A 72,089-nucleotide genomic window follows, 5' to 3' on the forward strand; every position below is an offset into this window, starting at 1 on the left:
TCTGCTTTTGCTTCAAAAGTCTCACCCACAGAGCAGGGCGAGAACTCGGGGAGAATGGAGCTGGCAGCAGGTCTGAAGGAGAGAAACGCTTCCTAGAAAACTTGCCCTCCCACCTCATCCATCCCTGACATGGGCAGAGTTTACCCACAAGGGGCTGTACAGGGAGAGGGTCCCTTTTACCAGGAGCCCCCTTGGAAGGGGACAAGCCCCCCATGAGTATATGGTTGCCCGGAGTATCTAGGCGGAAAGGATGCGAGTCAGCCTCCTGGGGCTTCTATGGCAGAGGATGGGACAGTAGAGGGGTACTGGAACCCCAGGGGGTCACGGGAGTAGCAGGGTGGGGTCTTACAGCTTCCTGAGCCCCCAAGTTGCCCCAGCTGGTGTGAGACCAGCTCCACGTGCCCACTGCCCCTGAGAATAGAAGGAAAATGGCCGACACAGAGGAGTAGACAGGACCCTGCAGACATCACGAGGAAAGGCTGAGCAGTCATTGCACGGACCAGAGTCTGAGGGTCAGACAGGACCACGTGTCCCAGCAGAGGCCACCTGCCCAGCCCTGATGCCCAGGCATGCCGCAAATGCCCTGGGACAGAAATGAAAAGTAAAGTTTTCCTCCATCTCATGCAGCTGGAGGACTTGGACCAGACACGCACCCAGCGGTGCTGAGGCTTTCTTAGGGTGATGTTGCCTTGGTGTGAACGTGATGGAAACCTCAAGAAGAAGCGCAGAGTTCAAACTTCAATGCCCTGCAAACCCCCACCCCCACCCCGGGATCTCGTTAAAATGCACATGCTGATCAGGTAGGTCTGGCGCGGAGCCTGAGTTCTGCTTTTCTAACAAGCTCTCAGGGGAAGCCGATGATGCTCGTCCAGGGACTGGGCTGCAATAAGGAGGCTCTAGAAGGTGCTAAAGGGGGCTTCCCTGGCGGTCCAGTGGTTAGGAGTCCGCGCTTCCAATGTAAGGGGCACGGGTTCGATACCTGGTCCGGGGAACTAAGATCCCACATGCCGCATGGCATAGCCGAAAAAAACCAACAACTACTTCCTAGAAGGTGCTAAAAGAAGACCCAGAATCCACTGCAGAACCACAGGCGTTTGCCCACAGGCCTGAGTGCTGGCCAAGGGGTCCAGGCCGCCCCACTGGGTGCTTCTGGTGCATACTCCAGAAATGCACACCCTGGAATTGAAGGTAACGGAAAAAGCACAGAATCTCCATGTTTAAATGTGAGCCCCCAGCCACAAAAAAAGAATGAAATAATGCCATTTGCAGCAACATGGATGGACCTAGAGATTATCATACTAAGTGAAGTAAGTCAGAAAGAGAAAGACAAATACCATATGATATCACTTATATGTGGAATCTAAAATATGACACAAATGAACTTATTCACGAAAGAGAAACAGACTCACAGACATAGAGAACAGACTGTGGTTGCCAAGGGGGAGGGGGTGGGGGAGGGATGGATTGGGAGTTTGGGATGAGCAGATGCAAACTATTATATATAGAATGGATAAACAACAAGGTCCTACTGTACAGCACAGGGAACTATATTCAGTATCCTGTGACAAACTGTAATGGAAAAGAATATGAAAAAGAATGTGAAGATATATATAACTGAATCACTTTGCTGTACAGCAGAAATTAACACAACATTGTAAATCATACTTCAATAAAATAATTTTTAAAAAAAAAGACGAAAAAATAAAATGTGAGTCCCGTGGAGTGTGGTCATGACCGCACAAGTCTGTAAGTTGACCATCAAAAGATGAATGGAGAGGGCTTCCCTGGTGGCGCAGCGGTTGAGAGTCCGCCTGCCGATGCAGGGGGACGCGGGTTCGTGCCCCAGTGTGGGAGGATCCCACGTACCGCGGAGCGGCTGGGCCCGTGAGCCATGGCCGCTGAGCCTGCGCGTCCGGAGCCTGTGCTCCGCGACGGGAGAGGCCACAACAGCGAGAGGCCCGCGTACCGCCAAAAAAAAAAAAAAAAAGATGAATGGATAAACGATGTGTGGTCCATCCATAGAGAGGAATATTCTTCAGCCATAAAAAGGAACGAGAACTGATACACGTGACAGTGTAATACGTGGATGCACCTTGAAAACATCAAGCTAAGTAAAGAAGCCAGACACAAAGAGCCGCATATTGTATGATCCCATTGATAGGAAATGTCCAGGTCAGGTAAATGGACAGCAACAGAAAGGTTAGTGGTTGTCAGGGCCTGGGGCGACGGAGCGATGAGCAGTGAGTATTTAATGGGTCTGGGGTCTCCTTTGGGAATGATGACAATGTTTTGGAACTACAGAGAGGCGTTGGTTGCACAACTCTGTGAATATAATAAAAACCATTGAACTGCATCCTTTAAATGGGTGAAGCGTACGGGATGTGAACTAAAACTCAATCTCAATAAAGCTGCTTTTTCAAAAAGCAGATGGGAGGACAAATCTGGGATGATTCCACTTATGTGAGGTACTTAGAGGAGTTAAGTTTATAGCAACAGAAAGTGGAATGGTGGTTGCTAGGAGCTGGGGGAGGGGGAAAGGGAGTCAGTGTTTAATGGGGACAGAGTTTCAGTTGGGGAAGATGAAAAAGTTCTGGAGATGGACGGGGGTGATGGTTACACGATGGTGTGAATGGACTTAATGCCACTGAACTATACATTTAAAAAGAGTCCAACTGGTAACTTCCAGGTTGTGCTTGCTTTACCATAAGAATAAAAAAAAAGGTAGCAGGAACAGGTGCTCACAGGGTGAGAAGGGGTCATCTCAAAATTACTCTCTAAGTCCAAAGGTGGAAACAGAACTTCCCAGTGAGGGGGGCAGCTGTCGGGACCACAACCGCAGGCTTGAACTTGGCATCCTGATGGGGACCAGCCTGAAGCTGATCCCCCCTGGAGGTCCCACATCCAGTTCACAGGAAGGCAGGGGACAGGGGACACGTTAAAGGACACCACGGAAACCGGCCTTGCCGAGCACAGTCGTGTCGCCAAGCTGGATGGGCTCTCAGCAGCTTTCAGCTCTGATGCCCACGCCCTCCGCCCGCCCCCAGCACTTCCCTCCTCCCTCACCAGCCCCTCCTCTGCTTGTCTGCTGGTTCCCCTTTGCCTGAGCCCAAAACAGAGGAGACCTCCGGCCTCCCTCCTCTGTTCCATCCACAGCCCTCGCCCTCCTGGTTCCCTCGCAGATCCACCTGCTTGCTGACAACCCCAAAACAGGGGTCCGGCGAGTCTCTCTCCTGTGAGCCCACCCACAGCATCCCCGCGGGTGCTGACGCCTCAAATATACCCGCTGGAGGGGGTGAGATGGTGCCCCTGGAAAGATGTGTCCAGCTGGAGCCTGTGAATGTGACCTTACTTGGAAAAAGGGTCGCTTTACCCCCTCTCCCATTCCCGCACCTCCAGCACCTGCCGGCCCTGCTGCATCCTCCCTGCCGTCACCACAGTGGTTCGGCCACTGCCCTCTGGCACCTGGACACAGGCAATACCTCCAGTGATCTGATGGCTCCCACTGCTGCCCCCTACAGAACATTTTCCTGCAGGCCAAGCGGACACACGGAGGGCAGGCCAGGGGGGCCGGTGCTGTCTCCCCCTTCCCAAGAGCACCACCTGACCTGCAACACAGAGGCCGAGGGAACAGTCGGACGGAGGAGGAGGGCAGGTCTTAGGGGATCCGCAGGAAATCACCACTGGCAGAGGCCCAAGGGCGGATCTCCAAAACCCACTAAGTGCCTGGTACCCCTAACAGAGGGACTTTGGGGGCCAGGGGAGAGCCACACACAGCCCCTCTAACTTCCCCCAGCATCCCGGGCCCACCCCCCAGAGACACAGAAACAGCTGCGCAAGTGCAGAGCTGTGGAGGACAGAGCATAGAGGCCAAAGGCCCAGGGCCACCAGCCAGCCGGGGACAGCCCTGAGCTGGGGGAGGGACAGTGGAGGAGACGGTGGTTTCTACTGGGCCCAGGCTGGATTTTTTAAGACTTGCAAAAGATGGCTGTTGATTTATAGAAGTAGACGGCCAAAGGATCTAGTAACTCCCTGAGGCAGGGAGAGGAAGCCCACAGGGTGGGTGTGCAGGGCGACAGCGGAGCAGCAATGAGACCATTCCCGAAGGCCTGCGATCAGAGCGGCCCGGAGCCCCGTCACACGTGCGGGCTCAATCACGGCATCTGCTGAACGCAGGGGTGGGTAGCAGGTCAGTCACCTCGCCTCGTCACCAGCACATCCATCTGTCTAACAGTCCAGGGCTCCAAGCTGCAGGGGACCGATTCATTTCTTTTCAAAGGAAGTGGCTTTGCTCCCCAAGCCTCTGTCGCTGTGGGGCAGGAATAATAACACCTCACGGGGTCTTTACAAGAAGCAAATGAGATACTTTATGGGCTGGCCTAAGCGGACCTGATGCATTTTTTTTTATCATTTAAATAGAATTCCTAAACCAACATGAGATGAACCAGGTATGAAATATACTGCAGTCTGCTGAAAGGTGGAGATAAATCATGAAGTTCTTTGAAGGTGTAATTTGGTAAAAATAGCAATTCTGATGAGAGCTCATTTTTAATCTCAGCCCCTCTCTGGGTGCCATGGCTTATACTTTGGGGAGAATATGGAGGATCTTGAGTTTAAAGATACCTAATTTAGCAAAATTCTTTCTTGTTTTTCTTGTTGCAGACCTCCTGGGTGATAAGACATTAAACATTCATGAGAGTTGCAAGGAAGGTCCTAGACTTTTCCTCCCTTTGGGGGGTTAAAAAAAATAAAATTTATCTCTAAAGCTGGCTGGCTCTTATTCCTGACCCTAAGACCATTGGTGAGCCCCTGGAGGAAGAGTCTTTGGGGGGCCGTATTTCTTTCTAAAATTCTTGTACCATTAATTTTATGTGAAAATACTACCCACATAGTCACTTTTAAAAATATCTTATGCAAAGATCAAAACAGCATAAAAGAATCGAATGGAAAGTCCTTGGGGTATAATGTCTAAAGGGAGAGGAGAAAATTAAATGCAGCAGGATCGACAACCTGCACAGGGGGCTCTGGACGTACTCCCGTCTGGATGGGAGGAACTCTCGGGCGCACCAAGTCCATCCGCGGTCTCGCTACGACACCTGGTGGCCGCCGCGTCCGCCCACCTGAGGCGGCAGCGCTCAGCAGCGCCACCTGGCGGGAGCCCTCGAGCTGACCCTGGGATGCCTGGAGAGAGTCCTTTTTCTAAACCAAACACTGAGATTGGAAGAAAATGCTCAGGCCCCCCAGGGACCTGTCTTGCTGAGGCTCTGATACAAGCCGAACGGACGAGGAGGTGTCCGTGGGGTCTGATTACCGGCTCTGCATCCTGCGTTCTGTGCTGCCTGGTGGTGCCCAGCCCAGTAGTCCGTCCTGGTGAGGCTCTGGGTGGGCACCTCTGTGGTGCCTTGAGAGAATGCCAGTATTTTCTGCGTTTTACAAGCAGGGAAAGGGGCCCTTAGAGAGGTAACCGAGGTCACAGCCACCAGAAAGTCCTCCCAGGCCGGCTGGTTCACCCCTGGAGAAGGATCGTGGTCTGTGATCAGGCAAGTTTAATACTGTCAGGTGCTTCTTAGAACCATGGTCTAGGGTCAGGCATTCTCACTCTGCCTTTTACATGCTGTGTGACTCTGGGCAAGTTGCTGACTTCTCTGAGCCTCAGTGTCCTCAAATGAAAAACGGGCATGGATGGACTAGACCGTGCTCAGTGCCACTCAGCAACAGCATCCCTGGGAATGTGTTAGAAATCTCAGGCTCTGCCCCCAAACTACTTAATCCAGCATCTCGCGAGGCAAAGCCCAGCAATCTGTGTCTTAATAAGGACTCCCTGGGACTGATTTGCGCTCAAGGTTGAAAACCTCTGGCCCTCAGGATTACTGAAAAGATTAAATGAGATAATTCATGCAGAATGTCTGGCCCGGGATAATTGCTCAATAAATGCTTGTTGTGATTCTCAAACTTTGGAGAGCTCAGGTGGGAGGTGGGTTCGCTTCTTTTCCTTTTTCCTATTTTTTTAGTTATAAATGTAGGACATGCTGCTAAACACAGAATTGCTTTATGACCCAGGGACTCCCCTCCTGGGTATGTACTCAAAAGAAACAAGTATTCAGACAAATCTTACACACCCATGTTCATAGCAGCATTATTCACAATGGTCAAAAGGTGGAAACAATCCAAATGTCCATCGACTGACAAATGGACAAGCGATGGAATAGCCTTCAGCCATAAAAACGAACGAAGCGCTGACACACGCCACCACGTGGCTGAACGCGGAAAACATCACACTAAGAAGCCTATACCTAAGGCCACATATTGTACGGTTCCACTTATGTGAAGTATCCAGAAAGGGGCAAATCCACAGAGACAGAAAGTGGATTGGTTGGTGGTTGTCTAGGGCTGGGGGGGAGGGAGAAGGTCAGGGGGACTGTTACTGGGTCCAGGGTTTCTTTCTAGGGTGATGAAAATGTTCTGGAACTAGATAGGAGTGATGGTTACACAACACCGTGAATGCACTAAGTGTCATTAACGGCCAATTTTGTTATGTGTGTTTTACCACCATAAAAAAAAGAAAGAAAGAAAAGACAGGCCGGCTGCGATAATTCAGAGCTGTGTGGAGCAACCCCGCGGCCCCAAAGTGAGCAATGTTAAGCGTTTAAGCATCTTTGACATGACTCTTCTTTTGCTCAAGTAAGAATGGGCTTATGCGCACATGTATTAGATTTGCCTCCTTTTTAGAATTGTGACTCCATGAGCTCATGCGCATTTCCTAGGCAACGTGCTGTGTGTCACTTAACGACACATCACAGACACCCCTCGCGGCTGTCCCTTGGCCTGGACATACAGATCAAGTCGTTTTCTTTAATAGCTGCAAAACGTGCCACCACCTTTCCCAGCGGTGGGCCTCTGGAGGGTTTCCAGGCACTCGCCACCAGAAGCAGTTGCCACGCACTTGCACACGCGCACCATCATGGAGTGGGGCTTCATCTCCGTGGGACGGACTTACAAAGTGGGGTAGCAGGGCCTTCTGAACACCTCCTGTCCGATCGAAGTCCGGCAAGGCTACAGGACTCTACAAGCTCCCCTCCACAGCACTAGAGAGAGCCGTGTCCCAGGCACCCGTGTACACACGCATACACGCACATCAGCACCAGGTGTTATCAGTATGTATCATTTTTTCCAATCGCATATTGACAATGCACACCCACCCAAGGGGTAGGAAGGGGATATTGAATTGCATCGATTTGATTTGACAGCTGGGGAGGTTGGCCTCCCCGTTACGTGCCCAGGTTTGGGGGATCCACGGACCCTCACAGGACACGATGAACGTTCTCCCCAGAAAAATGTGTGTTTTGAGGACAATTTCGGGGGTTGAGGCACAGAAGCTGTCCGGGAGCCCCTGTGGCTGAGCCCCACTCTTGAGTTTCCAGTGGGGCGCAGACTGCCGCAGCGCTGACATTTCCGGCGAGCACAAACAGCGGGTGTTTTTCTAAATGTTAATGGGTTTCTGTGCCCTCCGCTGGATGCTCGTGTAGTCAGTACGCACTGCAGAGGCAGAGCTGAGAGACTGGAATTTTCCTCTCACCTTAGAGCTTTTGTTTTCCTTTTCTCTCTCTCTCTCTTTCCTGCAGAACTGGCCCTGGATTTTTAAGTTCAGAACGACTTTCTGGACCCTGTACTTAATACTAAAATCCGCAAGTTTCAGGGAAATTATTTATCTCCCACTCTAGGAATGATCAGTGCTGGACGGGGACCCTCATTGTATAAGGTTTGCTGAAAATTCATAAGGCTCTCTGGACGCCGGGAGTGTATTGATTCCCAGTGAGTAAACATTTTAAGCAAATTAATTGGTGGTAGTAATAATAATAATAATGGATACTATCTTTCAAGAGTCTGCTCTGTGCCAGGCATTTCATCCCTCCCATGATGACAGGGGCAGATTTTATTACCCGAATGTTACAGACGAAGAAACTGAGGCTCTGAGAGATGCAATTGCTTGGCCCGATGCCACCCAGCCAGCAGGGGAGGAAAATTCTAAGTGGGATCTGCTGGACGCCAAGCCCGGGCCCTTCCCGAGGACAGTTCCCATTGCTCATCGCAACTGGGCTGCCAGGGAGATGATGGGGGTCCCTGTGGAGGTGACAGTTTGCCCCGAGGTCACGTACTGGTTAGGAGTGGAAAAAGGAAAAGAATCCCAGCCCACAAATATACCGAAAACAAGACGATGTTATTAAATCCTGGCAAAACACTGCTGCCTGCGGAAGGCTGCTCTATTTGTGTATCTTATAAAAGCTCCCTTTTCGCAAAGGTCAGGGGGGAGTCTGACTTACGAACACCAAGCGGAGACTTTCCTCTTGTCGGAATTAAAAGGATTGAGAGCGATGTGAAAAGGGAATAACTCTCACCCTATGTTTCAGTGGCACCTACCGCAGCGTCAGGGCCAACTAAAATTCCCTGAGGTGCCACCAGTGGGTGCCCTTCGCCTCCCCGGGAAAGTCTGGTTGGTGACTATGCTTCAGAGAAGGGAGCGTTCAGGCCCGAGATGGAGGAAGGACTCAGTGCAGCTGAAACCCCCCCGGATGAGTCTTTGGAGAGAGACGGCCATGCACCCAAGCCCTGGGCAGAGCTGAGAGACCCCAGGCAGCCAGGGGTCCGGAGGGACAGCCAAGGCAGATGGAAGCACGGTGGAGGCGCAGCTGTCACCGTCTTCCTTGAGCGAGCGGTCGGCCTCTCCAGAGGGGCTCCCCGGTTCCCAAGGGCTGTTTTCCAGGCTGACATAAGGCACGCTGGTGAGCAGTGTCCCTGACGGAGGGGATGCTGAGGGATCCTTCTTCACGTGGCCGCCAAGAAATCCAAGGACGCTGCACAGCACTTTCCCGGGGGCACTGAGCTCAGAGGTCATCAGTCTCAAGGTGATCAGAACTTGAGAACCCAAGGAAGGCACCAAATGGTTCTCCTATTTGCCCCCAACCCCCGTCGATCATCAACAATTGAGCCCATGACTTCAGAAGGAGTCTTCAGTCCAGCTCTCAGACGAGAAGAGCTAGCATGTACTGAGTACCTCCTACCTCCCAGGCCCTCCCAACAACCTTAGGGACCAGGCCCCACGACCACCCTCCAACCTCCTGTACCTCAGAGCAGTAAGGAACGTGCCCAAGGCCACAGGGCAGAGCCACCAAGATGCAATCTGGGGTCCAAGCCCTGTGTGTCCACACTACCCCAGTAGCAATTCCACTCTGGCAACTGGAGTCCAGCTTCATGGGAGATACACAATAAGGAGGAGGGCGATGGATATTATACTCAGACAACTGACAGTAGCTCCTTTCCGAGAGGAAGCCTGTTCCTCTCCACACAGAGGTGAGGCCCACCTGGGTGATGGCAGACCACCGCTGCTTCACCACAAAAGACCATCCCCAATACCTCGGGCCTAAAAGGATTTCAGGGTCCTACAAAACCGTTTGAGATCAACCCCTTTAAAAAAAATGGACACTAATATGTATAAAATAGACAATTCATGAGAACCTGTTGTATAGCACAGGGAACTCCACTTCGCTGTACAGCAGAAACTAAAACAACATTGTAAAACAACTCTACCCCCATTAAAAAAAAAAAACATGTCTGTTGGCTCCAAAGCATGACCCCAAAAAACTTCAAATGTTGAATGAAATTTTCTGCAAAGTGTAAGATGATGGCAACCAATTGCAAATCAACTCTTCTGAGGCTATGGACATATTTTATTGAATAGGTGATACAGGCTTGTTTGAATATAACAGCTAGAATGTTAAGATCGTCTAAAAGGAAGAGCCCCCAGGACCTACAGGACTGTTTCAATGACCCTGCCACAGACCGAGCAAAATGTCACCACGGAGAGTTTGGAACTCACCCAATTGCCGGCCAAGTGTTTAGCTGAATTAGGGGTGACAAAGACAGAGGGCTTCCCTCCAGAGTTTGGGGGACAAATGTCAGGCAGCTGGCTCTGCTAACAATAAAGACAGCAGAGCAAAGCTCCTGGAAAACACATGACTCTGAGTCACACCACTTGTTAAGTTAAAAGGGTGCCCAGGTCCCCCTGCCAACACACCTCATTAGCTAAATGAACTGACCCTGCTGGATAAGGTTATTTAATATCTGCCTATTGACTTTGGAGAACGTCTGCCACAAACAAGATCTCAGTTTTGATATTGTTGATGTTGAGCTGTATGTTTTTTTCCTGATTATTATTTGTCAAACAGATCGCTGAGCTGGGTCCAGCCACGTCCACTGAGTGTAAAGCCACGTCACCAGCATGGCTCTTACTTGCCACGACAGTGGGAAATGCGGCCAATTAATGTAAAAGTGGAATCCAGTTCTTGGGATGTAAGTCAGAAAGAAGGGCGGCTGGGATACAGGGCCATTTTCCAGCACCTTAAAAAACAGAACTTCAACAGTCGAGAGACTGTTGCCACACAGACTGACTCCGGAAGCTGTGTCAGGATATAGGGCTTCAGAGAAACATGTGTGGCCACGGGTGGAAGGGTGGACAACACTTCCCACCCGGCAACACTCATGGCCATTCCCGCCCTGTGGCTTCAGAGCCGGGGAAAGTTCCAGTGAGTCTTAGGTTGCTTCTACCCGTTTCCCCAGTGAAATGAGTTAGTTTGACGATGGTCGGCAGTCCCAGCCATGTGCCTCAAATCTCCTACTTCTTTTGTTCCGTACGCCGACCTTAACATAATTCAAGCCAACTCTTAAAAATCAGGACTTAGGGCTTCCGTGGTGGCACAGTGGTTGAGAGTCCGCCTGCCGATGCAGGGGACACGAGTTCGTGCCCCGGTCCGGGAAGATCCCACATGCCGCGGAGCAGCTGGGCGCGTGAGCCATGGCCGCTGAGCCTGCACGTCCGGAGCCTGTCTGGAGGCCACAGCAGTGAGAGGCCCGCATACCGAAAAAAAAAAAAATCAGGGCTTAGATCTACAAGCCAGGTTTCCAGCTCTGGGAAGCTCTGCAAAGATCTAGCTGCCTTTGGCTCGCCTTTCTGCCGCAGCTGAGTCACGGTGCCCCCCTCAGACAAGGGTGTGCGTGTCAGTCCGCCCCAGCCTTCAGCCCTCCCTCTCGGCTCCCACACCCACAGGGCAGCTTTTGTGGGTGTCGAGCCCAGAGTTCAGCATAGACACTGCCCCACAGTAGGGACGCTGGAGCTACCCCAGTTCTAGCAGGAAAGGAGAAAGCTAGCGGGAGGGGGGTGCTTGGACCTCTGGGGATGGGACAAAAGGAAAAAAGAAGCTCCCAGGTTGAATCCTCTCCCTTACGAGCTCATCACCTTTCACACCGTCTCCTCCAAATCCAGTGCCAGCTTGTCACCTTTCACCAAGAGTAACCAGGCGCCCCTGTGGAGAACCAAGCTCTTAGATGCCCCCCAGGTCAGCCTGGCTTCTCCCCCCAGCCCCACCTCAGACTCAGGCAGCAGACCCCTCCAGGAAGGTTCAGGAAAACTTCCGGAACATTGCTGGCTTAGGGAGCATCTAGTGCCATGAATTTTACAAACTGAAATTCACAGGTCACACTGCCCACGACCTGGTGACGTTTGCCTGCGCTGGTTTTGTACTGTAACAACAGAGCTACTCTCATCACGGCTATTACCCCTATTATGCCAATGTGTTAGATGGTGTCCAGACCGGAGAGAAGGTAATTGGTTCCCATCACCCCAAGCAGCGTTACTGGATACAATGAACAAATAGCTCAAAATTAAAGGCTGGCATGGGAGCCCATTAGGTCTGTGATGGATTTAGGAAATGAACACAAACTCACCCACTTCCATCAATACCCTCCTCAAGTCATTTGCAAAGAGGACAGATGGTTTCGTATCTGATTCAGAGGAACTGCCACGTTTCCCGGCCTTCCTGCTAACCCAGAGCCACTGGCCACCGTGGATCTAAACTCAGGAACGTTACCCCAAGTCAGAGCTGACATGCAAACATTCCCAGGTGGAGCTACGTTTTGTTCTCCTTCTTGGATCCAAACCCGGCCTTGACTCTCTGAAAAGCCTTGTTCACAACAGGGTCCATCGGGTCCTTTGTCCCCAGCTTCACCATCCAGTAGAAGAGGAACATCCACCACCTGCTCTAGCTGCGGTTCAGGCGGCAGGCGAGGGACATGGGCGTCTCCCCCTTGGTATCTCTGTCGTTGATGGAGGCCTCATAGTTGAGCTGGAGGCTGATACAGTCCAGCCGACTCATGGCTGCAGCCACGTGCAGGGGCGTCCTGCCCACGGGGGATCTGCCCTGACAGTTGGCACCTGGGAAATAAGAAAGTTGGCTGAGGGAGGGCCCCCTGCCGGCAGGAGCCAACCCTCTGGAAACCCATTCAAGAAGAGAAGCATGGGAAGGGCCGAGGCTGGGAGAGGAATGCTTGGAAGAACGAATAACCGAGTGCACGGAGGGGGGCACTGCTGCATCTCCCCCCTCCCACCCAGCATCCAGCACTGCCTTCCCCCCCCACCCCATGCTTCTCTTACAGCAGCCAATGACCTTCCTGCAATGCCTGTACCACTCTCCCGCTCAAATCCCATTGTTGGCATCTACCACCCTTGGGGCGATGTTCTAGGTCTTTACTGCTCTGTCTCACCCACCCACCCCCCTTATCACTCCAGCATTACTCGCCTCCGTGATCTTCCTCGCCCGCCCATGCTCCGCTTACACCAGCCTTCTGGCTTTATCCCGTCAGTATACCTGCTCCCTTATCCTGCCCCAGGATCTTTGCATATGCCATTCCCTTTGCTAACAACACTCTCATCCTTTTTTTTTTTTCTCCTGGGCTAACTCTATGTTTCTTGAGGTTTCATTCACTTCCTCGGGAAAACCTTCCTAAGCCCTCCTCCCCACAAAACCCCCTGCATTTGTTCAGCAGACATTCTGCATCTCCAGAACACACCACGCACGACTGACCATGGAATTAATTATTTGTAATAATTTGCTGACTTCCCTTCATAAACTCCACAAGGGCAGAAAACACACTTGTTTTGATCACGGCTGTTTTCATCCCCGGCACGTAGCACGATGCCTGGAGAAGACAGGTGCCTGGGAAATGACAGATGATGGGCAGCCTGACTCATGGACAGACTTCACTTCAGCTGAATTCCTCACTGCCTCCTGCAGATGGATGGGCTAATGACAGGTGTCCCATACGGACTTGTTGAATTGAATCAAATAGTGGGTAACAGATATCATGACACAGAAAACAAGGCAATTCAATTACATGCAGTTGACATTTCGGGAGCCAGTGTTTATGAGCTATGGCTGGTCAGTGAGGTAGTTTTAAATAGGTTTTCACAACACTTAGCCTCAGCCCTGGCGCCTCTTCAGAGCCACTGTCTGCAAAGGACAGAAAACTTTGCAAAGCTGGCTGTAATTTTTTAACTGGTGCTTTCAAATACATCACAGTTCCATCAGAGGGAAAATGACTTTTTATGAGCTTAACGGACTGCTGGGTTGTGAAAAGCCCATATTTCATCTTACAACAGGAGAAGTGCAGAAAACAGTGGAGGAAGGAGAGGAGAAGAGTCAGAAAAACCTCTACCCATCACAGACGTGGGGCCCCAGCATCCTGTCTGAGCATCTGAGATGCTTTCCCAGCTTGGTTGGTGGAAGTGGGGGAAACAACACAGAGAGCCTGGGCTCAAGGCCGAAGGCTGGGAAGGAGGTCTAACTTGGAGGCTAGTTGATATGGGAAACCCTCAGATGAGGCCCCCTCCTGAGCCCCAAACCATTGACCAAATACCACATTCTTCCTTTTTCCCGAGGAAGCCAGTGGCCTGGGATGTCTGCAACCATCTACTGTTGGTGAATGGCCTACACCTCAATCCGTGGGCCTCCTTTCCCAAAAATACCCTATATCCAGGGAAGATAAAATGTACTCCCACAGAACCTCACGCAAAGCCCTTTAGCTCAGAGACAAGGCAGGCTAAGGCTTCTATGTCTATGGACAGAGAGAGAGTGAGAGTAATTGCCCTTCGGTGGAGGAGAGATGAAAAGAGGGTTTGGGGCAAATTCAAAGAGCTTGGAGAAAGGAGACTGGCTAGCCTGCCAACCACCAAGGCAGGGATGCTGGTTTGGGGCTAGACCCCTCGGACCACTGCAGAAACGGGACTTCGGGTGGGAAGAAATAACAAACAGGATGGGAATATCCCCAGCGGAGTGTCTGGTCGGACGCAATAAACCAGGAAGCCCCGTGGCTTGGTGTCCTGAAAGGTCCGTCTTCCTGAGCCCCTGGCAAGAGAGAGGACACAGCCTCCGATAAGCACGTCCAAAGACCCCCTCAGACAGGGACTGAGTGGCCCGATGGGGACCTCCATTGGTGGCTGACAAACTTGGGTCCAGGAAACCATCACTGAAGGGACCAGGAGGCAAGCCGCTGTGTCCCCCTTGCCCTCAAAAGAACCCCACTCTTGAATGTCCTCGGCTGCTATCAGAATTACCATGTTCTAGAAGGTACTGAACAGCCTCCGAGCGACCCCTGTGTGAGGCAACATACAGCGCCATGAACGCTCTCTGAGAAATCCACTTCTTCCACTGCTTGTCATCAAAATGCTGCGAATTTGTTGTTCGGTGGAAAGCATCTTCGGCAACACCGAGGCAAGACAGCCGGGCGAGGTAAACAGAGTCACGCACGTGCGTCTGGGTGAGTTCAGAAGTGCAGATACCCCTGGCTGGTGGGTGATGGGACACTGGAGGAGAAGTTTGCTTGGATGCCACACGCGGGCTGGTGATGGGATCAGAGAGCGGAGGAGCTGGAAACGAGCCAGGGGAAGACATGTAACTCTCTCTACACGTCCAGGAAATACGAATTTACCATCAGCCAGGCTCGGGAGGCAGGAAATTCTTCCTGTCCATGTTTTGAAGAGAGAAAATAGCTTTTCTGGGTGTCCAGAGGAAGGGGGTTACGGCTCTGAAGGAAGACCCCAGCCGACACAGCACGGCCTCCCCAGAGGGGCACAGGCGTCTCTGGAGATGTGATGGATCCTGGCCTTCCGGTCTATTTTTGGGCCCATTGTCTCCATTAACTTTTGGGACACTCTGAACTCTGCTCCCAGGTGAATAACAGCCCCGGGATATAATCATCACGTGGAGAATTAAGGCTCTGAGCACAGGAGGACGACTACGGACTACAGACGGCCTCTGACAGATAGGAACCCGGTCGCAGATGTGCAGCATCCGGTGTGGGGCGAAGCGGGATGTGAGGGGCCCCCAGCGGGGTGACAGCAATTCTGGCTCAAGAGAGGAGGGACTCACCCATCACCCATGTCCAGAGCAAGAGCCAGAAAGTCTAGGCACGGACACAGAGCCAGAGGGGGAAGCAAGGGAAGGCAGGGGAAGAGGAGGAAAGCAGGAAGGAACCAGAGGATTATGCAAGGAAGGGCCCCGCCCTTCCTTCTAAGGCTCAGGCTCCAGGGCAGCAGGTCCTGGCCCCCCCTCCCCCGAGCCCACTCCCCCTTCCCAGACCTAATCCCAGTGCCCCTCCCGCACCCAGCCTTCCCTGACCCCCATCCCAGCCAGAAGTAAACTCTCTCTCCTCCACAAGCTCATAGCTTCTCATCCGAATTTATTTTCCAGAAAGAACGCGCACTTGTCCCCTTGAGTCTGAATGATTCATCTTCACTGCTGGGTAGACACCCTGATTTCCTCCTCTTGCCTCCCAACTCCCACCCCAGAGCCCAGCTGAGCACCCAGCTCAAGGCCTGGCCAAGAGTTAACGGCACCCACTGTGTTTCCAAGTCTCTCCCCCTTGGGTGAGAGCAGACCCCCCCAGAGGAGTTTTTGCAGCATTGAACACTCTGGGCCACACGTTTCCAAGTGATCTGGCATTCTCCACTGTTAACTTAGGTTTTCAACTTTACAGAGTAGACACGTGAATAGAAAACGTGCTGCCCTGGCTCCTTTTGGGGCACGGTGAGCGGGTTACAAGTCACAGCTACGTGGACGCAGTGAAATCGCAAAAGCCAAACGGCAAATGGCAACACTCGACTTGATCATGATGACATGAGTCCTTGTTATCTTTTCCCTCTACTCTGAAACTTTTACCCAAATATTCATATTAAAGACTAAGTGAATCCCCCCCCCCCCACACACACACAATTTACAGCTGGTTCATGAAGTATAATATCCGTTTAAAGAAGCATGAAAACACCTTACTGGAATCCCCTTCCACAGCCGCCAAAACCAGTTCCGTCCATCCATCATAATGCCAGATACGTAATGAAATAATCCCACCAGGAACAACATCGTGGCACCTCAGCGTAGCGTCATCCATCAAAATTCCTCCAGGGAATGATTTTTTTCTTTAAAAAGAAAAATCGGGCATTAAAGATAAACTGTTACATTGGTTTAGTTAAGAGATTACCTGACCTTGGGTATCACAAGGATAATTTGAGAGCCTCGAGCGCTACTCTCATTTGATGACCCCACATCCGTCTGTTTGTGGTTAGTGATGCTTTTTAGAAAATTAATTTGGCTTAGCTCAAAGAGAAGCCAAACCAAAAGAAAAAAAAAAGGCAACGAAAAAAAAAAGGCAACGATTTATAAGATTCTGTAATTGTAACTTGACCTATGGCAAAAAAAATACATGAGTGAATAAAAGTCATTTCAGGAGGCAAACCCTAAATAGAGCTACTTGAACTTGAAGTAACTGTGTATTACAGATGTGGTGCAATGCGGTTATATAAGTTATAGATGTTAAACTAAGATACTAACTAATTCTGGTTAATGTTATCATCAGTTTGCTTAAAGAGGTAATAATGACAAAAATTTGTCGGATCTTTCAAATTGTAGTCTGTGGCAGCGTTTCTCAACCTTGGCACTCCTGACATTTGGGGCCAGATGCCCCTCTGCTGTGGGGTCTGTCCTGGGCATTGCAGGGCGTCTAGCAGCATCCCAGGCTTCTACCCACAAGACGGCAGTAGCCCACTCACCTAATTGTGACCACCGAAATGTCTCTAGATGCTGCCTAATGGCCCCTGGGGGACAAAATTGCCCCAGTGGAGACCCTATGGTAACATAAGCGTCGCAGTGACGTGGGATGGAAGAGATCCTTTCTCTGTTGGGGAGGTTCTCCCCAAACAGCCCCTTCCTCATATGAAAGAATGGGGGTCGGGGGGTGGATCCACTCACACTTCCTAAATTCAGACCCTTTGGGGCAGACCGTCAGAATTAGTAGAAGAGGATTGTGGAAAATTTTAAGAAAAATGCAGTTGTTTTTAGTTTACTTTTTAAAAGACACACACTTCTTCCTTCATGGCCACCTGTAACCTAGATGAAGGATAACAGAGTCATTTGTTATCTCCAATAAGCAGTGCCAAGAATGGAACCTCTCAACTCTGCCCAGGTTGGATTATCATTTATTCCGAGTAGAATTCATGAGTTTTTTGGTTTCATGATTGAGTGATTTCTAAGTGCCATTACCCAGCACCCACATGCTCTAAACCTCACAACGAGCCAAGTTCGTCCTCTCCATGTGCTGCAGGAGTGGACGGAGGCTCGCACGGCCAGCGAACGGCAACGCTGGGACTCCAGACCTGCCTTTCCTCGGCCGCCATGTGATGCTCACTCTAGATTTTGCTGGTACCTTTTAGTCCCCAGCAACTCCAGATGGTGGATGTAAACGCGGAATAGTGATTAGCAAATCTGTTAATTAGGGTCTTATTTGTGGTTCTGACACAGAGAATAATCAGTCATTTGCCTAAGTAAGACAACTCGAAGACTTCCTAACAACTTTGAAAAAAATGGAGCAAGGCTGTGTTTCCCTGAGAAACACAAGAGCACGGTGCACACATGCTAAACAGCTCTTAGAGAAATCAGAGCACATTCTCCTTTTACAGGCAGGCAGCAACCGCCTTCACCTTAGACAAATACTCATTACCACCGGCTAAATAAATTATTAGAGTTGACAACAGATGTGGAAAGGTGACCCGCCTCCAGGAAGATGTTCACCCCCTTTAGACTTGTGTCTCTCAGGGTTTCCACACTCATTATCTCATTTGATCCTCCCTGGCAACCTCTGAGGTGGGTAAAGAGGCATCAGGCTGGTTATGCATCAGCAGAAGCCCAAATTTCTTCTACTGACGTGCTGTACCTTCTCTCCTTCTCGTTTGCCGTCAACAGGAAGGACGGCAACCAAGCTTGAGAGAGGTCAGGCTTCTCACAGTTGCTAAGTGCTTGCTGAGTGATAGGATTGTGACATCAGTGTTAAGCCACTCCATCCCTTTCATTCCCTCTTAGCTTTCTTGAATTTATTGCTCAGCATAGCTCATCGGCAAAAATAAATTAGGGGTGCCGGACACCGGTAGTTCAGGACACGTAATTTTCGAATTACTTGTTTTGGAACTCTTACTAAGTTCTTCCACAGCTCACTTCACTTTTAACACATTAAGCACAGGTACATCTCTTTCCAGATAAAGCCTCAAAAATGCTCCAAAGCTCTTCCAAATACCCCTGTAGCAAAGCAAACATATCATGAAAAATGCTTAACCGATTTCCAAGAGGGCAAAGGAAAGGATTTGGGCCTTCAATATACCTTCTGAGTCTCCCGAGTCACTTCTGCCTAAAGGGGGACACGGCACTGAGAATCCTAGAGCTCACGGGGCTCTGCTTTACAGATTAGGAAACTGAGCCCCGGAAGCGCAGGGCCTGGGAACACGATTCTCATGGAGACCAGCTGCTTTCAGACCTCTGTCTCCATGGCTTCCCGGTCCCTGCAGTATAACTGCAATCTCTCTGCAATATTGGCCGTTCACTTTCTCTGTGCAGCAGACCAGAGAGTTTTTTATATCTTCATTTTTCTTGAAGTGTTTTTGCATTGATTTCAACTGGGTGGGGAGATGTTGGAGCCTGGGGACTTTGATCCTGTTCTCATATGCTAAATACTGTAGGGATCGGATCGGGACAGCCAGGTCCTCAGGCCGAGGGAAGGAGACCGATGGAGGGAGAGATGGGGCTCTAGGGCCCTTGCCCGCCACGGGGTGCCTCCCCCATGGGATCTGTCTGGACAGGGGGCCTTGGGGTCCTGATTCAGTCACGGTGAGCTTTGGGCGCTGGGTTTCGATTCCGATTGGACGAGCTTTGAGCTCCTGACGTCACAAGGGCGCAGCTTGAGATTCGAGGTTCTGATACGGACTGGGTCAGCGCCAGTATTCGGGGTTCAAACGTGGACAGGGTTTGTTTTGAGATTTGGGGTCCCAATGAGGGCAGAGTTTGCTCTGGATTGGGGTTCTGATGAAGGTAAGGTTTGCTTTCTGTCTGGGAGTCCTGGTATGGGAAGGTTCTGTTCTGGGATGCAGAGTCCTTCTGTGGGCAGGAATTGTTTGGGGATTTGGGGGTCTGATGTAGGCCTGGGTAGTGTGGCAACCGGGGGTGAGGAAGCAGACAGGTCTGCCCCAGGATTCGGGGGTCTTGACAGTGACAGGTTCGGCTCCGAGATCTGGAGTCCTGATATAGGTGGGTTTGGTCTAGCGCTGGGGGTTCTGGTGTGGATCAGGTTGATAAGGGATTTGGGTTTTCAACTACAAGCAGAGTTTGCTTTGAGTTTGGGGGCCCTCGTGTAGGCCAGGCTCGTTTGGAACTTTGGCTTCCTTACACAGACACGGCTGGCTTAAACCTTGGAGTGCCGGTGTGGACGTGGTTTCTGTGGAGGTTGGAGGTTCAGATATGGGTAGACTGGACTTGAGTTTGGGGTCCTAGTGTGGGCAGTTTATCTCATGTCTTGGAGCCCTTCTGATGACACCTGGCTTCGGGTTCTTCTGTCGTCATTGTGAGCTTGGGAACTAGCTTTCAGGTGTGGGCAGAGTTAACTTTGAATTTGGGGGTCCAGATGTGGGAGGAGTTCACTTTGAGCCCCGGCATCCTTACGTAGACAGAGATGGCTGATGGATTGGGGTTCAGGTGCACAACTGGTTAAGCAGAGAGTGGGGCTCAGAATTGGATGTACCTGCTCTGGGGTCTAGGGTCATGATCTGGGTAGTAGGCTTCACGCTCTGGGACTTAGGTTTCTGTCGTGAGCCGGGGTCACCTGAGGATTGTATCTGAGGTTCAAACGTGCATATGGTTCGTGGAGAGACATGGGGTCCTGAGGAGGGCAGAGTTTGCTTAAGGCTTTAGTGTCCTTGAGTCTACACGGTTGCTGGGAGGACTTGGGGTTCGGATGGTCACATGGTTAGCCTGGGGATTGGGGGTTCAGTCTTGGGCAGGTTTGTTCTGGACTTGGGGTCCTTGCACAGACGTGGCTGGCTGGAGGGCTGGGGGTTCTGATGTCCCACAGCCCAGCACAGGGACTTGACGTTTAATTCCATCTGGGTCCTGACATGAGCAGCCTTGCCCGAGGTTGTGAGGTCCCGCTGAGGACAGGCGTTTCAGACTGGAGGTCTCGTGTGGCACTGCTGGCTTTGAGACTTGGGTCCCTGATGAAGACGTGGGAATCTGAGGTTCTGGTGTTGGAGGGCCCTGCGGCGGCAGCGTCTGTTTCGGGACTTGGGGTCCTGACGTGCACAGGGCTGGGCTCAGGTTGGCAGGCCACACTAGACGGCGGGCTTTGGGCCTGGAGTCCCAGCGCAGGCAGGGTCTGCTTGCGGATTAGGGTCTTGCTATGGACAGGGTCTGCCTGGAGATTTGAGGTCTAACGTGAAGCTCGGCTTTTCTGGAGCTGGGAAATCCCTATGTGTCCAGGGTTAGCTTTTCCACCCGGGGTTTCACGGGGGTGGGGTTTGTTTTGACATCTGGGGGTCCTCCTCTGGGCGGGCTTCCCTTCCCCCACTGCGGGTTCAGAGGGGACTGGGCGCCCCGGGTCGAGGGAGTACGTGGGGCCGGGAAAGGGGTCGGGCAGGGGCTGCCTTGGTCCAGATACTGGAGCCGCTGGAGGCTGAAGGGGATGCCGGCTATTAGGTCCAGCTCCTCCTTGAGCTCCCGCACCGTCATGTCGCTGCGGCAGCCTGTCACTCGGAACACCTCCCCGGAATCCTCCAGCAGCACCTGCATGACGAAGACGTCTGAGGCCAAGTCGAGCGCCAGGCTCACAGCCTGCGGGTCCCCGACGCGGCTCCGGCCTCGGGCGCGGGGCTGCGCGGGGAGGGGCCGCGGAACGGCAGAGCCCGCCCCCCGCCCGTCCGGCCCGCCCGCATCGGGGTCTGGGCGAAGGGCGCCCCCTCGACGGCCTGGCCGCCTCCGCCGCCGGGTGCCGGCCGCCCGGCCCGCCGCGCGTCATCGCCACCCCCGCCGCGGCGGCCCCTCCGGGACGGCCGAACCACCAGCGCCCCCAGTGGGCCGACGGGCCCGCCGTTAACCAAGGCGGGGCTCCACGTGGACGCGGGTGACGTGTCTGCGATAAGGGGAAAAGGGCCCGGGCGCTTCCAGAACACTGGGAGGATGCATCGAGACCCAACCAGAGGCCTCGCGGAGGCCGCGCGCCCCGCAGACCCAGCACGGCCGCATCCCCGACTCCTCCTCGCCGCTTCCGAACTGCTCTCACCGTCAGTTCCTTGAACTCGGAAGACGAGGCGGCTCGTGGCCGTTGTTAGGCAACTGTGACCTCCTCTCCATGTCTGTTTAAAATACAATCATTGCACAATTCGGGGCCAACTACCTGTAGGAATTATGCGTGAATAATGCTCTAAATCATCTTTGCATGCGTCGTCTACAGAGGGTGGTAAAGTGCAGACTTTAGCCATGCTTAAAAATCGTTATTTCTTAGCATGAAGGAAAAAACCAACATTGCAGAAATATGACCCCTTTCAAGCCGATCTGGGCCCAACTTGACAGTGAAAAAACCTGATACTTGGCCACTCCGGAAGTGGGAGACAGACCTTCCTGAAAATTTGCAAAGCTACATCAAAATCCGTCCATGTTGAAAACGTTCTCGAATTCTTGAAGTGAGAAAGGCGCTAATGAAAACACTTAGCAAGGAGGAAATGTCCACTTGGGGAAAAGCTGAGATGGTTCTATTGTTGAGATGCCTTTCAAGGCAGCTGTACCTGTGAGAAACTATCTCGTGCTTTTCCATTAATTCACCGGAGGAGGCCGAGTGCTCAAGAAAACAGGAAGCTTACCTTCAGTGGTCAAATCACAGACACTCAACACTGCACCTAAGAACAGTTAATACGCGAAGACCTAAACTGGTGGAGAAGCTACAGGAGAGAACAGCAAGGGCAACCAGAACAAGCTTGGGAAAATCTCAGTTGTTACCAACGAAGAATAAAATGCAAGCTTTCAACATACTTTCTGCAGAGAAGTTAGTCATAAAAATAGCTTTCCACTGGAAAGCCGTTCATATTAGATTATAGAGGAATTTTAACACATAAACTGAAAATTTAAAGGTTAGATTATTTACCAAAGAGTCTCAACAAATCTCTACCAGCACATCTGATTCAGGAGGCAAATCCTACACATCACAACACCAACTGATTTGTCTTTTCCTTAATGGAAAGTGAAGCTCTGCACAGAATACAAGATTCCAGTTGGGTAATTCTACTTGCTGCTAGATCAACAGATTTTAACATGATAAGCTCAATTTCTAGGCAATAAAAATAAATTAAAAATTGCTTGCTACTGAAGCAAAACAATACCTCCGTCTATTTACTTTAGACAAGTACTAAATACAAGATAGATTGATTTTTTTTTTTCTCATTATGTAGTCTCCAATGTATTAACGTCACTCTTTGCTGAAGTTGTCAAAATGCTATCCTGGGTTGCAATGTGAAATTCTCATACATGTGCCTTATTTTCTTTGGCACGGTATAGATTCCTTCCTTTCTTTTTAAAGAGTCAGCCCAGAGGAATTGGGGGGAGGGGAAAACATCCTGTATACCAGGAAATTCAATATATAGCTCCAGAAATGTTATCTTTTAAAAAAAAGAAAAGGAAGATAAGAAAAAGATCCAAGGGAAGAATGGAGACAGCTGGCGCGCCCTTTGCAGCTATAGCTCTGGGACCCCAAAGGGGCTGCTCTTTCCTTCCCTTATGCTTGCCTTTGAGAAGATACAAATAGAAACAAGAAAAATAACTTCAGCATACATGTATGCAGAATTTAATCAACTGTTTATAGAGCCTTGAGTTATTAACTAATGCAAAACCTGTTTAAATTCTAGAGTATCTTTCCCTTAGTCTAAATTTTAAAAGCACGAAATCTAAGTCCTGTGTACCTAGATTTGAAGAGTATCATAATTTAACCTCCCAAATCACTGGTATTTGTGGCCAACTATATAGAGTGATCAGAACTATGATTTCCTATTTTTTGTTAAGATTCTAAAGCATCAGATATAAAGCCAATATCCATGCACCTCAGTGATCAATTCCCCCCACCCCCAAGTTCTTAAACAAATGATAATATAGCCATGTAAGAATGAAAGTCTTTCTGCTTTACGCCTCCATCAAAGGCCAGTACCTATCTTTACGGAAACAGTTCCTGCAAGAAGAGGAGGGAGTGAGTGCTTGAGGAAAAGTTCCGAGTACAGTTTACAACAAAAGTACAATATTAGAAAGACTGCCATAAATCAGTCTTTAGTAGATTTCTTTAACTATCACATTTTTCAAAAGTAAACAAATTGGGCTATATTTGCAGCCCAAAGTGCAAAGCTCAAAGTGGAGCATAAATTTAAATGATGTATTTGTTCTGTTCACTGATAGGAAGCTAATCTTACATTAATATATTTTCTTCCTGTCAAGAGTTATTTACATATGTACAGTATTTCAGTTAAAAATAATACCATAAACTATATTTTATAGGAAAGCATGAGGGAAGCCAAATATACAAGTCTATCAAAGACTTAAAAGCTTCTGATAACGTACTTTATTTTGGGGGGGAGGGGTTGGCTGGGGGTTAAATAATATCGTCTGTAATAGAGAAAACAAACCGCTCCCAGGCAGTCTGATGCCATGGAGGTCCCCCCGCCGCCACCCTCAGTGAGCCACCTGGTTCTGCAGCCTTTTAACAGATTTCCTGATCAGGCAGGCAGGGGCACAGGAGCGCAGCACAGGCCGGGCCACCTGGGACTCCTGCCCATCCCAGCAGTAGTTCCCGTGAGTGCAGATGGGAAAGGGGTCATTTGAACACAACAACATCAGAGTTTCAGAAATCTGTCCTCCCTGGGCAGGTATGATACAATCAGTTCCCCTTCAAGGTATGGTGAGCAGCACATGCCACACATGAAATGACCAGATTGTGAGTGACCACAGACTGGTTAATTCTGGTTTTCTAGCATGGTAGTGTCTATTCTATTCCGCCGCTTTGGTTCTAGGGTGGCAGAAAAGGAAACATCTTGGTTCCGGTCGGACTGCAAAGCTAAGACAGTCTCTTCAACGACTTCAAGATGAGGGTTACCGGCATTTCTAAAATACACTAAAGAGAAAAAGACATGAAATTGAATCACATGTGCCGTGAACTGTGTTCAAAAACATACTCTGGTTTGGCTTTTTTTTTTAAACCACATCTCAGGACAATAAACCATTTTTCATAGAGTAAGTCCTTTAAAATGATAAAATTGCTTGAATCAAAGAGTATTTCCTAAATTTTAAAGACAAACTTCTAAGAATAGGCATGCATATTTTCTCAGCTATAACTAAAAATCTTTTAATATTATCTTTTCCTCCCTCCAGTACAAAAGAATTAGCAACACAGAACACAGGCAGTGGGGAGCAGGTTGCTGGACAGATGGGGTGGAGGATGGGAGGGAAGTGGCAACAAAGGGCTACGCAGGGCAGGAGATGAGACGTTCTCCCGAATATGTGGTGTAGACGTGAACTATACAAGGGACACAGTCTTATATTAAGTCCTGTTCAGGTTTAAAATAACTGACTAGGTTGGGGTATAAACTTTTTCTGACTGACCACAAAATTAATACGATTAAAAACTGACCATAGATAATGCTTAAATTGACTACCTTTCATAATCTGTCTCTGTCATAACTTAAAGTTTATAAAAGTTTCCCTCATTTCTAGAAGACTATGTAATATTTTGCATTTCAGTATGTTTATTAAATAGAAAACTGAGCTATCTTAATTCTTAGTCATTTTATAAATAACATAACGTATGCAAAAAAATTAACTTATAAATTTATATAGTAGATCTGAAGTACGCTACCACACAATTTGCCACAACTCCCTAAAGAGGAGATTTGGCTGCTGCCTGATGAAGTTTAAAATCTGTAAGCTCAGAAAAATGGTCCGCGTACCCTTTCCCAACAGTGTCTGTTTTAGAGCTTTGGCTAGCAAAACCCTTACGTTTGGCACAGGATCTGATGCAAGGCTTACAAGGCTGGGGAGTAAGTGTTCAACAAACTGGTCCACAGGGATACACTCCTCGCTCACCACTGCCTGTGATGAAGAGAAAGCCAGAGCCGGAAAACAGACCTTTTTCAATAGTGATGAGCACGGTTTTTCTAGAAACATCCACTTCTGTAATTCCAAAGAAGTAATTTCAGGATCTTTTGGTCTGAGGAGTGTGTGTGTGTGTGTGTGTGTGTGTGTCTGAATTTTAAAATCTCAACCACCGAATTTGGTTAGAAACACAGTTAACACTTTTATAATTCATTACCAAGCACTGGGGTACAAGTGGTGTAATATTTGGTGGGGAAGTCAAAGGCTTTGGAGTCAGACAGGTCCAGGTTCAAAACCTAACCTGGTCACTTCTAGCTTCGTGGCCATGAGTAACTGGCTTCACCTTTCCGGGCCTCGGTTTCCTCACCTGTACCATGGAGTAGCAATGGGGATGGCAAACCATTTTTGCAAAGGCTAGCGTAGCGCCCGCCAACAAGGGTTGGGAACCTTGACGCCTGTTACTCACCAGAGCTCAGGCTTTGAGGACAGGGACCACGCCTATCACATGACAGCCAAATCCCAGACCCCAATTCAGTGCCCGGCCCTCTGTGAACAGCTAGCATTTACTGCTGCTGTACTTACAAAGAGTCGTACGTGGATTCTCCCATTTCATTCTCATAGCCGGCCATGGAAATCAGACTGAGCCTAGTTTTACAGGTGAGTCCAATGTTGTGGTGACACCCAAAGGCTCAAGACCCACAGGCAGCAGCAGGTGGAGATTCCAAGGAAGGAATGTGGATTCTAAATCCTGCAGCTCTTCCCGCTACCGGGTAACAACAGCAGCTGATACGTAGTAAGTGCTCTCCGGGTTCCCGGCACCGTGCTTGGCTACTCGGATGCGTCAGCTCACTGAAGCCTCAGGGCCACACCAGGAGGCAGGCCCGTACCCCGGGAACTCCATCTTACAGAACACGGAAAGGCCGTGCAGAGAGGGTGCTTCGCCCAAGGCCACCCAGCAGGGAAGCAGTAGACCCAGGCTTCAAAGTAACAAAGTCGGCCCCCCAATCTCCAGGTTGCGACGCCTCCCTGCATTTGAACAGGGATCCATGTGCCCACCGGGAGGTTCTCCTGGCTGAGGACACTCTCCTTTTGTTTGTGGTATTGTAGGTTTTCTAAAGCTTTAATGAAGGCACACCAAAAAACTGATTTTTCTCGAACAAAATTAGTTGGTGCCTTTTCCTTCTGTTTCATCGCGGATCGTCTAAATCTCAGAAAAAGAATTTAAAAATAAAAGCAAAAATATCTCATTTACCCTTTCTCTACAAAATAGTGGGCAGCACTGACTTCTTCATGAAAGTCTGTGGTATCAGGCCTGCGCTTTGTGACTTTGGCACTGACCCTGCCCCCTACTGCCCTTCTGCAAGTAGATGGCCAAAGTACCCCTGTGATACCCCTGCGGGCCTACAGGGGGCCCTGGTGAGTTCCTCAGTAGGGAGGCCCGGTGGTTCCGGGGGAGGGAAAGGGGGCTGCTGCGGGGCCAGGGCTCAGGTAGAGCCCCATCACAGATTTACTGTATTACTGACAAAGCCGGGTGACAAGTACGTGCAGGTTCATTCTACTGTTCCCTCTACCTTTGTATATGATAGACCGTGTGCATGAGGAGAAGTTAAAACTGTTAAAATAACAGTTCAGCAGAAAGAAAATCATGGCTTTACACTTCATGGGTGACCCTGAGCAAGTTACCTAACCTCTCTGGGCTCCAACTCCTTCAGCTAGAACAACTGGTCTAAAAGTACATGGGTGCACTGAGCTCAACACCTGGCAGACCTTACTGTTAGGAGCAGGTGTAGGACGAGATGCCCGGCACACGGAGGCGATCCAAAATGACAGCCGTCCTCCCCAGCCAGACATAAATCATGCCCTCACTTCCAAGATGCTAAGTAGAGAGGGCGATCTGAGGGGTTGACCTTCACCTGAAAGAGACGAAAGGTCCCCGAGCTGCCCCACTGCTGTGCCCCTCACCCCACCTTCCTCCCTCCCTACTGCGGCGGGCGCAGTGAGGAGCAGCCCTGCGCTGGACATGACGGGAGCACGGTCTGGGCCTGGCCCCCACCTCCCTGGATGGAAAGTGCCGGCGAGCAGGGGGTTGTTCCTCTTCCGTCCCCAGCATCTAGAGCAGGCCTGGCACACAGTAGGTGCTCAGTCACTATGCATAGGATGACTGCACAGAAGGGCTGGGTAACCCTGGGCAAGTCCCTTTTCCAAACTGGCTTGTCACAATCTCCTGTGAGATAAGGGGGTTCGGTCCGCTGCTCCCCAGGTTCCTGGCTAGTCCTCCGGGGCTGAGATTCTTTGCCTGGTGCTGTGTGTTGATATCACACGGCAAACATATGTCAGGGTAGATGCTCCCCCCAGGCCCTGCTAACCTGACAAATGAAAGCAAACGCTTGCCTTCTGACCCACTTAGAACAGTGCCGGAACCTTAGGATGAGTTCATTGATGAAATTTAACCCCAACGCACTTTCACTGTTGGAATAGAACTTCTGCAAAATTGCTACAACCTGTGAAAAATATTAGAAGAGCGAATTTAGAATGCTGCCATCTACTTGGATTATGACTACGACTCTACACGGAAACTAGACATTTTGATGCACCCTTCCACCTTTAAGACGAATTTATAAGCACGCGAGAAAGTCATTTTTGTCACAGTGATCATTAGAATACAGAGGAAAAAAGATGTTTAAATATATGGTGATACACACACACTCACACCCATAAAACCCTTCATAAAATGAAATGTAAAAAGGGACTGGCATTAGAAAAATACATTATTCTTAAGATTCCAAAGTTTAGAAAATGTCCCCTTGCATAACAACTAAATCATTACCTTTCAGAACATGTCATTTTTATAAAATTTTAGCACCATCGGAGTACCTTAGTAAATATTTTCAAATGAGAATTTTTTTCCTCAGTATTCAGCTGGTACAAGCCCACATAAAACAGGTGCGGCTTTTCTTTGCTGGAGTTTTTGCTCACTAACTACTTTTCTACAAAACCGTGCTGGAGAGTCAACCCAATCTGTGTTGAAAAGAAACACTCAGCCACTGTTTAAAGAGTTTCATACATAAGGCGATTTATCCACAATTTTCATCACTCAAGTATACTGCTTAACAAAAGAGCTATCTTACATACTGATAAAACTATAATACAGTTCCTAACTTCAAAACTTAAAAGCTGCTTTCATGGGTAAATGGACAAATTAAGCCCAGAAAAAATAAAAAAGTTAAAATGGAAGAAACATAAATATTCCTTTTTCTAAAAATCATAAACAGAAAAGGTCATGATTCCTTACTAGCTTGAAGGAGATCCACCGAACTTCAGAAACTTTATCTGCACACAACTTTAAGGCAATATGCACGAAATAATCATAAACAGCGTTGGGATTATAGAGTTCCAAAATCACTATCAGCTGTCTGAAATTTAAAAAAAAAAAGAAAGAAAGAAATTGTTTGGGGGGTGAAAAACACATTATCAACCTCTCTTTATTCTCGTTTCATTTTATAGATAAAAATAGCCAGGCTGGGAGATCAACGGAAGCAGAAAGCTGAGTGAAAATGGCCACGCAAAGAAAATTGGGGGAAAAAATCTTAACTCTTCATCTCTCTCTCACACACAAATCAAACAGAAAGGAAATAAATTAAACTTTGTAAAACACAGGCTGAGAAATTTATGAATAGGGATTCAATATTTCAACTTTAGGTTATCAGTTCGAAAGCACATAAAACTTTAAAAATCAGATAACATAAAAATAGCCAGGACGCCGAAGTTCCCAAAGATCGCCAGATCAAGGGAAAACACATGAGATTTCACTGTCTCCACTGTGCTCCTGACGCTGCAAATTAAATTTTCTGCTTTTGCTGGCCGGCTCACGCACTGTTCACGAGCCTTGTTCAATCCAACAAGTTCCACCAGGAGAGAACGGGAGCACGAGCTCTTTACTCCCAGGGAAAAATTCATAAGATGGCTGGTGGGAAAAACCTACTACCAAAGCTTTCACTGTTTTCTAAAGGGCGAAGGGGAGAAGGGTATGAAAATAAATGGCATTATTTCCACAGTGGCAAAAGAAAGGAAATGAAAAAGAGATTGGAAGGAAGCTAGAACCAAAAGCCAGGGGTGCCGGTGAATACGTTCATATCAAAAAGCACTGTTTTCAGAAAAGTGATACCAATATCGTGGGCATGGAAGCACAGAATTCGTATCAGTGGCTTTGGCTTCAATAACCATGGCAGAGATGTTAGTTAGATAGCCCGCGCTCGGAGACAACGCCGTCGGGCGAAGCGAGCCGAGCCGAGCCAAGCCGGCCCGGCCCGGCCCGGCCCGGCCCGGCCCCGGCAAGCAGGTCATCGCAGCCGGCACCGGCTCCGGCTCCACACCGTCCCCGTCGCTGGTCCCGGGTCCCGGGAAGCTGGTCAGCCGGTCCCCAGGCCCGAATCCATCACCGGCCTCCGGCCCCAACCCCGTCCCGGGGTCCCCAGTGCCCGGTTCCATTCCCATCCCCGGCCCCGACCCCATCTCCATCCCCATCCCCATCCCCATTCCCGGGAAGCAGATCCGCCCGGCCCGAGACGGACCTCGCCGAGTTCCTGCACTCAGCCGCTAGAGGGCGCGATGCCTTCATGGAAAAAAACGTGGGCCTGTTTTTCCTCGGTTCTCTGAGAACACACGCCGGGAACATGGCATAATGACTGAAACCTCAATCTCTCAAATTAAGCATAATGATTAAGGATCACAGCAAAGAGAAAATCTTTCAGTTTGCCCCTGGCATAGGCCAAATCATATCCTGAAGAGCCGCAAAAGCCTGATGGATTTCTACAGGAAGACAATTATTTGAGAGATTTCCAGTTGAGGGCAAGAAAAATGAAAACTAGAGATACTGAAATAAATCTCGACAAGGTGAAAACTAAAACCCAAACAACAACACCACAAACAAATCCACTCAATACTGCGGAAAGCACATTATACACCTCGGGACGGAGAATTATTTAAAGTGACACTTTCACTCTTTTAGAATCACTAAAACCTTGAACATTCCTCCTGCTGGCACAAAATGGGGAATTAAATAACTCCTTCACACACAAAATGATGTACAGATCTGAGCCACCTTGGGGGACGTTTTTATTAAATAATCGCTTCATCTGGGTTAGACCTTTTCATATCTCTCACTGTAACATAATTTTCCTTAGTGGCTGAAGTGTATAAACTGCGCTGTGCCCTTACACAGAGGGCTACACTCAGAATGTTCAAGAAAGCTTTGGCAAAAACTGCTCCGATAAATAGGAAAATATTGAAGAGCGGGTGATTCATCTTTCATTTGGTTCAAATAAATTGGCTTACAGAACAGCACAACACTCTAATTCCAAAGTGACTCTCGCCCTGCCTGCCTCTGAAAATGAATGTCTCCCCAGAGACTGTGGTATTTGTAACTTAGAGCTTTGGAATTCATTTTATCCCTTAATAAAAACATAATCTCTTTATCCAAAAGAACACTCCTACTGCTACTTTAGAAATCAATTATAAGGTAGGGAAATTAAGAATTATTCCATCTAGCTTGCCTTCTCATAACCCCAAACAGGCTTTACTTACTCTGTCAGTCCATATCGAAACCTCCAATTCCTGCTGTTATCGGTCACTACAAATTCTTGAAGCTGATAAAGATATTCTCTCCTCTTGTCTTCATGAAGCAACTATTTTTTAAGAATGTATATATAAATAAAAATATATAATCCTTCAAAATGTCCCCAAATAGACTGTTTTATTATACTTCAGATTATACATTTGTCACCGGCCAGAACCGTGCATTTCCCTGATGCCTTGTACTCCATTACCCAGTGTGGCTGTGAATTAGCTTTGCTGTTAACAGACGTCCAACGCATCCCTGACTGCTTCCAATCTTTCTCCCCTGGTTCGTGTATGTGCTTGTGTGTTTCTACACGCCCCCTACTCATCCTTCTTTCACAATTTCCTGCCTGAAAAAAAACCAAGCATGTGTGTGCTTGGAAGATAATGCCCCGCTGCTTCCCAGGGAGGTGGCACTGCTCGTGTGCTCCTGCACCAGACAGGAAAATCTCCGGCGATGCGGCACGCGCCAGACTCCGTCAAGGGCAGCTCCTGGTCATGTGGACGCGAGTAATTAGTTTCTCTAGGTCATTTTTAAACTCTTAGTTTTACGCTCATCGTTCCTCTGGGGCGGGGGCGGGCGGGGGGAAGGCAAGAAGGGAAGCAGCAACATCTTGCAAGAAAGAGCCCTTCGTGCAGAATTGAGATTGGATTTCAGCTGGCTCTTCCCTTAGGTGACCCCGGGCAAGTCACACGCCACCCGGGAGCCCGGTTCCTTCTTTCTCAAGAGTGTGCTGGGCCATCTGTCTACCATCCTCCATACAATTAGAACTCTAAGGGACGGGAAGATTAGGAGGAAAGATAAAAATATTTACCCGTCACCGAAAGAATGCCCACTTTAAGATTTTGGATGCCATGCTTCAACTGAAGAGACCCAGACAGCTGTCTCTGGTTTTTATTCCACTGATACTTTACATATCCAGGGTTTTAAAAAATTGTATTGGGACTTCCCTGGTGGTCCAGTGGTTAAGAGTCCACCTTCAGGCGCAGGGGATGCGGATTCGATCCCTGGTCGGGGAACTAAGATCCCACACGCGCAGGGCAACTAAGCCCTCACCCGCAACTACTGAGCCCGCGCACTCTGGAGCCCACGTGCCACAACTAGAGAAGCCGGGCACTGCAACAAAGAGCCCACACGCCGCAAAGAAAGATCCCGTGTGCTGCAACTATGACCCGACACAGCCAAATAAATATATAAAAATTGTATTGAAGAGGGGAGATTTGTTGTTTTAATCCTTCTTCCTACCTTTAGAAAGTCATACAGGTGTTTCAGAACTCCTATGCGTACTTCATCCAGGTCCTTTAAAAATCCACTGAAGATGGGCAGCGGGTAGGCAGCCGTGCACTGATCCCCAAGGATCACAGCCAGCTCGTGGATGGAGAAGGCTAAGGTCTGACGGACCTTCCACTGGGGGTGCGCAGAGACATACGGACCACAAAAGCAAGCATGATTCAGTGTCATCCAGAGCATAAGTGGCATTTGTGGGGCCAAACTGATACTGCCAGGGGTTGGCCACTTAAAGCTTCATTTGATCAGAGACCAGTAAACAAGCCAATGGCGGCCACATAAAATACAGGTCAGCGAGCAGCCCTGCCGCAGCTTCCCGCTCTCCCTAATTAGATGACCCACCCTATTCTGTGCCTGCCCCTGAAAAGGCCCCTTTCACCTGCGCGTCGGAAGCCAGCGTCTCGTACGTATCTCTCAGGCAGTGTCAATTCTGCCTGCCCAGTGCCAGCGCCACCCCCAGGAGGCTGCAGGCACGGTGTTTGGCGATGTCGGTATCGACGGTCTGGGTTCGAGCTGGGTCAATCATGGACACGTACTGATCTAGCAGGGGCTGAGGTATTATATCCTGAGAAACAGGAGAGGAAGGGAACCATCGTGCTTGCAGTAGAGAAGGAGAACACTCATGAAAGACGAGGACATTGGAACCTGGAGGTGAAAACAGCAAAGCGGGGGTATAAGAGGAACAAGAGGCCTTCCCAAAGCTCGGGGCTCTGGATTGCACGAGCTTCTTGCTCAGCATGTAGGGAGTCAGCTTGGTCTTAAGTTAAAGCAGTGGCCACGCTCATCTTTTCTAAATTGGTCCAACACTGGATATCACAGAGCACAGTCTAGAATATCAACGTTTGGCTGGTCTGGTACACGCAGCTCTGGAGAATGCAAACTAGCTCCTCTTTTCTTATTAACTGCCCCCAGCACCTATGGCCAGAGCCACTGCACTCTGCTCACTACTACCTTTTTCCAACTGATGGGATACTGCCTTCATAAGACATCACCCACTTACCTTTTTCTCTGCAAGGACGAGGGGGTACAATAATTAAAAACCCTTAAGAGAACTGCCACAGCACTAGAAGCTAATCCACAAGACAGAACAAAACCAAACACAGTTCAACAAAGGAAGCTGTCGAAAACTTTTCAGACAAAGAAAGGAGCTAAATGGCTTGTGTAAACAGACACTACATATTAACGTACACATGCCAAATTCTCTTCTCACCTTTGATCTGCTTTATTAAAATACCTTCGAGACTGTTCAGAAGACTTTAAACAACACTTGAGAATTTACTTTTTTTCAGTTAGAGAGGAAATATCAGCAACACAGATTATGAACTAAGATATGTCATTAATCCTGATGCAAGAAAAACGTTTGGTTCCAACAGCCGTTCTTAAACTTAACTTCCAGAAAATGCAGTTCTGAGTTGCTTTTCTTTTCAAGGAACGAACCTGCGATTTAGATTTATCCTCTTCAAGTGGGCTGCAGCCATTCCTCTGGTCAGTCTCCAAATGGCCACTGGTTCCACTGCCAGGTTCACCCGGACCCTGCAGAGTTGATCGGGCACATTATCAACGTGGTCCAAAGGAGGAAGCTGTCCTACCACTCCCCCTTCAAAGAATCCTCTTTCAAGGCCAAAAGTGACTTCTGCAGACCAAGACCAGAGCTCCCCTGAAGACACTGGTGTCCCTCCAGATGTGAAAAAATACATTTGCACAGTTGTATATGATACCATATAGGTCAGTCATTTCAAGTGCATTTTAATTTCAAGACTGCTGGAGGCCCTTACAAAAGACAGGCTCTTGTTGGTGAGTACCAACAACTCGAGTCTGTATTTACCCTTCTTTAGGTCCCAGGGTCCCCAGTGTGGTTAGCTGATGCCCTTAGGTAACGGTCGCATGTTTAAAGCAGAGGCCACTCCGGAAGGCAGGGCGAGGTCTGCAAGAAATGGTGAAGAGCACCTCCAGCATTTCTCAGGGATGAGACAGTACAGTGCTCTGGACTCCAGACAGAGGATGGAGAGGCGGGGGGCTGGGGGGACCCATTTAATCTGAGTGAAAAGATGTGGCTGATGAAAGGGTATTTAGAAAACTGTTCTCAATTTTCACATGTACAAATACCTCTAATGTTTGCTGATGAACCTTTACATTAGGTTAACAATTAAAATGAGCTGGACCATCCAGCGGTGACATATTGGTCTCTGGTCATTGATTAACATTAACTGAGATGGACCTGACCTTCTCCTTCAACCATAACACGGATTTTCCTACTTGCACTTGAAATGTCATACTGTCTACCAGCTTAATGGATTCTGACAAATCAGCTCGATATATGATCCAGGAAGTCGATTAATACACCGATAGATGCTTCGCTTGCTCTGAGGCACGCTACCAGAACCTTCAATTCCCAAGGTTTGCACTGAAATGTACTGCTTATTTTAACAGAGGACATGATAAAACAGAAATATTTTGGTATGATAACCTAGGACCCCAGTTTTTCCAAGTTAATAAATTCATATAGATTAATAAATAATACAGCGTTATTCTCCTTCTAGGAATTAACTTTATTCCAAAGTCTTCAGTGCCGTAGTTACATACAGCACTTATTCCAGGAGCCAAGGTTTACTTAAGGTTTAAGTAAACCACCCAAGTCAAGGCAACCCCAGAGGGAATTGGGAGGTCATTTCCCCAGAAAACTACCTGGCAGTCAAAAGAGACAAGTGGGAAGAAACAGGCCCCTCCTTCCCCTGGGCATCTCGGGACCAAGCTGGTGCGTGAAGATGGCGGAGTGGGAGCTGGACCAAGGTCAACGCAAGGGCCAAGGGCGAGCAGCCTCCCAGCCTCACCTCCTCTTCTGTCCTCATGGCTTAAGCTCTGAGTTTTTTTGTTCTTTTTCCTTCTTTTGCAACTAGAGGCATCCTGCCCGATCCCTTAGGAACCTAAGAGTCAAATTCAAGAGCCCTGACATCCATAGCCATAAACCAAAAGCCCAATTATACAGGCCCCTTTAAGATCCTTCGCTCAAGACAGCCAACCTGGAGGAATCTGTTCTCTCTTTTCCTTTTTCACTTCTGCATATGACAAAGAAGCCCGAATCCCATCACATCTCCCACCAAGGTAAACGTGACCACGCCTTTCCACTCAACACAGGTGGTTTTTATACTCCAGGTAACAAAGGTAACAACGTGAGCTTTCTTGCCTATTTTTTGAAGCAAATCAGCAAAACAGGATATCATCTCATTCCCTACTAATCAAAGGCAACCTTAATAACCCTTGAACATTTTATATTCAGGCTTTTTTAATTCGTCGTTTGTTTAGCTTCACTGGAGTAGACCAAGGGGGTAAAAGGAGGTGATAAGTTCGTTTAATCACGGACGTCAAAATATAAACCGTGTGAATGGAGAAACAACTGGTATTCTGACCCTGGAGACCACAAGTTTAAAGAGATTCTCCATCGTGGCACATGAAAATGAGAGGGTGCCCACACATCATGACTTTATGATCACAGACCCCTTGCTAATTTTAATTTGCTAGTCTCACCACTACCTGTGAAGGACCCCAACTCAAAGGGGTCCATGTGCGAGTTTAGTAGGAATTAAGAAGGCATCAGAGCCTCCTACCACGAGCGAGCTGGAAAGCTAGAGAAACTCAAGGTGAGAAATAAGTGCCAGGCTTCCTTTTCGCCCCAAACACGGAGTCCCAGCCTCACGGGGGCTGGTTCCAGACTAGAGGAGAAACAGTAGTGAGCTACTTGTCTTCTCAAAATCGCCCCTCCAAGGGCTTCCCTGGTGGCGCAGTGGTTGAGAGTCCGCCTGCGGACGTAGGGGACACAGGTTCGTGCCCCGGTCTGGGAAGATCCCACATGCCGCGGAGCAGCTGGGCCCGTGAGCCATGGCCGCTGAGCCTGCGCGTCCGGAGCCTGTGCTCCGCAACGGGAGAGGCCACAACAGTGAGAGGCCCGCGTACCGGGGGGGGAAAAAAAAAAAATCTCCCCTCCAAGAAACGGCATCCAGCATCACTCCTGAGCAAGCATGGGTTAAAGGAGGCCCACGGGACGGGCTGGAGGTAACGCACAATCTCAAAGGTCACTGTCAACTTTACATTCTAGGAGTTGCGTGAATTCACCTCCCCTTGCTACTGAAAGATATAGGCGTCGGTTTAGCAGTGAAATAGAGCATTTAGACGGTTAATCCCCCCAAAGAACCAGGTTGTCTTTGGAGAAGAGGGAAGGTGCTTTTGGTCTCCCCACGTTTGTTTTTTTCTTTTTTTTTTTTTTGCGGTACCCGGGCCCCTCACTGTTGTGGCCTCTCCCGTTGCAGAGCACAGGCTCAGGACGCGCAGGCTCAGCGGCCATGGCTCACGGGCCCAGCCGCTCCGCGGCATGTGGGATCTTCCCGGACCGGGGCACGAACCCGTGTCCCCTGCATTGGCAGGCGGACCCTCAACCACTGCGCCAGCAGGGAAGCCCCCCCACGTTTGTTTTGTGGAGGAGAGTCGGGGTTATCAATCACCTGATTGATTCGTTGTCTAGTTATCCAAAACATGACCTTAAGAATAAAATTAAATGTGCCATTTATCAATTCTGCCAGGATATATTAATAAAAGAAAACGCAGCTGCGTGATTTCTGTCACATCCTCGCTGGCTGAGGGAGAGGGCAAAGACTCACTGTGCTTTGTAACGTCCTGGCCGCGGCGAGCTCACTCTGCGGGGGTGAAGCCGCCGGGGCCGGCTGACTGCCAGAGGCTGGGCTGGGATCTGAACTGGACGCCTCCTTGAGCCCTCCGTCGGCGGGCGCGCTCGGGCTCATTCACAGAGTCTAGCTGTGCGGCAACCAGTGCAGCTGACAACACCTGAACTGGAGCTGCAGGAAGAGAAGTTCCAGGAATTTGAATAACTTTATTTGGTTTGCAGGGATTGACTCACAACGTGGACGCACCGCACAAGCCCTCCCCTTCCGGAAGTCGGGCGCCCGGCGCGAGCTCTCACCGAGGTGCTGATGTTTACGGCCATTACCTTTATTCCAACTAACTGCCAGCCACACACAGAGTGTCCGACCTGAACTTGAAAAGCCTCAGTTAGGAAAATCAGAGTCCAATCCCATCACCTTCCACAGAAAGACAACGCGATGCTCCTGAACGCTGCTGTCTGGGAGGCCCAGCAACATGGGGGGGGGGGGGTCCCATCCCCCATTTATAAACCAGGGCGGCCATTGCTCTGCCACACGCACGCGCGTGCAGGGATCAATCCATCCCCGTCCACACCGACGAGTAAAGACCGCGTTCACCCAGCCCCGAGCGCTACTCGTTCTTTCTGTCCACAGCACGGCTATTCGAGACTCTCCTAACAGTGAAGATGACATAGTTCACATGCCTTTCTGTAAAAAAACAAACTGATGTTTCCATGTCTCCAGCCTCCAAACACACACACACACACACACACACACAGTACTGCCTGCATCCTGTTTCCTACTAGTTCAATTCAACAAGAGTCCTTAAAATGTTTAGAGCCTACAAGGGCTCCCCACTGGGCCCAGGGCAAGGTGCCACCTCCTTAGCGCACCCGAGGCCCTTTCCAGGGGTCTGAGTGACATTTTCAGCCATGGCCAGTTCACAATTACCCAACGGGTAGTTTATTTCTCAGTCTTCTGGGGTCCCAGATCCCTCTGAGTGCTGATGAAAGCCGCAGGTCCTTCCTTACAAAGAAGTTAAGTCTGCATATGCACACGATTTCAGGAAACTGGAAGGAACCTCTGAAACTCAACCCTCGACTTCTCGAGACGATGGAGTCCTGGCCGTCGCCTAAAGCCTAAAGCCCACGTCAAATGTCAGCTGCTCTGCAAGGTCTTCTCCCAGATGCTTCCTCCGCCCGCAGGCCGGACCGGCTTCCTGCCCTGCGCGCCCACCCCTGCCCCAGCCCGTGCCACTGCCTATGCCGGGTGGTTGTTTCCATGATCCCCTCAACCAGCCCTATGGGCTTCACGTGTCGGGCGTTACTGCCCCAGCACCCAGCCCGGGTCCGAGCACTGAAGAAGGCAGCTTTAGAAATGTGTTTTCCAAAAACAGACCTTTGTCTATAACAATTAGAAGCGATATGTTACGTGTGCTCATTCCTTCAGCAAACACTGACTTAATTTCCTTTATAAATTTAAAGACAAAGAATAATCACAGGGCTGACTGGATTTTCACATTTCCTTTCCCGAAAGCTTCACAAATCTTTGCCCGGCAACGGCAGCAAGTGTTGTTTTTTTCCAATTTCCCCAACTCAAGGAAGAATACAAATACCGCCCCGTTTAGAGAAAGAAGAGGCATGGTGATGGATCTGGACTGCAAGGCCTGGCTCCCAGATCAGACGCTCTGTGGGAACACTGGTCACAAAATGAAAAATACCCCAAAGAAGAAGTTGTGCTCCTCCTGGCTGTACAAAGGGAAAGACCTTAAGCTTCAGGTGAGTTAACAGGCTCCAAAAGGAGCACCCTCCTTGGCTGTTCGTAGCTAGAAAGGGCTTTGTCACACGACGAGAGACAGAACTGTGTCCAAGGAGCTAATAAAACTTCCACCGCTCCAGACACGCCCGAGAACTAGCCGCTTCTATCTGAGAACCCGGTCACACGGCTGAAAAGCAAGGAGGCAAAACCCTCGCAGAGACCTGCAACAGCAGGATCCCCGGCGTGAGGGCTGTGCGGAGACTGGGCCAGGCGCCCCCGTGGTGGGTGCGCAGGGTCGATCGAGGGAAGTACGCACACGTGGACAGCCACACGGGCCCGGCTGACACACAATCCAGAAAGATCCCGTTTTCTCTTTCATTACCGTGGACAACAGCTACCTTGCACACCTGGATCGTTCATCACATGCTCCTGCAAACCATCCAGGACTCTCTGAATCTCGCTCCTAGCCACACAGCTCCTATGAACGGCCTCGGGTGTGCCGCCACCTTCCTCCTGCGGGCCAGCCTCGCTCAGGAGCAGCTCTAAGTCCTTGCTTATGTCAGGGAGAGGAGTTCGCCAATAAAGGAAATAATTGAAAACGTCCTCAGGATGCCCCGGGCGGGCCCAGGAGTCTGGTCCAGGATGGCTGTTGACGGGGAGGTCGTTAATACTGGGGAGCTTCGTGGCCTCGGGGGAAAGCCTGGTCACCTCGGCTCCAGCCAAGACAGAGTCTTCCGTTGGCTTCTCCGTCAGGCCATTGGAGGAGCTACTGACGCACGGAAAATTGCTGGTGTCCGTGGATGTGTCTTCCATGGGTAGAGCTGGCTCTGTCTGGCCCGGCTTTGTTGAACTAGTTTAAATTGAGGGAAGCAAATTTTTAGCACCGTGCAATAGACTGGAAGTAAAATGGGGAAACATCAGACCCCCATCCTTGCGAAGCTGGTCCTCCTCTCTACCTGGCTACCCAACCTCCCGTGACTTCCCGTGCCAGAAGTTAATAACCTCACGGAGGATAAGAGGTCCAATCGGTACCCTCTGCCCCACGGGGAGTATTAAAGCACTGAAAATGCCACAGGAAGGTTCACCCAATCCCTCCATTACATTCAAGTGGTGCACCAGCCCTGGCTTCCGCGGGCACCCTTCCGTGGCGAGACTTCACGCACTTACTGCTCATCAGTACCTCCAGGGGGCAGGCATTAGAAAATAAAAGGCGCTAGAGCTGCTAAGAACTGGCTATTGGTGAACCACCTGGAAAGTCCTGATGAGGAAGATGTGGCACAGAGGCCTGACCTTCAGCAAGAACTCAATGCATTTTGGTGGAGAAAGATGGAGAGAAGGATGCACCCATCTTACGAAGCATCTGTGCCATCCGAGATGTGAATCACCTCCTCTCACACGGCTGAGGAGGAATATTCGCAATGGAGAGATGCTTGTAAACTACCTCGCGTGGCCTGCTTAGTACGTACCCATCGTCTTCCGAGGAAACAGGAAAAAACCCGAGATCGAGCACTAGGACTTACTAGAAGAACAGTGTGGGCCTACTAACGGTGAGCCAGGAATGTCACCTTCATGTGCACGATAAATCCTACGGCACAAAATTCTATTGGGGAGACTTCACATTTTCCCTGTGTAAATTATCCAAAGAACTTCATTAATCAAAAAGTAAGAGAAAATTTTCTTTATTGGTTATTTAATCACGACTCTGAGTGAATATTTTATCTAAATTTAGGAGACACAGTAGCTTCATTATTTATAACCCACTAGTCATGTTTCAAAATCATTATTGCAATTACTTTTTGCTTCTTTACATAATTAAAGCTCTAATATTCCACCGTGCCCAGAAGGTCACTGTTACTCAAGCTCCAGACAAGGTAATTGCTAGAATTTTAGGTGGATGCTTGAGGTGACGCCGGGATCCTGATAATTACTCCAGCCGAAACTCACCAGGCTGAGGACATGTTCCCATGGCTGCCTGCACCCGGTGACCCGGAGGTGAAACCCGAGTCCAAATCCGGAGCCGGTGGTCGGATGCTCAGGGTGCCATCCTCTCGAATATAAAGGCCAGCCCTGGAGGGGTTGGCAAAGGTGAAGATGATGGGGCCCAGGGACTGGAAGGCAGCCTGGCGCACCCGAAACCAGAGAAGAAGGGTGCGGTGCACGCGGTGTCGGCCAGGTCTGATCCCAGGCTGAACAGACGGCTGATCGCCAGCGAATCCACTGTCTGCCACGTTACGTGTAAGCAGATGCACTGCTTCCTAAGGCCGTCCCTAGGTTCCAAGTAAACTATCTTCCAACAGAAAATCAGGAAAAATTGAGTGCCATCATGTAGTCTGTATGCTTCCCGAATATTAATTCCACATCAAATAATCCCAGACTTCGTACAGCATCTGAACAGCCCTTATTCATCATTGCGGGCGTGTTTATGATCACAACAGAAAAGGCAACGATCCAGTTACAGCTTCCTCCTTCTCCTTCCTCGTTTCTGTGATGTTCGTTTGCTATGAACGCTGCGGTGTGTGCCACTTTCCTACTACACACCAGGCTTCTGAGACTTTAGGTGCCCTAATAATCCTCACAAAGTCTAAATACGCCAAATCCGTTACCGAAAAGACACAGTAACAGTGCCCAGTGCAAAGCCACACCGAGGCCCGCGAGTGGCCGCACTCACCCACCGACAGGGGTCGCTGATCAGCGTGATAAAGGGCGCCGAGAGCCTGGCCCCGCGGCCCTCGGGGGACGTGCTGTGGGACACACCACGACGCACTCCGCACAGGCTTTCCTCATCCCCCACGCAGTGTCTGAGCAGAGCTCAAAAAACTTCGGGAGCTACCAAAGCAAACAAAACCATGTCACCCGAAGGAAGGGCAGACCTGTTTCAATGATGTAGTTAAGGCAGAGCCTTAAGTTAATGACACAAAAGGGAACTAGCTACGAGTCCAAAAGGAATCATCTGAAACAAACAGAAATAACTTCCTTTACCTCTTAATCCTAGTAAATGACTGCGTTAAATTCAACAAGATAATACAGAAAACCGCCCCAAAGGCTGAATGACTGATATGCACCTGTGAACTGTAGAGAATTGTGAATGACTCTGAAATTGTGGTTTCCCCAACTAGCGGCCCCACCCAGGTCCCACGGTCTTTGGCTGGGGTACTTTAGGGAAAGAAGGCATACTGTTAAAACCTCACAGTACCGCCAATAGTTCCAGTCCACGAAACACAAACTGTGTGCGGTGGAATGCAACGGATTGTCATCACGCTGGATAAACACAGTTGTGAGTCCATTTACAAGTTCACGTCGGTCCTCCTCGGTGTGACCGTAAACGTGCGGCGCTTCGGTTAAGCTAGCTGCATTCCAGCCATACAGGTAGCACGCCCTCTCATGTAAAAGCAGCAAGTGCTTACTCAGCACAGTTCTCTGGGGGCCTGGTCCTGGGTGGGCAGTGGAGAAGCAAAGGTGAACGTGATGGAGTGAAGTCCCCGTCAGCAACGCTGCAATGAGGCGTGGTGGGGGACACGCAAGCACTCTGAACAGAACGTCATGGAATGCTGAAAAGGGAGACCCAGCGGGTAGATGAGTCCAGACAGGGAAGACACCTGACAGAGGCAAATGCACACGCAAGCTGGGTGTGAAGTGTGAGTAGGGCCCCCCCGCCAGGCAGGGAAGCCTCTGGAAGGAGACGGGCAGTAATGAGCAGGGGCAGGGAGGTGCACGAGAGCAGAGAGCTAGCTGCAAGGCCCTGAAGAGCCCCCCGGCTGCCTGGTGACGTGGTTCTCCAGACTGTTGTGCTGAGAATCACCAGGGACTTCAGCAAAAATACAGACCCCGGCCATGCCCCCTTTCACCCTCCCTGCGGTTCAGATGCACGACCGAAGGTCAGGGCGGTGTTCGGACCCGAGGGAGGCGAGTGGAGGTGAGGCAGGAAAGGTACTTGTGAAGGGAACTGAGGGGTCAACACGGGTCTGGATTTTAATCTGTAAACCAAGAAAAAAATCCCACAGGTTCTGAAACCCAGGAGCGAGGTGGTGGAGCAGTGTTCTAGAAAGAGCAGTCGAGAAGGGACAGAGGGCGGCTTAGACAGTGAGAAGAGCGGGGCGGGGGGGGGGGGGGCGGTAAAGCAAGCAGTGAGGAAGCCACAGCAGAAGTCCCCGGGGAAGAGGGCGGGGCTGCCCCTGCAGCATCCCACATACCAGCTGCCTGAGGCTTATAAGAAATGTAAGCTTCAGCAGCCAAGAAACCTGAAACTGATGGATGCAAAACTGAGCTGCCATTCCAAAGTAACAGACTCATAAATACAAAACGTCACCACTGATTTCACAAGCGCCCTAAGAAGGGCATCAGCAAGTACAGCTGGCAAAACGTCACGTACCAAAAATTTCTCAGTGGCTTCTTGTCCGACAGCACGACAAATATCACCCAAATTTGTGGCACAAACCTTAAAAAGGCAAAAGGCATACTCATTATTCTCCGATTTCTTTCTGTCTTAACAAATTGTGTAAACTGACAAGCGGGAGCCTTGAGAGCAACGAGTCCTCTGGTCGGGCAGCTAACAAGCACTCACTGAGCCCGGTGCCTCCACTGCACCGGAAACAGAAGACTTACAATAGAGCACCGCACGCTAGGACGCTGTGGCTCCTCATCCTCTCGATACACAATGCTTCTGGTTAGCACGAGAGCAAAAGACACCCTTAACGTCCTCTGCATGGTAAATGAGACCCAGCTCCTTGCCTCTGCGTCACGAGGGGAGACCACAGGGAAGATGGGCAGCTGCACAGCAAGGCGGACGGTGAGGCTGCTCGGGGAGGGGGTTGGCAATGGTCTTCAGAAGGAAGAATATGACAACCGAGTGACGAGCGATAAACGGGGAGGGCAGTGCAGGGGGTGCAGTTGGAAGGTACAGCAAACATGCGAGGGTCCTGGAGCCAGTCAGCCCCAGTGATGAAAGGCCTTGCACGCCTGGGCGCCAGCACTGAAGCACAAGCCAGCAATGTCTCTTCCTCCTGTGCCCAAGAGGGTTACCCTCACGGCGTCTAACCCTACGTCTCCACAGATGCCCGGATGGCAGGGAAAACTGGCAACAGTGTTCACTGTTTTCCTTACACAGTTCACACTGGCCACGTTTTTCATCCAGACTGTGTCTACTGAGGAAGTCCAGGCACTTTAAAGGAATCAATTTTGAATCTTGTTTAACTTTTTGAATTTTTCAAGTTTTGAAACTGTACATTCCCACCTTCCGAACTTGAACGACTTCCCATCACCACATAGCTCACAGAATCGAGGGAGCAGCCGGCGCTCAACCGTGCTCTTGCTCAGCACCGACGCCAGCTTGCAGATTACCTACAAATAACAAGAAAACTTGGGTCACTTGGAATACCAAAGCGTAAATGTCCCACATATCACTAACTGGATTCCAAAAGCGAATATCAAAAATATTGCCAAAATACCCAGGAGGTCAAAACAGAGAACACCTTCTTTTGCATTTTGTCAAGTTGTATCAATAGAAGGCCAATAGTTTTCAAGTTTTACTCAGATATGGTTTGTCTAAAGCTGAAGCGTTACCATGTGCCAGGTGCCTGCCATGTGCCCGACACGTGAATGCACAATTGATGTGCGTTACCTCTTTCATGTTCCTCAAACCCTATGACGTGAGTATCATGTATCTTCATTTTTCCAGATAAGGAAACTAACGCTCAGAGAGGTTAAGTCATGTTACCAAAACCAAAGAGTGGTGAGGTGGGACACACAGTAACAGCTGGACAAAGCATAAAAGACGGCTCACAGGCGATCACTGAAGACTAACCAAACACTGGTGGGGACTAAATGGAAGCAGACCCTTGAGAGGGGAAACCACACCGGGTACAACATGCACTGCTTGCTGCTGCCTTTCTGCCTGGGGCGTCCTTCATTCTGTACAGCCATGCGGGGCAGCTGGACTTCCAAGTCAAAGCTACCGTTTTACTGGCTTGAGAAGTCAGAGGACAGAGACGGGGGTGGCCAGGGAGGCTGGAAAGCGAGGGTAGAAATCCTGGGAGGGAGGGAAGGATAGAGGAAGGAAGCTAAAGAAGGGAGACCCCCCCCACCTCTGATTACATCCTACTCTTATCCTTGGCTGATCTCAGCACCACGTGGGCACAGGGGAGATGGTGAGTTTCACAGAGCAAAGCAATAGCTTGAAGGCAGAAGGATCTGTGTGGTTTCAGCTGCTGAGAACTGCAAAGGAAACAGAATCTGAACTGTTTGCTAGAACAATGTTAACACTCTTCAGAGGAAAAACACAGAATTCAGAGTTTCTGCAATGTTTCATTGAGAAGATACATTAGTCACAGACGTGAGAACAAATGGGAAAATGTGACTTACATTCAAGAAAAATCTCAATCACTAGAAACAAATCCACAGAAGATCCAGATGTTAGAATCAGTGGATTTTAAAGAGCTATTATAAATATGTTCAAGAACTAAAAGGCAAATAGAGTCATAACAAATGAACAGATAGGAAATCTCACCAAAGAAATGGAAACTGTAAGAAAGAATCAAGACTTCTGGTAATAACACTGTAGCTTGGTCAGACTTACGCTCTTACAGGTAACAATTATAGAATCTTGAAAAAAACATAAAAAAACAATCATTTAAGAGTACTGGAGAGCAACCAAAAGGCAGAAACTGGAGCAGAGACTGTCCTTAAAAGATGAACTGCAACAGGAGAAATTTGCAAATAAGGTCCGAAGTCTGTGTCTATATTTTGCTGAGATCTTTGGCTGCTGCTAAACTACACATATATGGGGAGACCCCAGGGACCCGGCAGAAAAGCAGCAGCCAGAAACTAAACAAACTGAGCAGAGGCGTCAGCTGCTGCTCTCCACAAAGGAGACAGCTGGGAGCTGGAGATCAGACAAGACTACTGCCTGCTATGTAAAAAATCACTTTAGAGAAATAAAACAGAATCCAGATCTCTGTAGTGTATCATTTTTAAAGTCCAGTATTCAATTAAAAATAACTATGTATTAAGAGGAAAAAGTGGCCCATAATAAAGAAAAAATCAATCAACGGAAATCAACACCAAGATGATCCAAATGTTGCAACCACCAGACAATCACTTTCAAGGAGCTTTTATAAATATATTCAAGGATGAGAAGAAAATACAAGCATAAAGAACATATAGGGAATCTCTACATCATAGAGATATATAAACTATAAAAAAAAAAGGTCAAAATGGGGACTCCCCTGGTGGTCTAGTGGCTAAGAATCCACCTTCCGATCCAGGGGATGCAGGTTCGATCCCTGGTCAGGGAACTACGGTCCCACGTGCCGTGGAGCAACTAAGCCCACACGCCGCAACTGCTGAACCCATGCGCTCTGGAACCCGTGCGCCACAACTAGAGAATCCGCACACCACAACGAAAGATACCACCTGCCACAATGAAAGATCCTGCGTGCTGCAACTAAGACCCAACGTAGCCATAAATAAATAAATAAATATATTTTTTTAAAGGTCAAAATGGAAACTCTAGAGCTGAAAACGACAATAACTGAAATAAAAAATTTAATGGAAAGGGCTAATAGATTGGAGATGACAGAAAGAGTCACCAAACTTAAAAACAGATCAATGAAGATCACTAAATCTGAACATCGGAGACAAAAATTACTTAAATAAACAAAACAAACAAACAAAAACAGAACCTCAAAGACCTATTGTTGGGACAATATCAAGGGTCCCAACTTTATAAGGCCCGGACTGAAAGGAGAAAGAGAGAAAAAGCACCTAAAGGAACAATAGCCAAACACTGCCCAAATAGGATATTTTCTCCACAGGAGTACGATGTGAATGACAGCTGACTTCCCCAGGAAACAACAGGGTGGTGATATGTTTAAAGTGCTGCAAGGAAAAACGAAAACAAACCTCAATTCTATATCCAGTAAAACGATCATTCAAAAATGAAGGCAGAATAAAGACATTTTCTGATGAAAACTGGGAGATTTCATCAGCAGCCAACCAAATTCAAAAAAAGTATTAAAGGAAGTTCTTCAGGCTGCAGGGAAATGATACCAGATGGAAACTCAGACGTAGGAAAGGAAGCAAGAGCACCAAAAATGGTAAAAATGCGGGTATAAAGGGCTATGCATTTTTTCCCTTTTCTTACTTTCTCCCAAAGATAGAACTGTTCAAATCTAAAATCATAATACCACATTACCAGGATCATCATGTGATGTACATGTCATAATGTATATGACAACCACAGCACAGAGGAGGAGAGGGTGAAGGGAGCTACGATGTTGCAGGGTCCCACATTTTTGAAAATCCTCAATAGAGAAATTAAAGTGCAGTATACAAAAATATCCAATTAGCCCAAGAAAAGGCAGGAAATAACAGAAGAACAAATGACACAAATGGAAAACAAATAACAAAATGGCAGAATTAAATTCAAATATATCAATAATTACATTAAACATAAATGGAATAAACACTCCAATTAAAAGGCAGAAACTATCAGATTGGCTATAAAAGGAAGACCAAACTCTATGCTGATGAAAGCAGGAGGATTTTAAATGTAAAGACATACAAGGTTTTGAGTAAAGAGACGTAAACAAATATACCATGATGGGCAGTAAACGTAAGAATGCTGGAGTGGTTACAGTAATATCACAGTGGACTACAAGATACAGATTACTACCAGTGATAAAGAAAGTCACTTCTTAGTAAAAGAGTCAATACCTCACAAATATATAAACATTAAATGTGTAGCTTTAAACCCTTAAAGTAGACAAGAAGGTAGGCTGAAAAATATTAAGCTTCCTCCTTAAGAAACTGGAAAACTACAAGCAAATTGAACTCAAGTACGTAGAAAGAAGGAAATAATAAACAGTAGAAATTACCAGTATCATAAATGAAAGGGATAAAACTACAGATCTTCCAGGCATTAAGAGGTAAGGGAGGGGCTTCCCTGGTGGCGCAGTGGTTGAGAGTCCACCTGCCGATGCAGGGGTCGCAGGTTCGTGCCCCGGTCCGGGAGGATCCCACGTGCCATGGAGCGGCTGGGCCCGTGGGCTGTGGTCGCTGGGCCTGCGCGTCCGGAGCCCGTGCTCCGCGGCGGGAGAGGCCGCAACAGTGAAAGGCCCGCGTACCGCAAACAAAACAAAACAAAACAAAACAAAACAACAAAAGAGGTAAGGGAATATTGTAAGCAACTTTATCCCAAAAACTTGATAAATTAACAACTTAGATGAAATTAATAAATTCCCTAAAATATACAGCTTACCTAATAACACAGATGAAATAACAAGCCTGAATAGCCCATATCTGTGTTGAATCTGTTATCAAAAACCATCTCACAAAGAAAACCCTAGAACCAGAGGTTTTACTGGTGAATTCTAACAAATATTTAAGGGCAAAATAACACCAATCTTAAAAAAAAATCTTTCAGAAAATAGAAGAGCAGGGAATACTTCCCAACTCATTTTCTGAAGCCAGAATAACCCCGATTCTAAAAGCTGACAAAAACATAACAGGAAAAGAAAATTGCTTACAATAGTCCACTTGAATATAGATGTGAAAATCTCAACAAAATGTCAGCAAATAATGCAGAAGGGAATGCTCTTCACAGTAGAGTAACAGCTGGAATCATCAGTGGATGCTAACACTAGTGGGTGAACGTTTGATGGACAGCAAACTTGTGTAGCTGCAAAGTAACTCCCCTTATTATGTCCAGAGGGGAAACGCGGTGCAGAGAAACTTGGCAGACACCTCTGTCTAAGTCACCAGAGTTAACATCATCAATCTCAGGACGAACTGAAGTCCTGGGCCTCCTAACGTGACACATAAGGATACAACATTCCTTCCAGGGCATCCCGCCAGAAATGCAGAGCCTGAATCTAGTCATGAGGAAACACAGGACAAACCTAAATTGGGAGACGTTCCACCAAAGCACTGGCCTGTCCTCTTCCAACATGTTAATGTTAACAAAATTCAGAGAAAGACTCAAGATCTGCCCCAGGTTCAAGGAGACAGAGGAGATGCGACAATTCAGTCCAATGTGTGATCCTGGACAAACGACAATATTTGAACATGAACCATGGATGGGATATTAGTATTGTATCAGGGTTAAAATTCCTGATTTTGATCAGTGTACTATGGATGTTTAGGAGAGAATTTCCTTGTTTTTAAAAAGGAAATATGCACTGAAGTATTTAGGAGTAAAGGGGCACAGTGTCTCCAATTTACTCTCAAATGGCTCAGAAAATATACACACATATGTGTATGTATATATCTGTGTGTGTGCAGATGTGTAAAGAGAGAGGATGTGATTAAACAAACAGACCTAAGTATAAACCACTGGAGAAGTGAGATAAAGTATGTACAGGAGTTCACTCCTGCAACTTTTCCACAAGTTTGAAATTAAGACAGAATGAAAAATTACCCCCCAAAATGTTTAAAGAACTCTCCCATCCCCCCTCCAAAAAAAAGAAAAAGGAAAGAAGGAAGGACTTCCCATCCCTCATGTCTGCTCTGCCCACTGCACAGCACTGCCTTTTTTTTTTTTTTTTTTAAACAGCAGAGCAAGCTCCTGGTTAGCAGTTCACCCACTATTCTACTTGGAATCTGCACATAGCAGACAAGAGGGAAAAGAGAACCAACTGGGGTGGGGGAAGAGGAAGCTATCCCCACAACACAAAGGAGGGAAAGGCTGTGTCTTCCGAATTTAGAAGACACATATTTCTGATCTGATGCTCGGCAGAACTGCATAGAGTGACAGCCACATCAATGGGCCACGAGGCTTCATATCCAGGGTGACGGACAACCAAGCAGGGCCCGGCATCTCCATCCACCCTCTCCATCTGCCACGCCCACACGACCTTATTACTACCCGTGTGCAACAAATCCAGAATCGTTAAAAAGTCAGCACTCCGAGCGACAAGAAATGACATTCCCGTGGCCCTGGTAACCACTTGTATGCAATGACGATCTTCACTCGGTTGCTGGGGGCCAACTATTCTTTATGGCACACAACCACAACATTCTTTTTAAATAAATGCACAAATAAAAATGAGCTCAAAACCAGGAAGACAACAAAACATGAGGAAGCCTTAATGTGAAAACGTGTTGTGAGAGAAAAATAGGCTTCTGACAATTAGTTATAATCTCAGAATGCTAATGGCCTTCCTGAGAGCGAGAGGAATTATAATTGGTCTCCGGTGGCCTGTTTATGCTGTCTAGATATAATTACAGGATACAGCGCTTCCACGTTTTACCAATTGATTCATTCAACAACTAACATTTATTTAGTACTGACTCTGGGCCTGGCACTGTGCTGGGTGCCGAGGGCAGAAAGACACCTGTTGTTTAAGAAGCACACTATTTTGAAGGAGAAATAAACAAACAAATGAAGTTCGCAGTTCGATTGCTAAATGACAGAAGACATATGAACCAAGCCTCCGGGATGGGTGAAGGAGGGAGTCGCTAATGTCACCTGGCATATTAGACAGACTTCACAGAACAAACCGCATTTATCTGAGAAACCAGGACATAAGACACCAACACCTAATACATATAACCTGCACTGCACAAGTCAATCTTAAAATGCCCAGGACGTGTCCAGCTGGCCAGCTCCGATTCTCTCAATCACGTATACACTAGGGCTGCTGGCATCAGAATCGACTGATTGTAACTTCCAAAGGGAATACAAAGGCTAACGAATAGATGCACATTTTGTCAATAGAGGCACGCCATTTCCTCGGAGCAAGAAGCAATTCCTTCAAAACGGCACTGTTCCGAGAGTGTGTGCTTATGGACATATGGACGTAGCAACATTCACACCATATGGCTGCAAAGAAAGCCTGAAATACAAGGGCATCGGAGCAGTGCAATTTGCTTCTTTTCTCACCTGTCACCTCCTCACACATACATGTTGGTAGCCACGTGTTTGGGGTGTCACTCAGACCAGCTAAATGAGAGAGCGCTATCCTCCTGGGGGAGCTCTGCCAATCCCACACGTGGTCTCCGTCCCTTGAAGAGTGAAATCCACTCCCTATCGTACTGTCATTTCCTAGCTGAAAAGAGAACAGCACCCTCTGTACTCCAGGACTCTGGGGGCCCAAGGAGTGAGACCCCCTCCAAGACTCCTTGACCTCCAGGAAATAAGGGAAGACAGAACAGCTTCTGGGTCTGACCCAAGCACACACGGGCCAGGCAAGGAGCCCCAAATCCTGCTTCCCTTGGGGCCCTAAGGGAGGAGAAGTGGCAATCTTCCAGAAGTGCCCTGAAACGCAGATGTGCCTCTACCTGGGGAGGGTTCAAGGCCATTTCCGTTCTTTGCAGCCATGTTCAAAAGCTTGCACATTTCAAGTAATGAAATCGGCAGCCCACTTCGAATAAAAAGGGCAGTTTATGTGAACTAATTTGTTCTGCAAGTGAAATGTGAAGAGAGCTTTTTGAAGACTTGTTATATTTTCCAAATATCTTCACCAAAAGAAAAGAAGAATATTGCTGACAAGAATGGAGTGGTTGGAAACAAAACAAAATAAAAATCATGCAAAAACGCCTTTAAAATTATTTGTCATGGTATTTGGCAGTCTTTAGGGGTAAGATATTTGGTTGTCAGTTGTAGCTTTGGAAACTAGCCTAACCAACTTTCAAATGAAAAAGAAGATCTAGTTGGCAAAGTTTACCGCTCGGCTGCCAAGCATCCCAACTAAATGACATTATCCAGGTTCATCCTGCAAAATGAATTTAATTTCTTACAGGGAAACTTGAAATTTATCAAAGAACCCTGGAGAATTTGAATTTTAATAATCAATTATTCTTCAGCCTGATTCATCTTATAAACATATGGAATATGCAAAAAATTAAATTAGTTAAAAAAGCCAGACCTTTAACTCATAGGTGAGGACAACTTTTACATAAATGAAGAATAATGACCCAATGGTCTGATGCTGTATTACAAATTTTTAGCTCCATGGTGTATGTTTCCACTTTGAAAAAGAATTCCTTTTTCGAACATCATTCTTTCTCAACCAAGAAAACAACCATATCTTATTGTACTCACAATTAAGGCTTAAGATTTTGTAAATTCTTACGTATTTTCCTAAAATGCTGGAACATTCCTGGAGCTGTTTAGTTCTGTGATGCCAACACAAAGGGCCGGCCGGTGCAGCAACCCCTGCCCCGGTCCCTGGGGAGGGAGCGGCAGCTACGGAACACAAGGTAGCCTTGGATGACCTTCCCCTGACCCACGAAGGAGAAGCCCGAGGACAAGCTGGGTCTTAGTCTAAGGGCGGCACGTAAAGGCCAGCACTGGCTCGTCAACAGCTAGTTTGTGAACAAGGGCTCCAGAAGCAAGTAGGAAGTCCTTGCTTGCATAATCACTTCATAATGGGCACAGAATCCTACAAACCCAAGGATACCACAAAATTAACTACTAAAAGTAGAAGACATTCAGTACTTACACTCTTTCTTTCATCGTATACCTTTAACTGACAAGAGCACAGAGACTTGAACACAGCATCTCCCAAACTGCTGTAAACGTGATGGCCACATTCTTCAGATAGACTCTCTCTTATTTGCTGACATACCTAGTTTAGTCTCATCTTAATTTATAAAACAGACACACATGTCCATTCGATTTTTTTTTTTTTAATTGTCCAAGTACCACCTAAAGGCAGCTCCCATACCGCACTCGGTTCCTTACTTTGGGAAACAGGGTCCATGAGCCAAGCTGGCTCAAGGTTTACCTAATAAATCTCAGCATCTTGCCCAGCAGGAGTCCATGCCAGCTGCCTCACCTCTGCCCGAATCACTCTGATTTCCCAAGCGTTGCCTTCCGGAAACAATTGGATATTAGGATAATCACTTCCACGACAAGCTTGGATCTGAACTCAGAACTTTCTCTGATGGAGGCCACACCACCCGCTGCCTTGTTTATGGGAACAGTGCTGATCGGCACTGAACGCACGTGACGCTTCGAGTCCCGCAAACGTCAAGTTATGGGACAGTCCGCCGAGGCTCGGGGCTGTCACCCCCCAAGGGACTTACACTCACGGCTTCTGCTTTGTACTCAGCCTCACCGTCAGGGGCAGAGAGCGCCAGCAGGATTGGACACACTTTGTTTTCAATGTCGTGCTGGAAAATTAGATCTTGTTCCAGAAGAATCAACAGCACCTCCTGACTTGATTTTCTAACCTGGAAGAGGCAAAAGGTGAAACACAGAATGAGCCAAAGTGCTTTCAGGATCAAAGACCAAACTCCCTACGGTGAGTGCCAGGCCGGCCCCTGCCTCCTTCCCCCGCCCCCGCCCGCCCCACCACACGGATCTTCTGGCCCTTCGGTCACTTCCTCCCCCAGGCCTTAGATGAGGCCACCAACGGCACCGACTGTTGCTCTGCGCTCAAGCCACACATCCCGTTTCCCACTCGGGTCGGGTTCCCCATCTACACTCTGACGGCGTAACCAGGCTTGCACTTTGCTTTCACAACGCCTACCCCAGATTTCTACACACACACACACACGCACACACACACACACACACGCATTTTTCCTGTATGATGACACATTGCTGTCTGTCTTCCCACCGCAGAGAGTGAACTTGGAGAGTGGGTACCGTGCAGGCAGTGGGTGGGAAAACACGGCGCTGTCCTCCCGACACTCTGTAGAGCCCTGGCGGGGAGGACCTGCTCTGCGAAGCGGGACACGCGCACAGAGGCTCCCGGGGCCAGAGACGGAAGGCTGGGGAGCTGCCTGCCCCCCACCGTCTGCACCCGGTGAGCGACCACCGGAGCTCCAGGGCTCCTAAGAGGCTAGAGAGAGGACGTTTAGGGGAAGTGAAAGCACAGGAAATTCCAATCTGTGGAGGAAGTAATGAGACTGGCAGCTCATCGCAGTGATGGGAAGGCAGGGGAATGGCAACGGGGCCCAGAAACGTGCAGGCAGAGCCGCAGGTGATAAGACAGGCCCTGGTCATAAAGAGGCGAGCCTGGGAGGCTGGAACCCCGGAGGCCTGGCAGCAGAAGTTTCTGAAGAGGTGGGGTTGTTCGAAGCCACCCAGTTGGTGGTACTTTGTTCTGGCAGCCCCAGGAGACTAACACCGCAAGCAGGAAAAGGGGAGAGGACAGCGTGCTCATGAGCAGAAAGATGAACTCTGGGGAGAAGTCCCGGGTGACCGCATGGGGGCGGCGGGTGGATGGCGGAGTGCGAGCCTGAGGGGCCAGCGAGGTTGGAGCTGGAAAGGCTTCCAGGTCCCACTAAGACTTCTGGCGGCTACTCCGGCACCGTGGGAGCCCCAGGGTGGAAAAGCAGAGGAGTGACAAGATCGTCTTGGCCTCAGTGAGGGTGACAGTTTAGAAACCTCGAAGGCTTCTAAATGCTGAGAGCAGGCAAGGGGCTCCTGTGCAGCAACGCTTCCGGCTGTGACCAGGCATGGGCTTGGGAGCAGGGGACAGAGAGGAGGGGGAGTCCCTGCATGCATGTGGTCACAGAAAATCAAAGATGACTCGGGATCTTTGCCTCCAGGCACCAGTAAATAAAACAGAGAAAATAAGACTGAAGGTAGAGAGAACAGGTTTGGGTGCTGGAGAAGTTGAACTCTGCGGATCTGAGGCAGTAGACGTCTAGGGAGAGCCAGCCACTGTGCTTTGGGGGAGGAGGTCAGTGACGCACCAACCCCGGAGGCCTGGCTGAGACGCGGCATCCTGGTGTTCGCACGCACAGGGACCTCCCCAGGCCCAGGGGAGCAGATGAGACCCGGCACCATGAGAGAAGAAGACCAGACAACAGCCTGAAGGGCGGGCGAGGACCAGGGCTGGCGATGGAGACTGGGGAAGACGCAGGCAGGGAGGGAAAGGCGGGGGGACACTTCCGAGCCCAACAGGTGACACTGCAGTGGCGCGAATGCCGTGCCTGACCTGTGCTGTGCGATGATGACCAGTGGGGCCTCCCGGGCAGGGGATCAGCCTCTTTGAGCCTCAATCTCTGCACCTGTAGAAGTGGGCAATGATAGTACCTCCCTCACAGGTGGCTGTGGGGACGAAACGACCTCATATACATAAAGGACAGTGTCTGGGGCATATCGGGATGGGGCGACCTTAACTGCTGAATGGGCGTCCAAGAAAGGTTTCTTCAAAACCGCAAAAGCAGTTAACAGTGGCAAGTGGGGCGAAAGGATCAAACAAAGGAAAAAGGAAGTCACTGGACAAATAAATGGTGGAAAAAACAGAAATGCAACACCATAAAATAGTTCAAATGAGTGACCAGGAGCTCTCTGGATCAACGGGGATAGATCTTAAAAACGGGGGGAATAAAAGTAGGTGGCAGAAGGGAAAATACAGCCTGATGTCGTTTATGTAAGGTTTTAAAAGCACCCGAAACAAGACACTCTCTTATTCAGGGCCACTGACACAGGCGGCGTGGCTATAAAACCCGGCATGGAAGGGACACACCAGGCCAGGGTGGCAGGTCCCTACAGAAAAGGGAGAAGGGAGAATGGGATGGAGGAGGGACCCAGTGCAGTTCTCACCATACCTGCAACCTATAAATAAAAATAAAAAGGTTTGAAGCAAAATTGCAAAATGTTAACATTTCTCAAATACAGGCGGTTAGGGATATGGGTGTTTATGACATAACCCTCCCATGTGATTAAAATATTCTATGAAATTCTAAAAATTAAGACTATTTTTGAAAAAAACCAAAACATCAGATTTCACAATGAGATTAGTTGAGTCCATGGCAAGATACCTCTCACTGGCTTCGGGACCACCAGCTGCAGTACAACGAGCTGACCCCTGAATGGGAGCCCACAGAGGGTCAAGGCCACAGTGCAGACACTTGGAAAAGGAGTGATGGTGTGCTCAGGGTCAAGGCCAGGGGACACAAAGATGAGGGAGACTTAGGCATGATTATAACTGAAAGAGAAAAGCGAGAGACTGGAAAATAAGCAAGCTATGAACAAGAGATGGGACCAAAGAGGGGAAGGAAGACATCAGACTGGAGAAGGAGGTCGGACGGCCGTTCCCCTGAGACAGAAGGCAAGGAGCCCAGGACAGCTAAGTTACCAAAGGGAGAGTTTACAGCCAGTGCAGTTCCAAATACCTACCAGCCACCAGACCCTTTGCAAGGTCACAGAGATAAATAAAGAAGACCCAGGTCCTAGTGTCAGGGGCTCAGAGTCTAGAATGGGAGAGAAACTATTGGTTACAATGTCCAGTAGACCTGGGCAATCCCAAAACATACACCAGATGAGCCTCATGAGCCCGGGCTCCCAACACACACAGCCACACTTCTCTGCACCTCGGCTTCCTCACCTCTGAAACAAGGATGAACTCACCAGCATGCCCATTCTTCCCGAGATGGTTAGGAAGGGGAAACAAGAGCACGGTACGTCACACAGTGAGAGCTCAAGAAATCGCAGCTGTTAGCAATCGAGGCAGTCGTGGTGACAGCACTGCTGTCGTGCCCAATTTTGTGGATTTTACACCTCACAGGAGTCAGCGCATGTTCAACGGTCATGAAAAGTACCTGACGATGAACAGAGAAAGACAGCCTGTCCCGAAATGCAGGTGCTGGATGGGGCCTGGCACACCCACTGCCTCAAGCAGCGAAATCTTCGTCTGGGCCCAATTACGAATCGTAACTCATCGGGGACCTTCAGGCACTGCGAGCCGCCCACACGGTCGGCATCTGTCAGAGGGAGGTGGGGACCGATGGGAGGAGAGAGGCATTGGGAAGGAGTAGGGAGACCGGCAGGAACGGAAGGAAGGAAGGGGCGAACGCCTGTGGTGTCCACGGTGGGATGGGGACGGGAGGCCCATGGAGGAGGCTGGGCTGTGCCTGAGGGCGCTAAAGAGTCTGAATACTGTTCACTAAGATGCGACTTCATCATATTCCTGTGTTTAAAGACGACAGGAAGGGCAGAGGGGGTGTCTTAAGAGGTTATGTGTTTGTTATGGAAACAAAGGAGACTTGGGTCTAACCAGCTGTAGGAGGTGAGAGAAGGAAGGATCTGGGTGGTTCCCAGGTTGTGTCTCTGGGGAACTGAAGAAAGTGGATGGCGGGTCCATTCATTGAGAGAGGGGATGAAGACTGAAGGCCTCTGTTTTCTCTGGGAAGTAAAATGCAAGGTCAGTGGCTAGGCGCAAGGCAGGGTGAGGTGAAGAGAGATGAGAGCTGCCAAGGATAACGTGAAAAGCAGCTGATGAGGGACAAGTAACAGGACTGCCAGGCAGCACTGCAAGCCCAGCGGCGACTGGAACCCATAAATTTGCAATGGCCCCAGTTAGTGCACGATGTGACTCCCCTACCAAGATGGGAGCCCAGGATGGAGGGGGCCGGTGGGCTGCAGGCGGCAGGGCCGGGAGGGCGGAAGCGCGGTCCAAGGGAAAGAAATGGAGCGTGATGGTGGAGACGGCCTAAAGGGCAGGATGAGAGAGGGAGCAGCTGAGGAAGAACAGGAAGTAACAGCAGGGCACAGAGCGGGTCGGGGAGCCAGAGGTCTCCAGGGCAGGTGGGCTCAGGGCGGTGGGAAGTCAATGGTGAGAGAGTGGACGACATCTTCGGGACTTCAGAGGAGGCAGCTCTGGAGACCCCAGGAAAGGAGCGACCGAGGTACAGCAGGGCGGAGGCGGGCAGTGGAGGTGCGTGAACAGCACAGGCCGACAGCGGGGAGAGCCGGCTCTGCGCCACGGACACGACTCCTCAGCAAACACAGGCTGAGTGTCAGGAACCACGCGAGAGCCTGGGACCAAAACCACGGCTCCTGCCTCCCTCCTCTGGAGTCGAATGTAAGACAGTGATACATGACAGAGGCCAAGGACGTGTCAGTCCCCCAACCCAGCATAACTTCATTTTTAAGAATGTATCCAAAGGAAAGAGAAAAGCCAACAGAAAAGTAAAACTGCACCTTTTGTGAAGCTCACTGCATCTACAGGACAAGAAAGCTGAAAGGAAGCTGAGCATTCAAAAAAATTAAAAATATGAAGATTATGAAGATGTACAACGTCTATGACACACAGACGAGCTTCCTAGGGTAGAAAAATCCATCCTACTCATCTCTTCATCCCCAGCAAGAAGCGCCACGCTCAGCTCGTGATGCGCACTCAGAAGCTGTCTGAACAAATGAATGGCTGGAGGAAACTGCATCGCATTATGATTAGACCTACGTAGGAAAACATGTAAGCGCCCGCAGAAGAAAATGCGAAAATAATCAAAACACTGATGACAGGACAGTGGAGGCAGGATGACTTCTTTCCTTATTTAAAACCATCCTTGGGCTTCCCTGGTGGCGCAGTGGTTGAGTCCGCCTGCCGATGCAGGGGACGCGGGTTCGTGCCCCGGTCCGGGAGGATCCCACATGCTGCGGAGCGGCTGGGCCCGTGATCCATGGCCACTGAGCCTGCGCATCCGGAGCCTGTGCTCCGCAACGGGAGAGGCCACAACAGTGAGAGGCCCGCGTACCACAAAAAATTTTTAAAAAAACATCCTTAAACCCATCACACTGTCTGATAGTCAAAAGTGAGCATCTGGTCTTTTAAGAATGCTTGGATCAAGGGAAAAATACAAGTCAAAACTGTAGACTTTCTTGGCAATGACAATAACAAAAACTTGGCATATCATAAAAAAATTAGTGGAAATCCATCCCCAGAGTCAACTGACAGAAACAGAAATGACACAAGGTTATTTGTTGCAACAATTTTAATGTGGCAAAGGGTAGACATGACCTAAGGTCTACGGATAAAGTACAGTGGAGTGCTCTGATGCTGGGAAAAGTAACGAGGAGGCCTTCCCTCGCCTGTCATGGGCTAACCTCCGGGACACCAAGACAATGGGAAAAGCAAGGGAGAGAGCACCAGGGACAGTATGCCACCTCACACCTGAGAGCGGAACAAGACGGTACAGGATACAAGGACATACGTGTATTTGCTTAGAGTTATTTGTGCGTGTGTATTTTTTGAAGGCAAGAACAAACCAAAAGCTAATAAAAATGAACATCCATAGGGGAGAGAGAGAACGGGGAGGGAGACAGGAGTAGAAATCAGATTTCTCTAAATGTACTTTCTTTTACAGTTTTGACTTTAGAATCATGTAAAAACATTTTAAATAATTACAAGTCTAAATTAGATCAAAACGTAAAAGCTAAAGCAATTCTTAAAAATAAAAAATAAATGAAAACAAATGAGCCTAACTGTGTATCAGGATGGCAGCTTAACCACAAAAAGAAGGGTTAATGCAAGTGACTTTAAAATACAGTAATATTAATATGACTGTGCATCTCTACTGGGAGATAGCCTAAAAGCAAAAAGAACTGCAAAGAAATCTTAAACTATATTCAGTAATCCTACCAGGTTGTTAGTAATACTACTGGTATTTTTATTTTAGATACACACACATACACATCACACACACACACATTAATACCATGAAGAAGGAAGATTTATACTGTGTAAAAAACAAACAAATAAAAAGATACAAATATAAAAATCAAGTAAAAAAAATCAAGTAAGTAAAAGCCCTATAATCTTAAATTTGAGTTGGAAATATCAATATAAACTCATGAGGAATTTTTATTTTTTTAAGAAAATAAATTGCTCTGTCACTAGAAGCCATGACCACTCTTGTAGCGATGAGCATCTCTGGTACCCACATTCTCGTTTCTTCTTATTATTTCCCTCATAAAGGAACCAGGGCTCCTTGGAGAAATAGCTGATTCCAGGTAAAGTGAGCTAGCAAAGTCTACTGGATCACATCAAGAAAATTCAGGAGCCAACTTGAAGGGTTACCTCTGGTCAAAACTAGGACAATTTGATTATTAAAAAGAATAAAAACTACAGTGGCTTAAAACATATCTAATATGTTAAAATTCAGGAGTTCATAATAGTACTCAACATAAAATTTTAAAACCTAATTGGTAACCTTGTAGATTATTAGGATACCGACTGATTCTTCTAGAAACTGGTAAATAAAGGGGAAAAGTAAATCATTTAACCTGTCTCCCATAGACAGTTTTTCAGAGTTACCAAATAGCTGAGGGGGAAGTTCTTTATGGAAGAATTCCAGCTATTAAATTAAGAAGGAATGATGAGGGATTCCCTGGTGGCACAACGGTTAAGAATCCACCTGCCAATGCAGGGGACGCAGGTTCGAGCCCTGGTCTGGGAAGATCCCACATGCTCTGGAGCAACTAAGCCCACAACTACTGAGCCTGTGCTCAGAGCCCGTGAGCCACAACTACTAAGCCCGCATGCCACAACTACTGAAGCCCACATGCTTAGAGCCTGTGCTCCGCAACAAAAGAAGCCACCACAACGAGAAGCCCACGCATCACAGCAAAGAGTAGCCCCCGCTCACTGCAACTAGGGAAAGCCTGCGGGCAGCAACGAAGACCCAACGCAGCCAAAAATAAATAAATAAATAAATTTATTAAAAAAAAGAAGGAATGATGTTGATAACAGATACACACTACTATATATAAAAAAGATAACCAACAAGGACCTACTATATAGCACAGGGAAATACACTCAGCATTTTATAATAACCTATAAGAAAAAAGAATCTGAAAAAGAATATATATACATATGGGGCTTCCCTGGTGGCGCAGTGGTTGACAGTCCGCCTGCTGATGCAGGGGACACGGGTTCGTGCCCCGGTTCCGGGAAGATCCCACATGCCGCGAGCGGCTGGGCCCGTGAGCCATGGCCGCTGAGCCTGCACGTCCAGAGCCTGTGCTCCGCAACGGGAGAGGCCACAGCAGTGAGAGGCCTGCGTACCGCAAAAAAAAAAAAAAAGAATATATATACATATGTATGTATAACTGAATCACTTTGCTGTATACCTGAAACTAACACAACATTGTAAACCAACTATACATCAACAAAAAATAGAAAATAAAAGAAGGACGGAATTAGAGCATCACAATTTTGCAACCTCTAACAAAATCCCAGATCTAGGTGATGATAACTAATGGTTGATCACAGATTGATGAGGAACTCTGTCATAAACAGATAAGGCTGACAAAACCTAATCCGGTGACGACACTGCTTTTGTGCTTCCTGATTTGATGCAGCAGGAAAACACAGCAACACCTAAAAAGTGTTCTCACTACACGATACAAAAATCTGAGTCTGACTGAGCCTCTAGGCTTCACCAGTTTGGAGGAAATGCTGGGAAAAGAGGAACATCTCAAACAACACTGGAAATGCAATCAGCCGGATCACAAATGTGGAAAAACCTATAGGACTAATGACCTAGTTTCCTCAACAAATACACAGCAGCGGAGGAAGAACTGTTACAAATTAAAGGGGATTTAAAAGACACATCAATCGAATGCAATGTGTAGACCTTGTGTGTATTCTGATTTGAACAGACTATCTGCAAAAAGCAGATTTATGACAAAACTGGGAAAATTTGAACAGTCGCTAGATGTTAGATGATATTAAGGACCTACTGATAGTTTTTATACTTGTGATAATGGTACTGTCGCTATGGGGATTTTTTAAGTGTCTGTATTTCTTAGGGAGGAATACTAAAGCATTTACAGTTGAAATGTCTGGGAAATGCTTTTATCTGGGTTGGATTTATCTGGGTAAGATAAATGAAAAACGACTGGTCAAGTGTTAATGATAGTTGGAGCTGGGTGGAGAGTACACGGGCATTCATTTTAATACTCTCGCCACGGCTAGGTGCGTTTGAAAATTTACATAGTAAAAAGTGGGGAAAAAAAAGAAATATGATAATAAGAATGCGTGCCATCTACCTTCCTATGTGATTAAAGAAACTGGGCACAAAGGGACCTTTCATTCTTGAGTCACTTAACTCTAAGAAGCTGTTTTCTGAATTATGAATATCAGCGAAAATAAGACGAAAGAGAATTTGCTACAAAGACCTTAAGGTTATAATTTTTCACTCCTGGTTGTTTGGATCTGCGAGGCACCGCACCACGATGGGTATGAGATGTTCAGAGAGCACCACTGGAAAATCAGACCTGTTTTCTTGTAGAAAAATGGCAATAGGAGGAATCTGTTCCAGCAGCTCAGCCCGCACTGTGGGCTCTGCAGCAATAAAAAAATGAGACAAAGAATTATATAAGAATAAGCCAAGCATCTTATATAGTATATATTGATAGTTTCTAGCTTTTCTTACTAAAATACTTCATCAAGGAAATTAGACAAATGCAGGTTAAAAAATCATTTCCCATTTAGAGTATTTATGCTACAGACAAGCTTAAAAAGCTGATAAGCTATACGGCAACACAAAAACATAAAAAGAAGAGAGAATGACAGCTCTATTATAACAAGCCATATATAAATCAAGGAGGGGGCAAGACATCTGCATGCCGGGCCAGCGTCCAAAACCCATTACAACTAACGGCATATATGCGAGACCTATGGGCTGTGCTTATTCAAATTCCAGCCAGAAAGTATACGTTACAAATAATTCTTTCATAAATGCACTCCCCCACAATCCACACACCCCAATTGTTTCTAAGGCAAAGCATTAAACGAAAGAGCGGCTCTAGCTCCAATACACCACATTAAATTTCACACGAGTATATAATTGCTTCAGCACCGTAAACGGTGACTCACTTACAAAGAGAATCCATTTAAGGGCTCAAAACATCCACTCGAGCCTTTTTAAAAGCGTTGTGTCATGCTCATATGAATATTTTAAACTAATATGGGAGCTATATGGAAGGGTTTATTTTTCTATTTTCGGTTAAAATGATCAAAATCTAAAGCAAGCCAATCAGCTATCACAGCTTATATACAATTTCTTGGAAAAGTACAACTTAAAAATATAAGCGGGCTTCCCTGGTGGCGCAGTGGTTGAGAGCCCGCCTGCTGATGCAGGGGACGCAGGTTCGTGCCCTGGTCCGGGAAGATCCCACATGCCGCGGAGCGGCTGGGCCCGTGCACCATGGCCACAGAGCCTGCGCGTCTGGAGCCTGTGCTCCGCAACAGGAGAGGCCACAGCAGTGAGAGGCCCGCGTAGAAATAAATAAATAAATAAATAAAATAAAAGTATACAATCCTTGCACAAACCTGCATCTTCTGACAATCTGACCACGATCTCCATTACTGTTATGAAGTCTTCTTCATTGTTACTGAAGTCCCGGAAGATATCAAGCAGCCCTCTGGCAATAATCTGACTGTGGAAGCGAGAAAGGATCCATACAGTTATGTGTGCTAATTCCGGCATGTGCTACGAGCAGGTAATACAATCACGGGGGAAAGGAAAGTCAGCCACCTCCGTCCAGAGGGAGAAGACACGGTCCAGCAACATGCAAAGGTGGTCAACATCCTATAAGACGAGGACCCACATCCTCCAGTCTGGCAGTCACTGGAGGTGGAAACTGTCCACCTGCACAAAAGAACACCTTTTTCTCCTTTTCTGACTGATTCTTCAGGCCTAGATAGACTTGGAAAAGAGCTCCCATAACAGCGGGAGGGAATTAAGTGACCAATACAAAATGCAGAAGGAAAAGGTCCAAAGGGACATCCGATGGCCATCTCAATCTCGAATGGCCTCTACCCTCTAGGTGTCAGTAGCAGCCCCCTGGCTGCCCCCTCCCCGTGATGTGACAATCAAAAATGTCTCTATATATTGCCAAGTGTCCACTGGGGCCAAATCACCCCTGGTTGAGAACCACTGCATTAAAGGATGCTGGGCAAAAGGCATAAAGGAACTCTCTGTACCATCTTTACAGCAATTCTGTAAATCTGAAGTTACTTCAAAATAAGGTTCAAAGACAAAACAAAACACAAAGACCAAAAAAAGCCACAATGGGGTAACACGACCCCCACTAGAAGAACGAAAATTATAATAACAATACCTAGTGCTGATAAACACATGGAGCAACAGGAATTCACAGATTCTGCTCGTGGGAATGCAAAGTAGCACAACTGCTACTCGGAAAACAATTGGACAGCTTCTCAAAAAGTTAAATGTACGCTTGTCATGCAACGCAGCAACTCCCTCTTAGGTATGTACCCAAATGAAATAAAAACGTATGTCCACACAAAGACTTGTACACAAAGGTTCATATTAGCATCATTCATAATAGCCACACGATGGAAAACATCTCAGTATCTGTCAATTGGGGAATGCACAAACAAAACACAGAATATCCATACAGTGGACTATGACTCAGCAACAAAAAGGAGAGAACTGCTGGTAACAACAGGGAGGAATTCCAAACGCATTTTGCTAAGTCAAAGAAGTCAGCAGAAAGGACTACATACCACATGATTCCATTTACAGGAAATTCTTAAAAAGGCAAAACCTTAGCATCAAAAAACAGATCAGTAGTTGCCTGGGCCAGCGGTGGTGAGAGAGGGGGAGACTGACTGCAAAGAGGCAAACAAGGAAACAAGGGGCTGATGGAAATGTTCAAACTTGACCATGGAGATGACTGCATGAGTGCCTGCATTTACCCCAAATTCACCTCACTGGACGCTCTAAGTGGGTGGATTTTACTGCATGAAAAGTATGCCTTGATAAAGGTGTTTGTTTCAAAGACACTGATGAGGGGAAAAGTCAATGGGATCAACAGTGGCTAACGGTGGCCTGGAGGCCTTGGTGTGCCCGCAAAGAGGGACTGGCGTTCCTGATGGGTGTCTTGGAGCAAATGGAAAGGAGCCTCTGTCTGCCTCTGTCTGCTCCTCTGGGTACCTGACAATCTAGAAATAATACACGTCTCTGTGTCATTTCTGGCCAAGCATTGGGAGAAGAGCTGAGGTCGAAAACCCACCTCGATTTTCAGAAAAAGATGACTAGAAGTGTGTGGAATTCAAAGAGGCATCTTTTGGCCCAGCATACTACGGGAAGAAATCCATCAGCTCGAGCCTGCCCGTGGAGAGACTTATACCACCCCTGGGATGAAAGGTCGAGGTCTGGCAGCCAGGAGGTTTGGGGAAGCCGGAACAGACACTATGAAGTCCCTGATTACAGTTCACTGGACCACATTCATGGCAGCCTCCCGGGGGAAATCAAGCAACTAAGATCCCCAGTCTGCTTGTAGGGCCATAGAACGGATAGACAGAACTGCATGCAGCCTCAAGTGGTCACAGGAGGCCTGCCCTCTTCAGGAGAGCAAGGAAAGGGGTAAGAGAGGGCCCTGAAGCAGGGGCACATCCACCGCTGTGAACGCAGAGCGCGAGAGCTAAAGACGCAAACAGATCGGGGCTTTGGCACCGACACTTCGGCTGCTTCATGTTGGAATGACCTGGCGAGGCCACAGCGGATGAGCAGAGTCCAGAAGCATCAGAGTCGATACTTCTGTCAGCTGTGCTAATGACACGAAAGAACAGTGGACAACTGTGCACCTCAGGGAAGTGTGAGGAAGCTTAAATGAGATCGTGAGATCGTGCACGGGAAGCTCAGAGCATGGCACCTGGCACACGATGAGTCCTCTAGTGCATCAGCCATCAACCATATTACGATATAAGCAAAGAATTGCAATCAAAATGTCTATCAAAAGAGGGAAGCTAAAATAAATCGTGATGTAGCTATACACTGGCATACCATACAACCATTTTTACAGGTACCTATAGAAATGCACTGAGTTAGAAAGCTGCCCATGATACACGAAATGAAAGAACAAGAGGAAGAATTTTACACACAGTATGAACCCATTTCTTAACAAAATTATGCTTTTGCATATGTGTGCAATACATGTACATATAAACACACTCATATATACGTACACTCATTTAGGAAACGTGTGGAAGGATATATACACTGAACGGCTCATGGGTACTATCTAAGATTATAGTGCGGAAGGGAGGGAGACTCTCACTATTTAACTCCTGAAACTGCTACATTTCAAAGAGCATGTATTATTTCTGCGAATTTTTTTTAAACATAAAGAAAGAGGATGGCTTGATTTCACATGGCAATGTTCCCTGGAAATGTCACCACGGAAGGAACCCTTGGTGTCTCTGTCCCTTTTTTCCCTCACCCACTCGTGCAGTTATGATCATGAGTTTAGCCCCACTGGCTCTGGACTAGGGGCAGGAAGCCGGGGGTGCAGAGACCAGCAAGTTCCAGGTCCCGCTCTGAAGGATCTCACAGTCGAGGCCTGTAAGGAGGCAGGAAAATCGATGATGACCAACAGTGATGCGATTCTAAAGACGGAGAAGAAGGACGTGGAGGAATGAGGCAGGGAGACGAGCGTGCGGATGAGCAGGTGTTGGGTAGGGAGACGCGGAGGGGTGAGGTCATCGGCCGCCGACGTGGGAACAGTCAGACGTCTGAAAATAAGGACTTGAAAATAAGCCTGATTCACGTGCTGCAGGTCACTGGAAGAGCTGGGCATGCTGGGGCAGTCAGGTAACACGGGGGCTCTCTGTGCTTCCTGCTCAGTTTTTCTGCAAACCTAAAACTGCTCACAAAAATTAAGTCTGTTAATTAAAGTGAAATAAAAACCTCCCAACAAACGAAAGCTGTGAGAATTCACTGACAGTGGTCTTGTGCTAACAAGAATTGTTAAAGGAAGTTCTTGAGGCAAAAGGATATCTGACAGAAATGGACAGTTTACAAAAAGAACTAAAAAGCACAAAAATGGTAAAAATGATAGCAAATATAAAAAATATTTTTCACGGGCTTCCCTGGTGGCGTAGTGGTTGAGAGTCCGCCTGCCGATGCAGGGGACACAGGTTCGTGCCCCGGTCCGGGAAGATCCCACATGCCGTGGAGCGGCTGGGCCCGTGAGCCATGGCCGCTGAGCCTGCGCATCCAGAGCCGGTGCTCCGCAACGGGAGAGGCCCGCGTACCGCCAAAAAAATATATATGTGTGTGTATATATATATATATATATATACACACACATATATATTTTTTTCTCATTTTAGTTGCTTTAGAAAGATAGTTGACTATCTGAAGCAAATATAGTAACAAGGTATTGTAGGGTTTGTAACTTGTGCAGAGGTAAAATGTAGGAAGACAATGGGGGCGAGGAAACAGAAGTCCACTGCTGTAAGGTTCTTATACTGAATCCTGCACTGCATGAAGAGTGGAGTAATTTTATTTGAACAGTTGGAATAAGCTAAAGGAATATACTATAATCTCTAGAACAACCAATAAAAAATTTTAAAAGAGGTATAACTAATAAGTCAATAGTGGAGATTAATTGGAATTATTAAAAAACTCATTCGAGGGCTTCCCTGGTGGCGCAGTGGTTGAGAGTCCGCCTGCCGATGCAGGGGACGCGGGTTCGTGCCCCAGTCCGGGAAGATCCCACGTGCCGCAGAGCGGCTGGGCCCGTGAGCCATGGTCGCTGAGCCTGCGCGTCCGGAGCCTGTGCTCCACAACGGGAGAGGCCACAACAGTGAGAGGCCCGCGTACCGCAAAAAAAAAAAAAAAGCAAAACTCATTCGACTTTTCTTAAAAAGGCAGGAAAAGAGGAAAATACCAGGAAGAATTGAGACAAACAGAAAACAAAGTGCAAGACAGTAGATTTAAACTGAACCATATCAATAGTAACAAATGTAAATGAGCTAAACATTCAAATTAAAAGGCAGATTGTTAAACTGGATAAGAAAGCAAGACCCAACTATGTGCTTTCTACAATAACCAGGCTTTAAATATAAGACACAGGAAGGTTAAAAACAAAAGTATAGGCAGAAATATACCATACAAACACTAATCAAGAGAAAGCGGGAGTATATATATTAATATTAAACATAGTAAGCTTCAGAAAAAGGAATATGACTAGAGATAAAGAGGGACATTGCACACTGATCAAGAGATCAATTTGTTCAAGAACACAGGGCAATACTAAGTGTGTACACACCCAAGAGCACAGCTTCCAAATACACAAAATGAAAACTGTCAGAACTGAAAGAAAAACAGATAAATCCATGATTATAGTCACAGAGTCCAACATTCCTCTCTCAGTAATCGACAGAACAAGAAGACAGAAAATAAATAGGAATAGACAAGACCTGAATAATGTTTGCAAACAACTTTCCAAGTTGACATTGATAGGCTACTCTACCCAAAAACGTTGGGATGCACGTTCTTTTCAAGCGCACGTGAAACATGCAACAAGTTAGAGTAGATTTCTGAGCCGTAAAACAAATCTCAGCGACTTGTAAAGAAGAGAAATAACACGAAGTGTGTCCTCTGACCACAGAAGCCTTAAACTAAGCATCAAATAGCAGAAAGATCCCTGAAAAATCTTCAAGTATTTCTAAATTAATCAATATACTTCTAAATAACTCATTGGTCAAAGGAGAAATCATTATGGATGTTAAAAATACTCTATACTAAAAGGTAATGAAAATATTGCCTATCAGAACTTGAGGATGCAACTAATATAATATTTAAGTATTTATAATACTTAATATAGTACTTAATAGCAACCTTAAAATGTAAAATGCAGATGTTATAAAGGAAAGGCCAAGAAAGTAAAATGTTGAGCATTCCTCACAAGAAGTAAGAAAAAGAACAGCAATTAAATTCCCCCCCCCAAAAAAACTCCAAGGAAGAAAATAATACAGATTAGAGCAAAAATTACTGAACTAGAAAATGAACATATAACAGAGGAATTCAAAGACAAAACTTGATTCTTCAAAATAACTAATAAAATTGATAATCCTCTGGTTAGAATCATCTAGGGAAAAAAAAGAGAAAAGGCAACCAGAGCCAACAACAGGATGGAAAATGGGGCCGTGCTACAGATTCCACAGACACTTGCCAACAGACAATGAAATAACAGATCTAAGCAGTGATTATTTGTGACCATTAAAATCATTAGAAGAAAGGTTTGTAAGGAATTTTGTAGTGAAAGAATCGAACACCTGCGCCCACTACTCAATACTAACATCTCGGCCAGATCTTGCCTCCTGATGTTTTGTAATAAAAAGTACACAAGACAACATATGAAGTATTGTTTAAAAGAAAATTGAAGCAGAATCTAATCAAGTCTCCAAGTTTAATTTTCAGTTTACAGAAAATACAGAGAACAAAGGAACACATGAAATTATACCATGAGAATAATGACCACCAAATCCAGAATGTGGAAAACTCTACAAGACTAATGACCCCTTCAAGAGGGACTTCCGTGGTGGCGCAGTGGTTAAGAATCTGCCTGCCAGGGCTTCCCTGGTGGCACAATGGTTGAGAGTCCGCCTGCCGATGCAGGGGACACAGCTTCGTGCCCCGGTCCGGAAAGATCCCACATGCCGCAGAGCGGCTGGGCCCGTGAGCCATGGTCGCTGAGACTGCGTGTCCAGAGCCTGTGCTCCGTAACGGGAGAGGGCACAACAGTGAGAGGCCCGCATACCACAAAAAAAAAAAAAAAGAAATGATACAATTTACATTAGCCTAAAAGGTCAAATACCTAGAACTAAATCTAACAAGATACAAAAGATCTCTACAACAGAAAACCACGTATTATACTTTTATAGTTATTTATGTGTATGTTTATACATGTATATGTATATATGTGTATATACACACACACACACACACAGGGAAAGTGAAGAAAACCTTAAAAAATTGAAGGAGTAGAAAACTAGATATTGTAAGGATATCAATTCTTTACATATTGATTTATAGATGCAATGCAACTGCAGTGAAAATCCCAGTAGGTTTTCTTTTCTAGAAACCGATAAACGGGTATTAACATACACTTGGAAATGCAAAGGGCCAAGGGCAGCCAGGACAATCTTGGAGAACAAAGCGGGATAGCAAGGTATCAGGTAACCTCTCTGATACCAAGACTTGGATGACAAAGTTGCAGTAATGAGGATGGTGGGGTCCTGGTGCTACGACAGATACACAGCCAATGCAGCAGACTAGAGAGTCCAGAAACGGACACCTGACTGAAGACAAAGGTGGCAATGCAGAGCAGAGATCAAAGCGCTCTCAATGAATGGCCCTGGGTTAACTGGAGACCACAGGAGGGAAATGAAACCTGACTTCTCCCTCACATCACACCAAACAAGAAAAGCAACGCCAGGTGGACTGTGGCTCCCAGTGTGAACGGGAAACAACAAGACTTCAGGAAGACAGTGTAAGAAAATACGCTAGTGGCCTGGGGGAGGCAGACATCTCTTACACAGGACATGAAAAGCACAGACCCTGAAGGAGAAAGTTGCTAGACCGTGGACTACATGCCTCAGTGAAGAGCGGCTCATCAAAAGACGCCGCTCGCAGCACCCTCGCTTCCCCAGCTGTAGATCTGGGATAATAATTGGGCTCGCTCAGTAGCACTTGCTGTGAGCTCACCTTCTATGATTTAACAGATGTAAAAGCAGAGACTATAATTTTTTAAAGGAGTAGTAAGAATAGACAGTGAGTAGGAACCAGTCTTAACAGAACCTGTCCTTCAGGGAAGGGATGCAGGGAGGGCCGGGGAGAGTCCACAGAACTGTCAGAGAGAGAGAGGGTGTGGAAGTGGAAGGAAAGGGCCCGTAGAAGGGGTGACAAGGAAGAGACAGAAGACGGAGGGAGACGGGAGACGAGAGAGCGTCTTCTCTGAGGGAGGAGGGAGATGCCGGCAGATGCAGGTTTGGGCGGATTGGGAACTGAAAGGGATGCCTTAGTCTCTGCTTTCCTCCTGAAGGAGGAGTCAAGGTCATCTGCTGAAGGGAAGAGACGTGGGCTGAGCCCAGAGGAGGGTCCTGCCAGCACCATGAGGAGTGACAGCAGAATGTGCAGGACAAGTGGCACAAAGGTCCCTGAAGCCCCGTGCCGTCAAGACACAAGACAGGCGAGCAGCGCACCGACCGATGCTTCTCAATTGTGGGACACGTTTTACTTTTCTGAGCACCGTACATGTGAAGGAAAGCCAGTTAGCAATCCTAATTATTTAAATCCCATTAAATTTCACCACCGTCTCCTTCCTGGCTTACCTGGTGGTCAGTAAAACAGCAACAAGAATAATGGGAAACCCTAATAAGGCAGTGCTGTTCAGGCAGACTCCCAGCACCCAGGGAACAGCCCGTATCCACCTCCACCACGCACCCTGCAAGGCTGTCACAGACAGGTGGCCGCCGGTGGCCCCTTGACCGCACGCAGGCCAGGCACAGCTTACCAGTTGAAGATGTTGCCGCTGAAAGTGTACTTTTCCAGGCGAGCAAGTGCAGGCAGGATGTCCTGGCCCAGAACGTCCAAGAGGGACGTAGAGGCCCAGAACGTCCAAGAACGTCCAAGAGGGACGCATGAGGGACCGTAGTCCTCAAATCCATCTAGAGGGGAAGAGGGGAACCACACTCGTAAGTGCGCACCAACTGGGACTGGCCACACCCGGGCAAGACGGGGCCGGTCGCACGCCTTCTACTTTCGCAGGCCTTCCCGGCTGAAGCCTCTGAGTACCGCAGACTTGACAATGCATGGAAAATGCAGGGGGCAGGTTAATAAACCAAGGGAAGGGTGATGAGACCAGAGCCTTCGAGAAGGGCCAAACGCCCTGCCTTCAGGGCTGCTGGTCTGATGCACTCTCACCACCGTGGACAGGACCCTCTCTGCCATCTGGGACACAGAAGCAGGTGAACAAAGCGCTCGCCCCTATGAAAACTGGCCCCGGAGCTCTACGCAAACACGTTTAAAACGGTCGAAAGAAAAAGAGGTTTGACCCCTAAGCAAGAATCTGACGGCAAGTCCTCAGCGCCATATCTTGTCTTGGCCTAAACGTCCTCACTATGCAGCTTCACCCACTCCGTGACATCGAGTCCCACCAATCCTCTGCCCTGGCCTGGCAACACCCAACCAGACCCCTCCACATGGATGTCTAACAGATGCCTCCAACTCACTCTGGCCAAAAATGAGCCAGCTGTCATACTGCCTCTTCCCCTCCAAGCCTGCTCTCCCCTGTACCCCCACTGAGGGCAGGCATCCCCTCCCTCCAGTGTAACGCCAAACGGCCCTGGAACGGAATGAATCCCCCAACTTCTATGTATCAGCTGTGTGACCAGAGCAAGCGACTTAACCTGTCTATGCTCCCATATTCTAACATGCAGGGCGCATACAAAACCCTACCCTTGCCCGGTCCAGATGCTGGAACAGGTAAGTTCGTGCATGGCAAGACCAACGGGATCTGGCCCCTCATGATCTGGCCTTGACCCTGGCCACCACCCTCTACGCACCCACGCGTCAGGGGTGGAAAGGCTTCCCTCCTATCCCCTGAGCTGAAATAGCTGGGCGAGAAGCACTACTGCAGAAAAGCAGAGGGTTCCTACGTGGCAGACAGAAAAACCACGGTTAATTTAGGCAGTAACTGATAACAGTTGAAAACAAGAGATGACAAGTTTGCGCCTAGGTGCTTACTCTTGTTTGAAACATTAACCACATTTCTTTTCTCAACTAATTCTTTTAGGCCAGTAATCAGAGCCTATTAAAAATGTACACTGTATAACAGTTACCCAGATAATTCTAACACAGAATTAGACGTCTGTAGAAACAAACGTGTGTGCCACGATCAACGACGTCATTTTCCTGCAGGGTCCCTCCTGGGAACACCAGGCCCCTAACCACAGTCACGTG

General features: G+C 48.1%; 1 protein-coding gene across 3 annotated transcripts; it reads right to left on the minus strand.

Moving 5' to 3' along the window:
• Positions 1 to 9,701: 9,701 nt before the first annotated feature.
• Positions 9,702 to 55,928, minus strand: ANKRD60 (ankyrin repeat domain 60). 3 transcript variants are annotated; one of them, XM_073793133.1, is made up of 7 exons: positions 55,705 to 55,926; positions 52,653 to 52,799; positions 43,861 to 43,967; positions 33,658 to 33,753; positions 16,155 to 16,300; positions 14,441 to 14,752; positions 9,702 to 12,262 (listed from the first exon to the last, which is right to left on the minus strand). In XM_073793133.1, the coding sequence occupies exons 1-7, from the start codon at positions 55,855 to 55,857 to the stop codon at positions 12,090 to 12,092; spliced, it is 1,134 nt and encodes a 377-aa protein (XP_073649234.1). In that variant the 5' UTR covers positions 55,858 to 55,926; the 3' UTR covers positions 9,702 to 12,089. The 3 variants fall into 3 exon arrangements, with proteins under 3 accessions (XP_073649234.1, XP_073649236.1, XP_073649235.1); XM_073793134.1 differs by having other exon boundaries at positions 12,126 to 12,262; positions 16,150 to 16,300; positions 55,705 to 55,928; XM_073793135.1 differs by lacking the exon at positions 14,441 to 14,752 and having other exon boundaries at positions 55,705 to 55,924.
• Between the last annotated feature and the right edge of the window lie 16,161 nt (positions 55,929 to 72,089).

The sequence above is a fragment of the Tursiops truncatus genome, chromosome 15 (assembly GCF_011762595.2).
Source record: "Tursiops truncatus isolate mTurTru1 chromosome 15, mTurTru1.mat.Y, whole genome shotgun sequence".
Lineage (NCBI taxonomy): Eukaryota > Metazoa > Chordata > Mammalia > Artiodactyla > Delphinidae > Tursiops > Tursiops truncatus.

Bases quoted from the DNA above. Each gene is read 5' to 3' on its own strand.
- ANKRD60 (XM_073793133.1), bottom strand. From the start codon at position 55,857: ATGAGGCTCATCTGGTGTATGTTTTGGGATTGCCCAGGTCTACTGGAC. The intron at 43,968-52,652 runs GTAAGTCCCTTG...TGTTATTTGTAG, and splicing joins ACAAAGCAGAAGCCGTGAGT to GTAATCTGCAAGCTGGCGTC. The intron at 14,753-16,154 runs GTAAGGTGTTTT...GCTCGTTTCCAG, and splicing joins GGCTGTGGAAGGGGATTCCA to CTCCTCCGCTCTCTGATCCC.